The sequence below is a fragment of the Notechis scutatus genome, chromosome Z, assembly GCF_049901735.1.
Source record: "Notechis scutatus isolate UNSWTSFEM ecotype Mainland chromosome Z, rNotScu1.2, whole genome shotgun sequence".
Lineage (NCBI taxonomy): Eukaryota > Metazoa > Chordata > Lepidosauria > Squamata > Elapidae > Notechis > Notechis scutatus.
Genome location: NC_142025.1, coordinates 134820082 through 134891441, shown reverse-complemented (window position 1 = coordinate 134891441; position 71360 = coordinate 134820082). Strand labels below are relative to the sequence as shown.

The 71360-nt window shown below is 41.5% G+C and overlaps 3 protein-coding genes across 6 annotated transcripts; 1 reads left to right on the top strand and 2 right to left on the bottom strand.

Annotated features, from left to right (window-relative positions):
- Positions 1-12470: 12470 nt before the first annotated feature.
- RPL28 (ribosomal protein L28) lies at positions 12471-16341 on the bottom strand. The gene is made up of 5 exons (XM_026682376.2): positions 16190-16341; positions 15136-15228; positions 14819-14942; positions 13450-13568; positions 12471-12608 (listed from the first exon to the last, which is right to left on the bottom strand). Exons 2-5 carry the CDS (start codon positions 15214-15216, stop codon positions 12519-12521), a joined length of 414 nt encoding a protein of 137 aa, XP_026538161.1. The 5' UTR covers positions 15217-15228; positions 16190-16341; the 3' UTR covers positions 12471-12518.
- LOC113421796 (germ cell-specific gene 1-like protein) lies at positions 16340-48669 on the top strand. Of its 4 annotated transcripts, none has more exons than XM_087946514.1 (6): positions 16340-16572; positions 38521-39040; positions 43542-43589; positions 43962-44114; positions 45269-45380; positions 46226-48669. In XM_087946514.1, the coding sequence occupies exons 2-6, from the start codon at positions 38731-38733 to the stop codon at positions 46572-46574; spliced, it is 972 nt and encodes a 323-aa protein (XP_087802640.1). In that variant the 5' UTR covers positions 16340-16572; positions 38521-38730; the 3' UTR covers positions 46575-48669. The 4 variants fall into 4 exon arrangements, with proteins under 4 accessions (XP_087802640.1, XP_087802639.1, XP_026538177.1 ...); XM_087946513.1 differs by lacking the exon at positions 16340-16572 and adding an exon at positions 35842-37111; XM_026682392.2 differs by lacking the exon at positions 16340-16572 and having other exon boundaries at positions 35842-39040.
- A 9361-nt stretch (positions 48670-58030) lies between these two features.
- On the bottom strand, positions 58031-62262 carry IL11 (interleukin 11). The gene is made up of 4 exons (XM_026682410.2): positions 61860-62262; positions 60063-60149; positions 59252-59410; positions 58031-58985 (listed from the first exon to the last, which is right to left on the bottom strand). Exons 1-4 carry the CDS (start codon positions 62136-62138, stop codon positions 58821-58823), a joined length of 690 nt encoding a protein of 229 aa, XP_026538195.2. The 5' UTR covers positions 62139-62262; the 3' UTR covers positions 58031-58820.
- Positions 62263-71360: the final 9098 nt, after the last annotated feature.

Below are 71360 nucleotides of genomic sequence, written 5' to 3'. Positions count from 1 at the left end.
TCAGAGCTGAAGAAGATTCTTGGATGAGAAGTGAAATGAAACGTCTTCAAAGAAAAAACAGAAAGTCCAGTTTCCCCCTTTGAAACAATCGTTTCTAGAATTTTTCCTACTTCCTCACTTTCCCTATACAGGTAGTCCTTCACTTAGTATTACCATAATAAAGTCCCAAATTTCTGTTGCTAAGCAAGACTGTTGTTAAATGAGTTTTCCCCATTTTACAACCTTTTGCCACAGTTATTAACCAAATATCTGTTGTTGTTGAGTGAATCATGGGGTCAACCATGCTCTAAACTTGATTGCAGAAAGTACGACTTCAGCAACAGAGTGGTCAATGCCTGGAATGCACTACCTGACTCTGTAGTTACATCCTCAAACCCCCACTCCTTTAACCTCAAACTAACCACTGTTCACCTCACCCCATTCCTAAGAGGTCTGTAAGGAGCTTGCATAAGCACACCATCGTGCCTACCGTCCCTGTCCTATTGTCCCCATTTATTCGTACCTATCTCCTGTATTCATAATCATGTTTATTCTTATACCTATTATCTTGTAAGCGATTGAAAAATCAAATCAATAAACAAAATAATAAATAAATAATGGGGTCATTAAGTGAATCGACTTTCCCGTCCCATTGCTTGTCGGAAAACGGCTGGGAAGGTTACAAATGGTGATCTCATGACCCCAGGAAATTGCAACCATCAAATACATAAATAATTTGCCAAGTGCCCAAATTTTGATCAAGTGACCACGGGGCTGCTGTAATGGTTGTGAAAACTGGCCATAACTTCTGACAGTCACTAAACAAATGGTTTTAATTGGAGGTCTGCCTGTAGATGCTCACTCAAGCAAGGAGCAGAACTAACATATTTTAGCTATACTGACATTGCCTAAGATTCAGATACCAGCAAAAAAAAAAAAAAAAAAAGATCCTTCAGTGGAGTGCATCTTATAATAATTACATATTACCTCATTGCACAACTCATATGAACGCTAATAAACCCCACTATCATGCATTCCTTTAGCGGTGTGACTTTTTAAAAAACGCTTTGCAGTTTCTATAATCTTTCTCTCCCAAACAGCAGCTTCATCTATCTATTGGCATTTACAGCTTAATAAATTATTAAGGCAGAGAAAACCTTTCTCAAAATATGAAAGAACAAACCCTCGGGGGGAGGGGGGGAGTGTGATGTGCAGCAGGCTTGAAAAATAGTGAATGAATTTTTATTACTAAACCGGGTTCCCATTTTGATATCACTAGCCTACCCATATCTTAATATTTTCTATCGCTTTATCCTCCAAATCTAATCAAGACTCTTTGATTAGATTAATAATTGCCATTTTCACCTCCTCTCTCTCCTGGGGTGAAGACAGAAATTCTGTGGTTTTTGTAAATGGAAAATGGTGAAGTCCCCCTTCCCTTTCAAGTTATCAATATGCTCATCTCATCCCCAGCTGCAACCTCAGTGAATAAGCTTCCTATGATATGAGAAGCACAGATAATTGTGAGTTTCTGGGGAAAACAGAAGGATCAGGATGTTTGTAAAATAAAAACTGGGATTCTCTTTTTTTAAAAAAAACCAGGGGCTTAAGTGAATTTTCTGCTACAGAAATTGTTCTATTTTATTTGCATTAATATTATTCTTTGCAACACTGCAAAGTTCCTTTTCGAAATAGGGCAAGCAGAATATCATCCAGTCATTTTCACCTGTGGATTTGGCTCACTTCCTGATCTTAGACACAGCAGTCTACACAAGGCACGGCAGTTTAAATAAGGCAGAGCAAAGGGCCCGATTTGCAGAATTATTATTCACCACATACACGTTTATGTTGGCGAATGTGATGTTGGTGACGCGAGATAAATATGCTCCACCAGGTTTCCTCAGTAGCAGCCAATGTTCCTGGAGAACTGACAACCATTTTGTTGTCTCCTCGCCCTAGCTCATCACTTGGGAAATTTCAGGTCATTTTCTGTCCTGCTAGGCATCCAAAGTAGTAATTTCTGACTTGTGGTTAATACAAGTGGTGCTCTTCTCTTCACCTCCTGTGCTTAATTCTATTGTAAGCAAATTCCTCACTCTGTGTTATACAGGGTACTGTGCATTGCGACAAAACATCCCCTGCCCTCTGCTCTTATATTCCCCTCTTTTATTTTACTGGTGAAACACCTGAAAGAACAGTAAAACTGCTATTTTGCACACACCAGGTGGGCAGGTGGCAGGTATAAGGAGGAATCAATGGGTACAGGTAGTCCTCGACTTACGACCACAATTGAGCCCAAAATTTCTGTTGTTCAGTGAGACATTTCTTAAGTGAGTTTTGCCCCATTTTACGACCTTTCTTGCCAAAGTTGTTAAGTGAATCACTGTGGTTAAGGAAATCTGGGTTCCCCGTTGACTTTCCTTGTCAGAAGTTCCCAAAAAGATGATCACATGACCTTGGGACACGGCAACTGTCATGAGTCAGTTGCCAAGCGTGTGAATTGTGATCACACAATCATTGGGATGCTGCAAAGGTTACAACTGTGAAAAATGTTCACAAGTCACATTTTTCAGTGCCGTTGTAACTTTGAACGGTCACTAAACAAACTGTTGTAAGTTGAGGACTACCTGTAAAAGATTTACTAATGGAAACCTTAGTGAATGGCATTTACTTTCCCAGTATGGGAAAGAGAGGTAAAGAAGCAAGGAATTACAAAATTAGAGGGAGGAGGGCATAAGAATGTGTTCAAGACACAATACCAGGTCATCACTATGGCCACAGCAGAGGAAGGGACTGAAATCACAGGCGGGATTCAATTTTTTCAACAACTGGTTCTGTGGGTGTGGCTTAGGTGGGAGTGGCTTGGTGGTCATGTGACAGGGTGGACGTGGCTTGGTGGTCATTGGCTGGGTGTGGCCAACTCAATATCACTCACATCGAGGCACGCATCTCCTCGGCTGGCCTCTCATGACTGTGGGGATGCTGCAATAGTCATACGTGTGAAAAATGGTCATAAGTCACTTTTTTCAGTGCCATTGTAGCTTTCAATGGTCACTCCACACAAGCAAAGTACCAGCAAAGGAGGGGAAAAAAACTCCAGAGAAGTTCCAGAGACAGGAAGTCTAGTCCTGCCAAGAATGTAATAAAGGTTAACGGAGAGGCAGTTTCTGTAAGCAACACCAGAATGCTTCCTTCCTTCCTTCCTTCCTTACAGGATTAGGCCAGTAATTTCTTCTAACAACCGGTTCTCCAAACTGCTTAGAATGTTAACAATTGGTTCTAGAAAATAGATGCGAACTGGTAGAATCCCACCCCTGACTGAAATCCAGAAAAATTTCTTTAGGTTGCTTCACTTCCACCCACTTTAGGTACAGGAGTGGAGGAGCTTAAATTTGTAATGTTGAGGAGGGGGAAACAACCTGTATTAACAGCCCCATACTTTGTTGCTCCAGCTTGCTGGTAAGTAAGGCAGGACAAGAAGCAATGGTTGGAAACTAATCAAGGAGAGAAGCAATCTAGAGCTAAGGAGAAACTTCCTGACAGAATAATTAACCAGGGGAACCACTTGCCTTCAGCAGTTGTGGCTGCTCCAACACTGAAAGGTTTTAAGAAGAGATTGGACAACTATTTGTCTGAAATGGTATAGGGTTTCCTGCCCAAGCAGGAGGTTGGACTAGAAGACCTCAAAGGTCCCTTCCAACTCTGATATTCTGTTACATTGAGGTAGTCAACCTTGCAAGGTAAAGATTGAAGAAAAAAAGTGCGGACTATTGACATCACTTTCAGTTCCTCAGACAGTTACACATATACAGGTAGACTGTTCTGACCCAGGCTTCGTAAACGGTAATCATTCACAAACTTGTGTTAAAAAGAAAACCTATTTTGTTGCAACGCTGGGAATTGTTTTCATTCCCAGCCAGAATTAAGCTGAAAAAGTCCCCCGAGATAAGCACATACCTTTCATACTTTGGCAGTGAAGTGCTGCCAAAACAGAAGTATCAAATTAACTAGAAAAGAAATCAACTGAAGTACAAGAAAAACCAGTTGAAGTACAGAGAGCTTCAAAGATGATTCGGAGCTGATCGAACTACTTTGCTTCCTGCAAAGGTCTCATCATCTTGGCCTGACTTTTATCCCTTATGGGAGGGGTCATCACCTCCCAGCCTTACTCCCGAGTTGCCCCTTTTGTTTCAGCTGCTTTCGCCTTCTAGCAGCTCTGCGTGGGAACAGGCTCCCCTGGGTCCTCTGCCTCGCTGCTGCCAGACTCCGAAGGCAGCACTCCACTCCCAGATGGTCCTCACCCCCATCTCTGCATCAGACGCAGGACCCTCGTCTGAGTCCTCTCCAGACTCCCGGACTGGTCTACGTTCTTCCCCACTGTCTGATTCCGTCGCTGTCTGCACCAGCTGCCAGTGAACCACAACATAGACCTCAATTTACAACCATGATTGAGCCCAAAATTTATATTGCTACGTGAGAAGAGCTTCTTCAGTTCTTACAGGATAGTGGGGAATGGAAGGATTTAATCCTTCTAATCCACACTCTCCTGTCAGAGCCGAAGAAGCTTCCTGAATGAGAAGCGAAACGTCTTCAGAAGAAAAAACAGGAAAGTCCAGTTGTCTCCTGAAAAAGCATCTTTGGGACAACTATGGCCTGGATGACTGAGAATCTCTATAGACAAATAACGTGAATGTAAAGCGAATCTGTTTCCCCATTGACTTCGCTTACCAGAAGATCACAAAAGGGACCACATGACCTCCAGGACACTGCAGCTGTCATAAATATGAGCCAAGCATCTAAATTTTGATCACGGTCCATGGGAAATGCTGCTGCAACGGTCATAAGTGTGAAAAACAGTCATAAATCACTTTTTTCAGTGCCGTTGTAATTTTGAATGGCCATGAAGCGAATTGCTGTAAGTCATGGACTACCTGTACTAGGTAAGTATTTGAAAAGAATTCTATACCATAATCAAAACCTCCTAGAAGAAGCAAAACTATCTGCTTTTAGTTTAACTGCCACCTCATTTGTGGCATCAAGGAGAGTGAGACTGATGAAACAGATTGATGACATGTGACCCCTACATTCAAGAAAAGTCCCCAATCTTGACTTCATTGGCCTTGTAAGGGTACCTTCGTGTTTTGGTTTTCTTGCAGACATTTCATTACCTAAACTAGGTAATATCATCAGTGCTAATAAGGAGTGGGGTTTGCTCTCAGTTTATACTCTAGTGACTTGCCCTGTCAGCATTGGTGGTGTGGTCATATAGAGGTTCTTTGGTTGAGCTGTTTACTGTTGGCTTGTTTGGCAGTTCTTTGATCAGGGCATTGTTTACTTGATTGTTGATGTTAATCTTGCAGTTTATCTATGCTCATCTGGGTGCTGACTGCTGGTGGGGGGGGGGGTGTTTGGGTCTTTTTTGTTTTTTCCTTGACTTGATTGTCTCTTTTGCAATATATATAGACGTTGTTGATGTTTATGTGTCTAGTGATGGCTAATTTGCCAGACTACCAGGCTTCTAAAAATTCTCTAGCGGTTTTGCCTTGGTGTAAGATGATCAGTTTCCCACTTGAAACTATGGCTTGGTCTGTCCATGTGTTGCGAAGTTAAAATGTTCTTCATGTCTTAGCCAATAATAAACAGCCCAACCAAAAAACTTCTAAGACCACTGACACAGCAAGTCACTAGATTATAAACTGAGAGCAAACCCCACTCCCTACTAACACTGATGATGTTGCCTAGTCTGGTAAAGAACTGTCCGCAAGAAAACAACCAAGCTCAGAGAGCACCAAGGACCCCTCATTTAGAATAGAATAGAATAGAATAGAATAGAATAGAATAGAATAGAATAGAATAGAATAGAATAGAATAGAATAGAATAGAATAGAATACCTTTATTGGCCAAGTGTGATTGGACACACAAGGAACTTGTCTTGGTGTAAATACCCTCAGTATACATAAAGAAAAGATACATTCGTTAAGAACCAAGAATCATAACATACAACACTTAATGATAGTCATAGGGTACAATCAACAATCAAATCATACTAGGAAACAGTCAAGTGGGAGGGGATGGGTGATAAGGAGTGGTGAGAACATTAACAGTAATAGTAGTGTACACTTTGTAAATAGTTGAACAGTGTTGAGGGAATTATTTGTTTAGCAGAGTGATGGCTTTCAGGAAAAAAATGTTCTTGTGTCTAGTTCAGTGGTTCCCAAAGTGGGCGGTACTGCCCCTGGGGGCGGTGGAATGCCTTAGGGGGGTGCTAAGAGGCAAGGGGGCTGGCAGGGGGGCGCTAAGAGGCAGCAGGGGAGCGTTCGAGGTGCCGGCCCTGCAGGTTCACTCATTGACTGTAGCACCGCTCCAGAGCCGGCGCCTCCAATGAGGAAGCGGTGGCATGTTACGTGCCGCCACGGCCGCGTTCGATGCACCGCCCCCTGCTGCCTCTTAGCGCCCCTCTGCTGGCCCCCTTGGGGACGCTAAGAGACGGCAGCAGGGCATTCGAGGCACCAGTCCTGCAGGTTCACCCATTGACTGTAGCACTGCTCCGGAACCGGCGCCTCCAATGCGGAAGCGGTGGCACGTTATGTGCCGCTGCAGCAGCGTTCAATGCACCGTCCCCCTGCCACCTCTTAGTGTCCCAAGGGGGCCGGCAGAGGGGTACTAAGAGGCGGCAGGAGGGCATTTGAGGCACCAGCCGGCCCTGCAGGCTGGCCGGCGCCTCGAACACCCCCCTGCCGCCTCTTAGCCCCCTCTGCCAGCCCCCTGGGGACGCTAAAGAGGAGCAGGGGCATTCGAGCCGCTGCCCCTGCAGGTTCACCCATTGACTGTAGTAATGCTCCAGAACCGGTGCCTCGAATGCGGCAGCACGTTGGGAAAAGCCGCTGCCACCGCTTTCCCAAAGTGCCACCGCTGTCGCATTCTGTCTGTCCATCCATCCGTCCATCCATCCATCCAAAAGGTCTGTCTGTTTGCCTACCTGCCTACCTGCCTGCCTGTCTCTCTCTCTCTCTCTCTCCATCCATCCATCCATCCATCCATCCATCCATCCATGTTCGAAGCGCCGGCCCCACAGGCACAACAGGAAAGTAGAGCAAAGCCAGACTGAGAGGGAGGGAGGGAGGGAAGGAGGGAGAGAGAGAGAGAGAGAGAGAGAGAGAGAGACCTGATGCATCAGATTGAATGAGGCCTAGTTTAGACTGAGACCCTTTTCCACATTGAAACATCTTTGCCAGCACATTGAAACCTCTTTGGCTTCTATTAAAGGTTTTGTGGAGGAAACATGGTCAAGACTATCAGGAAGCTCTCACATTTTGTTGAGGCTTTAAACAGAATCCATTGGACCAGATCTCCACCCTAAAAATTACTTTTCCCCAATGTATTACAGTGCCAATTCTGAAGAAGGCAAAACCAAAATGTACTGGTAAATTACAAGGAAAAACACACACACACACACACACACTCCCTTCTAACCCTGCTGGGGCAGGTGATTGGACTAGAATAGATATCTCATTATCTTTCTCTTCCCTCCCTCCTTCTTTATTTCTTTTTCTTTCTGTCCCTTCCTTCCACCACCACCCCTCTTTTTCCCCCCCTTTTCCTTTCTTTCCCTTTTCTCTTTATTTTTTCTCTCTCTTTCTCTTTATTTTCTCTCTCTTTCCCTCTCTCAGGCTCATCCCTTTGGATCAGGGGTCGCCAAACTTTTGGACCTCAGGGACCACCAAACTCATAATTTTAAATCCCGGAGACCACTAATATGAATTTTGACTGACGGTGGCTTTCTGGCATTGGTGGAAGAGAGAGAGAGAGAGATCTGATCCAACTTCTCTCTCTCCCTCTCTCACACACACACAAGCAGGGGTGGGATTTAGACCCCTGATCTAAAGCTGCTAAACAACCGGTCATTAAGTGAGGACCATTTGTATTTGGTTTGCCAGTCACCTGGCCACGCCCACCCAGTCATGTGACCAGCAAACCAAACCCTCAAATTAGACCACACCCACATAAATTTGAATCCCACCCCTGGGTGGGGGGCACCGAGGATGAGTTTGTAGCACCAAGGGGGCAGTGGATCGAAAAAGTTTGGGAACCACTGGTCTAGTTGTTCTGGTGTGCAGTGCTCTATAGCATCGTTTTGAGGGAAGGAGTTGAAACAGTTTATATCTGGGATGTGAGGGGTCTGTAAATATTTTCACAGCCCTCTTTTTGACCCGTGCAGTATACATGTCCTCAAATGAAGCCAGGTGGGTAGTAATTGTTTTTTCTGCAGTCCTAATTATCTGAAGTCTGTGTCTGTCCTGTTGGGTTGCAGAACCAAACCAGACAGTTATAGAGGTGCAGATGACAGACTCAATAATTCCTCTGTAGAACTGCATCAGCAGCTCCTTGGGCAGTTTGAGCTTTCTGAGTTGGCGCAGAAAGAACATTCTTCGTTGTATTCTTTTAATGACGTTTTTGATGTTAGATGTTCATTTTAGGTCATGTGATATAGTAGAACCTAGAAATTTGAAGGTCTCTACTGTTGATACTGTGTTGTCTAGTATTGTAAGAGGTGGTAGTATGGGAGGGTTTCTTCTAAAGTCTACCACCATTTCTACACCATTTGATTGTGTTCAGTTCCAGATTGTTCCGGTCACACCACGATGCAAGTTGTATAACCTCCTGTCTGTATGCAGATTCATCATTGTCTCGAATGAGACCAATCACTGTTGTGTCATCAGCAAACTTCAATATTTTAACAGATGGATCGTTTGAGATGCAGTCATTGGTATATAGGGAGAAGAGAAGTGGAGATAGCACACAGCCTTGGGGGGCCCCTGTGCTGATTGTACAGATATCGGATGTGATTCCGCCTAGCTTCACCTGCTGCTTCCTGTCTGTTAGGAAGCTTATGATCGACTTACAAGTGTGTTCAGGTACCGCTAGTTGGTTTAATTTACTTAGAAGAGTGTCTGGAATGATGGTATTGAATGCTGAACTGAAGTCTACAAAGAGGACCCTTGCATAGGTATTTGGAGATTCAAGGTGTTATAGGATGTAAAGCAGAGCCATGTTAACTGCATCATCTGTCGATCTATTTGCCCGGTATGTAAACTGCATGGGATCTAACAGCAGATCCATGATGGTTTTCAGGTGGGACAGCACAAGCCTTTCAAAGATTTTCATAACTACAGATGTTAGAGCAACTGGTCTGTAGTCATTCAGTTCCTTGATGGAGGGCTTCTTTGGCACTGGGATGATGGTAGAACGTTTGAAGCAGAAAGGAACATAGCACATCTCTAGTGATCTATTGAAGATTCAAGTGAGGATGGGGGCCAATTGGTCAGCACAGACTTTTAAGCAAGAAGGAGTTATCTTGTCTGGCCCTGGTGCTTTTCCTGGCTTCTGTCTGTGTAATAGATCTTGCACTTCTTTTTCTGTGATCACCAGACGTTGTGAGCCCAATGGATTGGGGCCAGTTGTAGGAAGCTTGGCTGTTGTTGGTGTGTTTGAGATGTGGGTTGTGGAGATAGGTGACTGTAGTTTCTTTTCAAACCTGCAGTAAAACACATTCAGGTCATCTGCTAGTTGTTGATTTCCTTCTGCCTGGGAAGGAGGTTTGCTGAAGCCAGTGATGTTTTTAAGAGTTTTCCACGTGTTTGCTGGTTCATTTGTTGAGAATTGATTCTTTAACTTTTCAGAATAGCTTCTTTTTGCTGCTCTGATCTCTCTTGTTAATTTCAACCCTGAGCTACAAATACAAGTAATCCTTGACTTACAACAGTTCATTTAGTGACTGTTCAAAGTTAGAAAGGCACTCAAAAATGACATGACTCTTTTTCACACGATCATTGCAGCAGCCTCATGGCCATGGGATCAAAATTCAGATGCCTGGCAACTGACTCATATTTATGCCGGTTGCAGTGTCCCAAGGTTATGTGATCATCTTTTGTAACCTTCTGGCAAGCAAAGCCAATGGGGAAGCTAACTGAGTTACTAACTTAACAGCTGCAGAGATTCGCTTAACAACCAGGGTAAGAAAGGTCATAAAAATGAGGCAAAACACACTTGCTTCTTATTTATCAACAGAAATTTTGGGCTCAGTTGTGGTCATATGTTGAGGACCTCCTGTATTCTTCTTTATTGGCTTGCAAAGGTAATTTCCCACAGCCAGCTCAATTCTGAAGGCACGTAGTCAGTCCAATTGCTGGCCTATCACACCTTGGCAGCTTTTAGGAGGAATGTCTATGGAGATTCTCAGTCATCCAGGTAATGGTTGTCCCCAGTGTGCTTTTTCAAGAGGCAACTGGATTTTCTGGTTTTTCTTTGAAGGGTTTTGCTTCTCATCCAAGAAGTTTCTTCAGCTCTGACTGGATGGTGGCGAATGGAAGGATTTATACTCCTTGCAGACAGCTGGTCATTTGCATTCTTTTAGTTATTGAGCTATAGAGCACTGCACTCCAGAACAACTAGACACAAGGAGTTTTTTCCTGAATGCCATCACTCTGCTAAACAAATAATTCCCTCAGCACTGTCCAACTATTTACAAAGTCTGCACTACTATTACTATTAATCTTCTCATCACTCCTTATCACCCATCCCCTCCCACTTGTGACCATATGACTGTAACTTTGCCGCTTGTATCCTTACGATTTATACAGACTATTTCCTAGTATGATTTGATTGCTTATTATACCCTATGACTATCATTAAGTGTCGTACCTTATGATTTTCGACTCTCGACGAATATAACTTTTATGTATACTGAGAGTATTTACACTAAGACAAATTCTTTGTGTCCAATCACACTTGGCCAATAAATAATTCTTTCTTATGTATCTATTGAGGCCTTCTGTCCTCAGGGCCACGTAAGTACTGCATATGTGCGTGGAGCCTTCTTGGAATTGCTGTTGTAAACTGGTGATAGATGATGTCCTATTCCCCTCCCCTCTTTTAAGGGAGGGGTGTTTCAATTTTGACATAGATGGCCTCTTTGACCTCTTTCAAACCAGCAGTCCTGTGTCTGAAAGGTGGATTTTGCTTCATTTTGTCTTCAAGAGTGGTCTTTTGTCTGTTAAATGCAGATGGGCTTGTTGCATGTTGTGCCATGTGTTTAGTGTTTTGTTTCCATGTACAGATCTGTACATTGCTCATTGCATTGTACTGCATATACCATGTTTGTGTCTGGGTGTTTTACCTTGGGCTGGACAAGCTTCTACCTTAGACGGTTTGAAGTGTGGTATGTTGTGTTGACTGAGTTTGTCCGATATTCCTGCAACATATGGAATGACCAAGTTGCTTGGTTTATTGTTCTCTTTTTTGTCTGTTTAGGAGATAGGAGACTGTTTTACGAGGAAAGACAATAGATGCTACAGAAGAGAAGGTTTATCCACCGGAAAGCCCATCTTTCTTGTTGAATATCCCAACAGCTATCCAGAGCCAAATGCACCCAGCACCTAGATACAAATGATCAGGTTTCTGCATTGACTTTTACTGTATCATCTACAAAGTGATTCCTTTGGATTTGTCTCCCCTAAAAATGCTTCTCATCAATCAACATTAATTAGTTGGCTGAGGCAGCAGTGTAGACAATGATACGTAAATTCAACCTCTTGAAATCTAGGACAAAAGGATAAAACTGAAAATAAACAACTAGGAGATTTGCTTCAGCTCTTAACTGCCACCTTATGGTTGCAAAGCCAATTTAAAAAATCTCAAATGTCACTCTCCCTGAGAGATGACGTGAAGATTTTTAATGTTTCATATTTTTGGGGGGCTTTTCTCCTAACCTATGCTATTTTTAACTGCTCAGTTCTAGAGGAACAGATATTTCTATAGCAAGGAAGATATTTTAGCAGTACAGGAAGTTCACTTTACCAGGAATTGTTTATAATACTCACATTGTAAACAGTGAAGTCAAGAGACTGTAACTGGCACAACACAGGTATTTAACCACCAACACGATCAGGATAAATTTACAGTTTTCTTGGTTTAACTGCATCCAACAGCTGAGACCCCAGGCTGGCCTCCCTCTTCACGGCACCTTTAAAACTCTTTGCTGATTAGTTCAAGACACCATAAAGAGGAAAAAAAACTGTATTGATGCTTGCTAAAAAGCAACATACAGGGAAATGAACAGATTTCTGCTTTTAAAAAGCAACTCTCGCTTGTAAGTTAAAGGGAAAAAAGCGGGAGTGAACCATAACATCACCCTAAGTTCCTCAGATAGTTACACATATTCTAGGAAAGCATTTTGAAAAGGACTCTGAACCAGAGCCAAGACTTTCTAAAAGGATCAAAACCATTCCCAAACTAGCTGTAGCATCAAGGAAGGAGAGTGAAATCAAACATGACTCAAAACTCAAATTGCAAATCCATGCTATTTTTCAAATCCCATCCTGTTACAGAAATAGCGATTTACGGGACATTTATTCTGTTCTCAGCCAAAATTCATTTTCTCGGAGGAGAGAAGTAATCCCACGAGTAGAGATTTATAAATGACATTCAGACATTTTGCTCTCTGGTTTTATTCCTTTATTTGATAATTAGAGAAGTGTTTTTATGCAGTCTTGGGAGCCCGAGTTCTCTTCTTCTTCACCACCACAGGCTTCTGGCTACGCAGAATTGCACTGGCCCGACGCAAAGCAGCCTGGAGGAGAGAAAAAGGAAGAAATGAATAGTGAAGTCCAGATACATCTCTTCTCTCCTCAAATTCATATTTCCTAATGTTTATACACATGCTCTTTTTCTCATTCAACAGCATTCCTAAATCAAGCTTTTCACCCTTTTTTCAGTATGTGTACCAATTCTGATCACGCTCTCATAACCTTAACAGAGATATGGGCAATAAAATGCCCACTTATCAGACTACCCAAGCACTCTGGGCAAAAATTTGGCTAAGTCAACAAAAAACACACAAGATTTGGAGCAATTTTTAAGGCTTCCAGATTATTCAGCAACTGAGCCCAATCTGCCGAGACTGCTAAACCTTGGGGCAACTTACAGAAGTGGAGGTGGGGTTTGTTTTTTTTTGCTCCGTAATTTGAAACTAGCAATAGTAATAACACTTAGACTTATATACAGCTTCAGTTTTTTACAGCCCTCTCTAAGCGATTTACAGAGTCAGCCTATTGCCCCCAACAATCTGGATCTTCATTTTACTGACCTCGGAAGGATGGAAAACTGAGTCAAACTTGGGCCAGTGAGGACTGAACTCCTGGCAGTGAGCTGAAATCAGCCTACAATATTGTATTCCAAGTACTGCACCACCACAGCTCCTATGAAGTATACCTTGTTAACCAACCCACCCCCTCTCAAAATGCCAGGGCTTAGGATTTAGGGAAAAAGACTAGCACTTCCCATTTCTTTCTAGTTGGACGGAGCAGCTTGGTTTATCAGAAATCACTACTATGTACTAACTGGGTTAATGGAAGCTGTAACATCCATCCAAGTGCCACCTTGCAGAGCGAGAATCCAGAAGACTGACTTACCATGCGCAGATCCTTACGGTAATTATTCTTGCGAATAATATGGCGGAGGCTGCTGAGAGTGGCCCGTGCATTCTTGTTGATGGTGATTTTTTCGTAGGAAGTGGCTGGCTTTCGCTGGCCTGAGAAGCAGGAGTGTAGGGTATTAATGGAGCACTGTTTGCAGGTCCTGCTAGATATACTTGGTATCTAAGGTTAATGCTGGTTTTTACATGTTGTAAACCAAAGTATCTTATTACAGGCAGGAAGAGAATTTCATAATATAACTATTTATCCAGGGCTTTTAACTATTTTAAAAACACTGCTCTGTAAAAAATAAAAAAAATGACCTGGATGACTGAAAATCTCCGTAAGCATTTCTTTGCAAACTTAAGATTTACAGTAATTTAGAAGCATTTTTGACATGTTAGTTATATTTTTAGTGGCTCCGAATCATCGTGAAATGTAATAGTTACTTCTGGTTCCACAAAATTGATCTCCATATAAGTTCATTAGCATGTTATATGGAGACTCTGCTAACTTCTTTGCCCCTTGAGCTTCCATCACACTTTTCATTATCGATGGCTCGGGGTCACCATATTATTTCTATCCTTTCCTGAATCACCTAAAAAAATTGAAATTCAATGTAGAGAAAAGCAAGATTTTGCACTTAGGCCAGAAAAAACAAATGCACAGGCATAGTATAGGTGGCATCTGGCTCAATAGCAGTAACTGTGAAGGATTTTGGAGTCCTAGTGGACAATCACTTAAATATGAACCAATAGTGGGTGGCGACAGTCAAAAAAGCCAACGAAATCCTAGGCTACATTAACAGAGGGATAGAACCAAGATCACATGAAGTATTAGTAATGTTTTATAAAGGCTTAGTAAGATCACACTTAGAATACTGCATCCAATTTTGGTCACCATGTTATAAAAAGATGCAAAGACTCTAGAAAGGGTGCAAAGAAGTGCAACTAAGATGATTAGGTGGCTGGAGGTTAAAACATATGAAGCACAGCTGCAAGAATTGGGTTTGTCTAGTCTAGTGAAAAGAAGGACTAGGAGTGACATAATATTTGAGTGGCTGCCACAAAGAAGAGGTCAACCTATTTTCCAAAGCACCAGAAGGCAAAACAGGGAACAATTTATGGAAACTATTGAAGGAGAAAAGCAGGCTACAACTAGAGAAATTTATTGACACTGAGAACAGTTAACCAGTGGAATAATGGCTGCTTTCAGAGAACTAGACTGGACAGCCACTTGTCTGGAAAGTATCAGGTCTCCTGATTGAGCAGGGGGTTGGACTAGAAGACCTCTGAGGTTGCTTCCAAATTATTCTGTTCTGCCTTTTGTGTTCAGAAGGAATTTGCTTTAATTGGAATATACCTACCTGCACGCTTCTTGAGGACTACAACAATACCCTTTCCATCAACAGCTGGTTCTACTCCTACTGTCTTGCGATGTATCAGACCGTTGTAACGGAAAGAGTTACGGGCCTTAAGATTGTTGGGCTCCTTTAAAGAAAGAAAAACACTTCTATTAGAATTCATTGCAACTTACAATGAAAGGTTTTGCAAGCTAAAGGCAGAAATTTTATTTGAAAAGGGAATATGTGGGGAAAAGTATGTTCAAAGTCCAGGAAAGCTTAATAACACTCTAGAATTATTTGCAAGGAGGCTGTTAGTTTGGAAGATAGATGTGGCTCACCGTGCTGTAAGTTTGCTTGTTCCTTTTAATAAGGAAACTTGAGCAGTTGCGTACAATCATCCATTGCAGATGAGCAGACATTGTGGAGAGTTCCTGGACAAGGGAAGACCAAAAAATAGTCATAAATGCTTTATACAGTTCTTTTAATTTCAAAATCCCAGACCTGAGTGTTTGAAGTCCAACAAGTATTCTTATTCCTTTCAATACAGGTTATATTTAATGTCACTGCTGCTTTCATTTCAAGTTTATGCTTGCTATCTGATATTATTTTAATTCAATTTTTTTCTAGGTCTTTCAATGGAATGTAAAATAATGTAGTAAAAGAGCTATCTCCAACTCAATATGCTATATTCCTAATTCCTATATTTTTCATGCAAGTTGAGGACTTCAGAGTTGAACACCTGGGAAAGATTGTTTTAAAAATGAAGAATCCAACAGAAACATAAAAGACTTACAAGTTATTTGAGCAAGTTACCCTCTGCCAATAAGTGCTAGAAGGTATTCCTTTATTTTTTACTCCCCTACAGATATTGCAGCAAAGCTGAAAGAGTGGCATAAATGAAAATAAATACTTAAGGGCAACTCTTTTCCCCATCACGGTTCCTTCCATTAAAGGATTCACGAAATTAAAGCAATGTTCCTTCCAACATTACAAAATTCGCGAAAGCATGTTTTAAAAAGGAGGGGGAAATACTCCGCCTCCTTCCGCCTTAAGAGAAACAGCGTTCAGCGCAAGGCATAAATTCCTTAAAAAAAATAAATCCCACTGAGATCCAGTGAATCCGTTTCTAATAAGTTTAGATCTTGCTGTCAACACCCAGCATGTCCCGTGAAAACGTGATACTCCGAACTTAAATATAATGCGACTAAGGGGGGGGGGGCACGATTTTTCTTTCCGGCCATGATTCATAATACATAGAGACGGCGGATTAGTATTTTCGACAATGTGGCGCCTTTCTAACAATTCTCCCAGAATATTCTGCCCTTATCCCCCACTTCTACGTCCTCCATTACAGCGTCTTCCCCTTAGACCAACACGCGGCCTAGACCTCACCCTCTTGCTGATACTGCGATCGGAAGCGGAAAAAGAGGGGCTGAGCCGCTGCGGGCGGGTTTTATATGTCCGTCGCCTTTCAAGCAAGCTCCACCCCCTTCGAACTCCAGTCTCTTCCGCTCTGCAATCGCAAGCATTTCCGGCCCACGGTTGAAAGGCTTTCCCCGTCTGAGCCATCCATCCGTGTAAACCAATTCCATCATAGAGATGTGAAGAGTAGGCTGGCGACAACTAGAGTGGCACAGAGAATGGCTTCTTTCGGAAATGATCGGATGTGTTTCGGGGACTCTCGGAAACGAATCGGCTTACCTCGGCGATAGTTTCGTATGAGCTCGATAGTCGGTCGAAAACGGCCCTCCGTGAGTTCTCAGAAAGTCACGTGGGTAGGAAAAATTTTGGAATTAATTTTCTTTCATGCACGGCACATAGAACGTTGAGAAACTTTGAGGGAAGGACGCCCGCGACTCGGGACCAATCAGAAGCCGTTGGGAATGTTTCTCGGACATACTCGAATCCGTTCGTGCCCCTCATACAATAGGAAGTGTGTATTGTTTACCTCGCTCCTTTGTTGAATTGTTGTCTCTTGTGGATGCGGAGGGCAAGTACTTTTGAGGCCTGGAGCAGCATATTGCGAATTGGAAAAAAAAGTTTTTAAAAATGTAGTTATCATTGGAATTAATACAGTCTGGCTGGGAATTCTGGGAATTGTATTCCTAATAGATATGGAGAGTTCCACAGTTGTTACAGCAGGAAGCTACATAGACCAGGAAGGGTACCTAAAAGATCATTTAGTCCAGCTTACCAGAATATTGTCTGGTAAACTGGACTAAAAAAAGGGGGGGGTTAATTTCGCTAACTTGACCATGTTGAATGTTTGGGATGGTTACAGCAATTCATCCATCTTGCTAGAGGTGATTCTAGGTAGCTTCACAATCATTCAATTAAAAATGCAATATAAAGCATTACAGCAATAAATAGGGATTTAAATTTAAAATTCAGTTAAAATAAAATTGAGCAGGAGGGAGAAAGATTGAGCAAAGGGTGGTCAGGGAGGAGTTGGGCTATTATCCATTAGCCACCTCCAAAATGTCACACCCAATAGGGGCCCAGTCCAACAATTCCCTGACTTGACTAATTTACACATTAAATGTATGCCTTACATTCAAAAGCTTTAGCCTGTTTCTTCTGGCCCTAACAACAAGCCTGTGAGGTAGGTTGGTGTATGTGAGAGAGTGACATGTCCAAAGGTGAAATCTACAGAAAGAAACAACAGCAAAACCTTGGGTTTTAGCAGAATGTGTAAGGCACCAGTGTCAAACTGGATCATGTCACATGACATTGGGATGTATTAGAGCATTTTTTGCCTTTGCTGAGCCAGGGTGGGTATGGCTTGTGCATGACACATCCAGCCTCCAGGCTGCCAATTTGGTAAGACAAAACAATTTTTCAATGGTGGACTGAGCCCAGAAAATAGATTTGATTATAGATTTACAAGGTTTTTCCCCCCAGTAGATCCTTCCGATTATTCCAAAAACTTGCACTTTTCTTGCTCCTGTCAAATATTTTCCAGTGCAAGAGCAGGGGCTAGGAAGAGGGAATTAGTGTTCAGCCAGCCTCCAGGCAAATCCACATCTATATCCCCTAAAAGTTATAACATCTGCTAATCCCATGTGTCCTGTTATCCCAACAACCAAAGAAGGCTACTTCATCCAGACTGGAAAAATGACCACTTGATGGCAACAGAGAATTACTGAAACCTCTTTGCTACCACCTAGTGGATTCTCAAATGTTGCAGACTAGATCTGGTAACCAATAAATTTGAAGGTATTCCATGAATTGGTTCCCAAGATTTGTGTGAGATACTGTTAACAGAAAAAAATTTAGGCATAAACAACTACAAGGATAGGAGTTTATTAGCTTGTGTCCTAAATCAGGGGTCTCCAAAGCTGGCTGAGGAATTCTGGGAGTTGAAGTCCACAAGTCTTAAAGTTGCCAAGGTTGGAGACCCCTGTCCTAAATCACAGTTCTCCAGGTTGCAGAAAACTCAAGAAGATATTCAAAACATTCAAATAAGTTAGTAATAGTAATGGGGCAGCCAGATTCAATTAACATTGTAAATGATTGTTAGATGAATCTGGCTGCCCCATTGACTTTGCATGTCAGAAGGTTGCAAAAATGGATCACATGATCCCAGGACACTGCAACCATCATAAATAGGAGCCAGCTGCCAAGAGCCTAAATTTTGATTACATGATTGTACAGATGTTGCAATGGTCAAGTGTGAAAAAAAGTTGTGAGTCACTTTTTTCAGCGTCATCATTAACTTCAAATGGACACTATAAAAATAAATTCAATCTTAACAACTGATTAATCAATGAAGACTGAAATTTCCTATTATAGTTGGAAAGTTTCTGTACTTCACCTCCAATTCTTCTATTAAAACACCTTACAATATTAAAGTACTGTATTTGTAATTCTTGCTTCATTTATTGTATCACGCTATGAAAGTCTTGACAAGCTGTGGGATCCTTTGGATCCATTCATGAATCAGGAAGTGCCTTGCCTTACGTTAAAAAAAAAAAAAGGACATTGGCGTATTTTTCCTTAACTCAAATCCCCAATTAAGATTTAGAGTCAAATATAGGGAAAATAAAACATAGCATTATTGAAAGAAATAGAAGTATTCCTCATGAGCGTCAAATTATTCTTCGGTATTCCATGGTCTTGAAAAGTTTTACAAACACATTAAAAATAGGGTTGGGGTTTAAATCATGGGTTGTAGCCATTATCATGACTTGATTTCTGGTGTGCAATGATCCTACCTAACCCATGTAACTTGAACAAGTTATAGGGCCAATCTGGGGTGTCTCTCAAATGTTACAGGAGGCTTTGGAGAGAAGAAGATTGGACTTCAGAAGTAACTAATTCTCTGTGATTGTATGAGCCAGTGAAACAGGCTGCACATAACATGGTGTGTTTTCTGCTCAATATCTTCAGAACTTGGATGGTCATCTGGGATAGTGGATCCTGCCCTGAATGGAAGGTTAGACTACATGACCTCCATGGTCCCAACTCTATGGTTCTTACATGCAAAGCATAAGTAAACACATCTCTACTATTTCACTCCCAACCATCTTGCATCTGTGATGTTCTCTGCTCCTTTCAGTTAATTTCCTGGGATAGTTTTATTCCCTGAGAACAAAGCAACATTAGTCTATAATGGGATATTTTTTCCCACCTTTCCCCCACCCCTCACCCTACTGCATATCCACCCGCTGAAGAAGTAACTGGGTCCCACCCTTACCAGACTTTGCAACGCCTCCCCACGCACAGCAATTAGTTATGCAAACACTTCCCTTTTATCTTTTCTGCAGAACATTACTTTTTTCTGCATTTGCACCTTTTGTTCTGCCTAGGATTTAGATGATGTTTTTAATGCTGCCTTGTGACTCGCTTTATCTCTCTCAGTGTGTAATCTTTCACACTACCCCATGATTTGTGTTGTACTTCCTTGCTGTCTCACACCTTCCCTTTTTCCATTTATTTTCTCCTACCATGTAATCTTTCTTTGCTCTCCCCCCTACCCACTTTAAAAATATATTCTATCCACTTCCCCCTCTTAACTCTTCAGATCTAATTTTACACCGTTCTTCTGCAGCCCTGGCTTTGTAAATTGCTTTTAGCAGTTATCTGCAACAAATCCTAATGTGGTCTGGATCTGGAAGAAACACTAAAAAGGCAGCTTGGATGCCCATTCTGCAACAGAAGTGGGGTTGGGGTGACCCATTGATACCACCACGCCAGGTGATTTGGTGAGTAACCAGTAGACACTCCAACCTCTATAGTTCCTTTCCTGTGGGGCGTCCCCATTTCAAAATGGAAGAAGTGACTTCATATCTAGCAATCCATGCAAATTTGATCAGATCAAACCAATTCAGTGCAAGATGGTCACCTTTAAAGCCCTGCATGGCACAGGGCCAGGTTATTCCAAGGACCGCCTTTTCCCAGTTACATCTACCTGACATACTAGACCAGGCATATCAAACTCGATTTCATTGAGGGCTGCATCAGGGTTGTGTTTGACTTTGGGGGGGGAGGGCAGGGTGTGTGTGGTTGGGGTGGGCGTGGCCAGCTCAATGTCACTCGTGTGGGGGGCGCTTGCGGTAGCCCAAGCACTCTGCCAGGGAAACTAGGTTCCCGAGCTCCGTTTTGGGTTGCGACGGCCTCCTGCAACACTGCCAGCGAAAGCTAAAATTCCATTTTCACTGGTAGAGGTACCTTGGGCCAGTCCTTCGCTGTTTCCAGGATGGCCCCGTGGGCCAGATCTAAGCATCCTGTGGGCCGCATCCAGCCTGCGGGCCTTGAGTTTTGACACCCTTGTACTAGACTGAGGAAATAGATTATATTATGGGTTGTTTCAGTAAGAAGGTTCATCTAGTGCAGGTGTCAAACTCAAGGCCCGTGGGCCATATTCAACCCACAGGTTGCTTAGATCTGGCCAGCGGGACCGACCTGGAAACAGCGAAGGACTGGACCGCAGTGCCTCTGCCAGCAAGAATGGAGCTTGGAGAGCTGCATGCTCCATTTTCACTGGCAGAGGGTTGCAGGAAGCCATCTCAGTTGAAAATGGAGCTCAGGAGCCCATTTTTGTTGGCAGAGTGCTTGGGCCACCTTCACAGGTGCTCCTGACACGAGTGACATCAAGCTGGCCACACTCTGCCCCCCCCCCCCAAAGTCAAACACAACCCTGATTCGGCCCTCAATGAAATCAAATTTGACACCCCTGATCTAGTGGGACCTAGAAGAAGGAAGGGCCTTCTCTGCAGTGGCTCCTGCCCTTAAAACATCATCCCTGCAGAAAAGATTGGCCTAACCCTGAAACTCTTTCGAAAGGCCTTGATTTTTCTAGTGGGCCTGGTGACTTCAGGGTGATACATAGTTCATCAAGTGGTTTTTCGATTGTTGTTATTGGGGGAGTAGACGGGGGTTTACTGGGTTTTATAGTTGGAGTTTTATTTCTTTAAGTTACCCGGAGTCACCATGAGACACTTGGGTGGCCATATAATTTTTTTAAATCAGGGATCTCCAACCTGTGGGCCGCAGCTTACTACCGGCCATGGACTATTCGCAACCAGGCTGCCCAACTCACACCAGCAGCAGGTGCTGGCCCTCGTTGGCGCCATTCGCACAAGCGGCATGTGTGCATACCTACAGCTCACAAAATGAAGCTGTGTGCGTACACACCTGCCCTTCGCACAAAACCATCCCCCCGCACCAGGCTGTCAACCCAGAAAGGTTGGGGAACACTGTTCTAAATTAATTTTTAAAAATGTTAACGTACAAGGATATTTCTGGATTTTCACATTCCGATCAACCTCTCCATTTGGGATTAACACAATGATAGCAAAGCTACAACATGTATGTCGAAGGTGACACCCATTATGTTTTGCTGACATGCCAGTGTTCACCAACACCTGATAGTGATTCTCAAAAGCACACCCCATTCTTGCACGATTTTTGGAGGCTGAGCAGGAATGCAGTATGCTCTCACGCAGCCTCCAGAACCTCAAAAAAGAGTTTGTCTTATTTGTATTTCATTTTTGTAATTTGACGTTTCCTTCTATAATTCATGGAATCACCATGGTTGAACTATATTTTTAAAAAATAAATAAATTTGTCAAGAACTGGTTTTCCTTTGTTCAGCAGGGATGTGTGACACATCAGCATTTTCCAAATTTTTGACATGCTAAACTCAAACGGTTTGCCGTCACTGGACTAAGACCCCCGAACATAGGACCTGCCATTGGGTATCGTATCAGGGTCAGCTTTCCAAAACTGTTTTACACTGGTAGACAGTGTAAAAGTTGCTAGAGTTCTTAAGGTTTACTTAGATGACCTCCAGGGAGTATGAAATTAAGATCACGTGAAGTTCTAGTATCACTTTAGAAAGTAAGACCACGCTTGAAATACTGCATCCAGTTCTGGTCACCACAATATAAAAAAAAAAGATGTTGAGACTCTGGAAAGAGTGCAAAGAAGAGCAACAAGAATGATAAGGGGGCTGGAGGTTAAAACATACGAAGAAGGAATTGGGTATGGCTGGTCCAATGAAAAGAAGGACTGGGAGACATGACAGCTCTGTTCCAATATTTGGAACTCCTACAAAGACGAGAGGTCAAACTATTTTCCAAAGCACTAAAAGACAAGAAACAATGGATAGAAACTAACCAGGAAGAGAAGCAACATAGAATTAAGGAGAAATATGCCAATAGTGAGAGCAATCAACCAATGGAATAGCTTGCCTTCAGAAGTTGTGGGTGCTCCATCACTGGATGATTTCAGAAAGAGGCTGGACAATGATTTGTCTGAAATGGAACAAGGTTTTCCTGCTCAAGCCAGGGATTGGACCTCTAAAGTGACTTCCAACTCTATTTTTCTGTGTTCTATATTTTATGAATCATTGATGTGTCTGGAATGAAGTTGGAGGACGATGTTCCTTACTACAGTGAACAATCTGTAAAGTAGTAAATGAACTCCGAATTCAATAAAAACCATTTGAATCTATTTATCCCATGCTTAGTTTCCTTGCCGATAGCACTGAACAAGCATATGTTTAGTGTTTATAATGATTAGAATATCGGCTGGAATTAGGAAGAACCACTGGATTTGCCTTCAGACCATCACTTTCTTCCCAAAACTGGAGTCCCAAAGACAAAATAAGAGCTACATGCGACAAAATCTGCTGGATCAGGCCCTGACCAGTCTCCTGTTTCTGCAGTGATGAACCACAGTTGGTCCATTGGAGAAGATTCAAAACCTGAACCAAGGAATGAGACTCAACTTACTTCATCGCTTCCCTAGGATTTAAAATCACCTGCCTAGTATGCAGGAATTATTGGCACGTTAGCAGCTATTGATAGCTTGATCCTCCGATGAACTTCTCCAGTTCCTTTTTCAAACCACCCAAGTTGGCTGCCATCACTCCAACCCCTGGCAATGAATTCCCGATTTAATTATATGCTGGGCGAAACAGCCTTTCTTTGCCTTGAGCTTAAATCTTCCTTCGGTTTAGGTTCCACAGATGACCTTGAGCTCTAAGATTGGGTGGGGTGGGGTCGGGGGATTTCTTTTTGCATTATGGATGCCGGGAAAGGCTCTGAATTCCTCTGTCATGTTTCCTCTGTCTCTCCTTTGTTTGAAGCTCTTTAACTTTTGTAAAACCTCACAACTCAAATAATTAGAGAGCTGAAGAAGGTGTTTAATGCTCTGGCTCCAATTGCTGTGCTGTTTCTTCATTAAACTCCTTCTTCAGCCCACTAATTATTTGGGGTGCCCTGTTTTACAATAAATCTTGAGTTCTTTAAATGTAGGACCCAGAACATCTGCAGGAAAGGGTCCCGTATCTCTTATATGCATTCAATGATGATGTGGTTGGGCCTGTCCTACTGGCTGTCTAGACTCCAACATGCACCCCTATTCAAATCATAAGTCTCTAGCCGCATCTCTCATAGTAAAAAAGATTGATTTATTAGAAGTTGATATGTCAGTGTTTCCCGGCTGCACCAACTCTGACACATCATTCATTTCACCCTTGACCCTGGTCTTCCCCCCACCCCCAGGATGTATATTTTCCAATGAGACACATCCATAGCCAAGAGTCACCAATCATGCTCTCCAGTAATAATTTTGCGTGCCAAAAACTTCAGTTGCCAAAGCGATTATCTCAAGCTTTTAAGGAATGCACTGCTTTCCACCCTCCCTTTCTGCTGACAACTAAGAAGACCAAAGAAGTATTTTTTTTAGTTGACATTCAGCTCCCCTCATTTATTTTTTCTTTTTTTAATTTTTATTGGTTTTTAAAACAAACATAAACAAACAAAACATAAAAACATCAAGCCATCTTCCATATATATACATACATACAATGTGCCGGTTGGTTTACAAATTGTTTTGTGCTTCCATTTCATAGTCTTCAATTACAATTACATTGTATATACTCTCCTATTTTCAATCAAATATTAAATACATTAATGTCATTATTAATCAATCATTTGACTATACTTTTATTCATTCATGTTTTATGAAGTAATCATATTTTACTTAATTTGTTTTATGACGGTTCATATTATCATCCCAAATCTATCCTAAAATCATTTTCTAGATATAATAAGAAAAGAGTACATCTTTAAATATTTATTATTTTCTAAGAATCTACATATTTCATTACCATGTTTTATTGTCTAACCACTGATAGAATAGATCCCAAATTTTATAAAATTGTTTATCATCTTGTTCTCTGATTTCAAATGTCAATCTACTCATTTCAGCACATTCCAATATTTTCTTCATGATTTCCTCCTGTAAGGGTATTTTCTCATTTTTCCAGTTTTGGCAAATACAATCCTAGCCGCTGTTAATACATTTATAATTAGGTATTTCAATTCTTTACTATATATTTCAGGTAAAATTCCCAATAAAAATATCTCTGGTTTCAAGTCTATATGCTTTTTTGTCATTTTTTCCAACCACGTGTGGATTTTAGTCCAATATTTTTTGGCATCCGCACAAGTCCACCACATAGGGTAATATGAGCCTGGTATCTGATGACATTTCCAACATTTTTCAGATTTGTTCTTGAACATACTTGCTATTCTTGTCGGGGGGAAATGCCACCTGTAAAACATCTTATACAAATTTTCTTTATATGCTGTTGACATTGTCATTTTATAATTTTGAGACCACAGTTTTTGCCATTTCTCTAGATCAATCCCATATCCAAAATTCTTCCCCCAAGCAATCATAGTTTCTTTAACTTGTTCTTCTTCTAGTTTAATTTCTAATAGATATCCATACAATTTTTTAATCACCTTTTCATCAGTACCTGTCAAAATCTTATCTAAGTCAGTCAGTTTATCATAGAAACCTTCTGTTTTAGAATCTTTATCATACCTTGAATGTATTTGCGCATATGAAAACCAATTCATCTTTATACTTTGTTCCCCTAGTTTTTGCATAGATTTAAGTTCACCCTTTTCATTCAGTATTTCACCATATCTAACTGGGTAATATATTCATCTTGATTGTTGATATTCTCCCTATTAATGACAGTTGTAAATTTTCCCATTTCGCCAGATCTAGCGCTATCTACTGCTTAAGTTTGATATAATTATTCTCTTTTAGTGTACTGCATCTTGCTGTCAAATATATCCCCAGGTACTTCATCTTATTCGTGACCTGGATTTTCAATAGATCTGCCAGTTCTTCCTTTTGTTTTTATTACATATTCTTTGTCAAGATCTTTGTCTTATCTTTATTTATTTTCAAACCAGCCACCTTTCCATATGTCTCTATCTTTTCTATCAATTTTGATGCTGTTTCTAGTGGGTCTTCTAAAATGAAAACTAGATCATCCGCAAATGCTTGCAATTTAAATTCTTCCTTTTTAATTTTCATCCCTTTTATATTCTTTTCATCTCTAATATTTCTATTTAGCACTTCCAAGGTTAAAACAAACAACAGAGGTGATAGTGGGCACCCTTGTCTTGTTCCTTTTCTTATATCAATAGAGTCTGTCAGTTCTCCCTCTATCATTTGCCATTTGCTTATGATATATAGATTCTATTGCTTGAATAAATTTTTTAGCAAAGCCCATCTGTTCCAGCAGTAATAACATGAATTGCCAATTCACATTATCAAAAGCCTTCTGTGCATCTAAAAATATCAAAGCCATTTGTTTTTCAGGATGTGCCTCGTAGTATTCCAAAGTATCCAAGATTACTCTCATATTGTCTTTAATTTGTCTCTTTGGCAGAAATCCATTTTGATCAGGATGGATAAAATTGTTTAAGTATTTTTTAAGTCTTTCTGCCAATATTGGAGCAAAAATTTTATAATCTGCGTTTAGTAAGGAAATAGGTCTATAGTTCCTGATTTGTAATGGATCGGCCTCCTCTTTTGGAATAAATGTAATATAAGCTTCTGACCATGATTTAGGTATCCTCTTCTTTAACATAACTTCATTCATAACTTCTAGCAATGGAAGGTTCAGCGATTCTTGTAATGTTTTGTAAAATTCTGCCGGAAGTCCATCTGGGCCTGGTGCCTTTCCATTATTTTGCTTCTTGAGTGCTTCAGTTAACTCCATCATCGTTATATTGCTTTCTAACATTGTTTCAATCTCTTTAGGTATCTGGGGTAGATTAGCATTCTGTAAGTACTGTTTAACTCTTTCCTCATCAATATTCTCTTGTGTGTATAGTTTCCCATAATAGTCTCGTATGATTTCCTTCTTCTCTTTACTACCATAGCAAACTTGGCCTTGGTCGTCTATTAATTGCAATATTTTCCTTGATTCTTTCTCCTTTCTCAATTTATATGCTAACCATCTACCTGGTTTATTTGCATCTTGAGCTCCCCTCATTTCTTGAAGGTTACCTGTGCAACACAAAAAGAAAACAAATTTATTGCAGGTCTAGAACTTAGGGTTGCGAACCCCCACCCCAGGTTTGGTTGGGTTTTCTGCATGGAACCTCGTCACTAGGCAATCTGCTTGGATGTTCCTACTCTTTACCCAAGATGCCTCTGATAAGGGGTAGCCCTTCCACTTGATTAAGTGTTGAAGTTGTCTCCTGTGCCACCTCGAATCGAGGATTCACTGCACCTCATAATGGGTTTGGCCCTCTATGACCAGGGGTCCGGGGGTTCACAAGATGGTGGCCTCGGGGTTGATCCCACCACGGGTTTTAAGAGGCTACTATGGAATACCGGGTGTATTTTCCCTAACAATCGGGACAACTTAGTTGCTCAGTGACTAGATTGATGACCTTTACTATGGGGAAAGGTCCCATGAGCTTTGGCCCCAACTTCTTACTACGGAGCCTTAATATCAAGTATTTGGTGGAGAGGTAAACCTTCTCCCCCACCTGGAATGGCCATTGCGGGGCCCGATGTATGCCTGCCTGTTTCTTATAGTTCTGTCCCACTTTTGCCAGCACCTTTTTTACATTCTCCCAAGTTGCTTTTGGCATTGACATCCAATAGATCAGGCTGACTGAAGAGGGGGAATCCCTTGGATACTCAGGCATTGGGACAAAGTCCATGCCGCTCACTACTTTGAAAGGGGTTAGTCCCATGCTACTGTGAACAGCATTATTGTTCATGACCTCTGCAAAAGGCAGAAGGTCCGCCCAATTAGATTGCTGATAATTCATGTAGCACCTCGGATACTGCTCTACCATGGCGTTCAATCTCTCTGCCCCCCCATTGATGCTTGGATGAAAAGCTGAGCTAAGGCCCTGGGATGTCCCAATAGTCCACAGGAACTCCCTGAAAAATTTAGCTGTGAACTGGACTCCTCTGTCTGAGATAATTCTCCATGGCTCTACATGCAGGTGGTAGATGTGTTTCAAAAACAGCTTGGCTAACTGGTGGGCTGAGGGTAGCCCGCTGCATGGTATGAAATGCGTCTGTTTGGAAAATAAGTCTATTACAGTCCAGATCACTGTGTTTCCTCCACTTTTCGATAACTCATCTATGAAATCTATTGCGATCTCTTCCCACAGCCTTGTTGCAATCTGTAGCAATCCGGAGTGTGTGTGTGTGTGTGTGTGTGTGTTCCTGCTAATTTTTTTATTGTGGTGCAAATGGTGCAACTCTTCATATAACTGTCCATTTCTTTCTTTATGCCAGGCCATCAGAATTGCCTTCGAGCCAAGTGTAAAGTCTTTAAGAACCCGAAGTGGCCTGCCAGTTTGGCGTTGTGGCTTCTCTGAAGGACTAGAGTATGTAGGGATTCTGGGATGTAGAGTTTTATTCCTTTCCAGGCTAGGTCATCTCTTTTCATTAAGATGTGTTGATTGTCCAGGAACCAACGGTCTGCTAGCAGTTTGGTTTTTAATTTTGTGGTTAAGTCATCTACAGATCGGTCATTGTTGCCTGGTGGCTACTTGGGCAGCTATTTGGGTAGGGGGGATAATGGTATTTATAATCTCCTTCCTTTTGCATTTATACTGGGGCATGCAAAATCAGCCAGAAAATCCTTTCCCCCCAGGATGTGTTTTAACATGAAGTCGAATCGGTTGAAGTATTGGGCCCAGCGGGCTTGTTTGGGTGATAGTTTTCACGGGGTCCTAAGGCTTTCCAGATTTTTGTGGTCAGTCCAATTTTGAATGGCTTCTGGCCCCCTTCCAGCAGGTGACACCAGGTCTGCAGTGCCCACCTTATCACAAAAGCCTCTTTTCCCCATGTGGCCCATCACCTTTCTATGTCCCTGAGTTTGCAGTAGGTGTAGGCACAGGGCTGTAGGTTTCCTTGGTCGTTTCTTTGGAGTAACACTGCTCCCATTGCCACGTCACTGGCATCTGATTGAATGACAAAGTGTTGTTCGGGGTCAAGATGCTTCAGCACTGGTTCTTTTGCAAACAATTCTTTCAGCGTTTCAAATGATTTTTGGCAAGTTAGGTCCCACTGTAAGGGTTGTCCCAGGTGGGGTTTTGTTTCTGTACTCCCTGTCTTTAGAAGGTCCATCATGGGTTTTGGCAATCCTCATGAAGGAGGGGATGAATTGCCGGTAGAAGTTTGCAAACCCCAGGAAGCTTTGTAGCTGTCTGCGGGTGCCAGAGTCTTGCCAACTGAGGACAGCTTGTACTTTGGCTGGGTCCATATCTATGCCTTCATTGGAGACTCGGTAGCCCAGGTAGTCCAACTGTGTGTGGTGAAATTCGCATTTCAGCAGCTTGACATACAGATTTGCTGCTAGAAGTTTTTCCAGTACTTGGCACACTAGAGGTACGTGGTTGTCCATTGTCTCAGTGTAGATGGGAATGTCGTTCAAGTAGACAAGGACCTCCTTATAAAGATGTTCATGTAGCACCTCATTTATTAATTACATGAACACTGCTGAGGCTCCCTATAGTCTGAAAGGCATGGCTTTGAATTGAAAGCTCCCTAGGGGGCAGATGAACGCTGTTTTCCATTCATCTTCCTCCCTGATGCGGACTTGATAGTATGCTTCTCTGAGATCTAATTTGGTAAAGATCTTTCCTTTGGCCAGGTGGGATAGCATGTCCTTCATGAGCAGGATGGGGTATAGATTGTGTATTCATAGTCCGTTGATCGCTCTAAAATCAATGCATAATCTCATAGTCCCATCTTTTTTTTCTTTGAGCAGGACTGGGACTGATGGCTCAATGAAACCCCTTATTAGTTTTTGTCTATATATTTGCGCATTTCTTGCATTTCCTGGGGCGTCATGGCATACATTTTGGGCTTTGGTAATTTTGCCTCAGGGATGATTTCTGTGGCGCAGTCTGTTTCATGGTAGGGAGGTAGGATGTCACATTCAGTCCCGCTGAACACCTCCGAGAGGTCCCAATATTCTTTTGGAATCTGTCCGGCCCCTGGGGTTTTGTTGGAGGTGGCTGCCAGTTGCTCTGGTGAACTCTCTTTGTTGACCCTTCTTGTGGACACCCCTAATTGAGATAGTAATATTTATTTATTTGTATCCCTCCTTCATTATTTTTATAAATAACTCAAGGCAGCGAACATATCCAGCATCTTTCCTCCTTAGTTTACTCACAACAGGAACTTTGTTGAAATGGGTTGGGGTGAGGAATAGTGACTGGGCCAAGTCACCCAGTTGGCTTTCATGGCTGAGGTGGGACTAGAACTCATGGGCTCCCACTTTCTAGCCTATAATAATTAGTAATAGATAATTACACTATATTATGAATTACCATGGGACTTGTTGCTCTTTTTGATAAAACCAATTGATGTGGCTCTGCACTCAAGTCCCCCACTGCACTTACTTTACTCCTTTGATTTCCTTTCATAAAATGAACCCAATAGTTGTATTTCTCCAAGCAAATTGTCTTTCTAGATGCTATGACAAAGTTTGCATGAAGGGTGGAAAGATCTCGGCTAAGGATCTCAGCCATCCTAATGCCATCCAACTATGTTAGGTCTCAACTCTTTGAAGGCCCACCCATCATGGCTAACAGAACATTGGGAGTTGTACCATAGTTCAGCAGATCTCAATGGGCCAGTTATTTGAGAGAGAGATTATCTGCCTGCAGAACACCTCAAATTTAATCCTTAGATTCCCCAGTTATAATGCCTTTGATGGCAATTGATTGGATAATTCACTTCCAGAATAATGAGGGAGTTTGTTATGGGATGCCTTGATGAGCAGGTTATTTATTCCTCAAGATAGTAAAATATAAGATAGTACGCTTGGGTTTCCTTGGCCATCATTCAGCCTGACAAAAGAATTTGCTTTCCATGAAAACTAAACATAACATTTTGATTAATTTCTTACAGCAAAGGCAGCTTTCTTGCCTTTCCTTCTTAGAGAGATGGCTGAATTCTGCAACTTCCCCCATTTCAAACAAAAATTCCAAGGGAAAACCATGATGAGGGCATTTCTCCCTTTGCATTTTTTGAAAATGGGAAACGTGGGCAGCTGGAAAGGCTTCAAAAGGATGAAAAGATCCTGACTGAAAGCACCACCAGCAGTGCCATCTTCTGCCAGCTCCAATAATAAAGTGAGTTCAAAAACCTCATTTGAAGAAATCAAAGAACATTCTCATGCCTCCTGAAAATTAAAGAGTAAAACAGAAGCCTTTTTCTCAGAGGAAAGAGATGGCGAAGGAGAGTTTGGGCCAATATTTCTTTCCTTCAGATTTCCATTAATCTTCAGAGCTTGTGTGTGTGTGTGTGTGTGTGTGTGTGATGTTTGAGAATTTGTGTCAGGAAGGACAGAGATGATAATACATAATTGGTTGCTTTGCGGGTTGATTGATTGGGAGGGAAATTGATATTACATTGATTATCTCCTGCCACTCCGCATGAAGTGGGGTAAGTGATTTACTGCAAATGATGTTGACATTCAAGCTACTGATGGGCCTGTTCTGGGTGAGAGAGAGAGCAGTCATTTTTGTTGCAAAAAGCAACTGAAGTACCAAGGATGAAGTGAGGACTAAAAATCGACCATCAGGATAATGGCGAGGACCTCACAGAAGCCCCAAGTCAATGCAGGCTCATAAGAAAGACAGAGACAGAGACAGAGACAGAGACAGAGACAGAGAGAGAGAGAGAGAGAGAGACAGACAGACAGACAGACGCACTCATGCTCAGAGGAAAAAAACAGATATCTTGCTTGATATGGGCAGATATAAACATTGAATGAATAAATAATCTAGTTTGCAGTTCTCCTTTTTCAGCAGCCCCTTTCTCCTTTCAATTTCATTTTTCATCTTTTGTCTCTCTTAAGACAAAATGTATAGGAACCTACTCTGTACCTTTATATTATAAACTTTCATGGATTATAGTTTATTGTACTGTACTGTAAGTCAGCAAAATGATCTGAATCGGGGACATGAGCAGCAGAGTACTGTGGATTAAGAGCGAGACTTCTAGTATAAAATCCATTGTTTTTGACAAGCAAAAATATTACTGTGTTCTAGCATTGGAAAAAAATGTTTCTTCAAATAGAACAGTGCTTGCTATGCAGATATCTATATCTATCTATCTATCTATCTATCTATCTATCTATCTATCTATCTATCTATCTATCTATCTATCTATCATCTATCTATCTATCTATCTATCTATCCATCTATCTATTTATCTATCTATCTATCTATCTATAACTTCAACACAGAATTTTAACTGTTGGCAAGAATTAATTTATAAGCACTGATTTTGCTCAATTAAATAAGTAGGTAAATGCACTGCTATGTATCTCAGATAATTGTGTATTGAATACATATTTTCACATTTTAACTGTACATTCTTTTTGCAATTCACCTTGGAAGATAATATTAAAATATTGATCATCTTTAGAATTAGACATTTTTCTTTTAAAATTATTAGTAACCTAGTTTCTGTATATAGATTCATGATACATCTAATAGAACAACAATAATATTGACATTTTGCTGTTACACTAACCTGTACCAAATAAACCTTTTGTACTATAATTATATTTGGGTAACATCCATTCATGATTCAACCTGAGCTAATTAAAATATTCAAAAGTGCTCATAAGTCAGTATCATTTATATATAATATATTTTTTCAAGGCCAGAGCATTTTCTTGAAATATTGGCAAAGTTGGTTACCCATTCTATGTTTCTATACAATTCTCTAATGAATTAATACATTTAGATTTTAGGTAGTTATTATGCTTTCAAAAATATTAAAAACAATAATATCAATTTAAAAATGTGGATCTGCCTTGTAGAATAAAAATAGAAAACATACAGAGAAAAAATATGAGTTGAAAACGATTTACATTGGGTACATTTTGTATCCCATGTGATTTATCATCAAGTAACAAGAATGGAGTCTCACTCTGCTCCAAAGTCTCCATTTTATTCCTCAAGTTTTGTTCCAAACTCTTCTTCTTCTGCACATAATTCACAAAGTAATCATAAGTGGTATGAGAAAATGCCAGGGGGGAGATTCCACTGGTATTTCTACCCACAGGATGGTTCATTTTCAAAAACATCTTTTCTCTCTACTCCTGAAGTCACGGCTGATCACCTCCGTGGAGAATACAGAATATAGAACAATAGAACTGGAAGTTATTAACTTGGAGGTCCTAGTCCTACCCTCTGCTTGTGTAAGAGAATCTATAATACTCTGGAAAAATGGCTGTCCAATCTTTTCTTCAAAAACTCCAGAATACTGCTTCACAGTGCTTTTAGTCCTCTCTAAGAAGTTTACAGAGCCAGCATATTGCCCCCAACAATCTGGCTCTTTATTTTACTGACCTTGAAAGGATAGAAGCCTGAATCAACCTCAAGGTTGTCATGATCAAACTGCTGGCAGTTGGCAGACTTAGTCTGCAATACTGCATTCTAACCACTACGCCACCATTGTTAGGATTTTTTTTTTCATACACTGTAGTTCCAGATATGCAGAATTGGAAGGTAACAAAGCTAGAGAAATTAGCCAATCTCTTTGCTTACTATGGATTGCACAGGTAAAATGAGGACAGTATCATTCAATAATGAGTCACTATTGAGGCTGCAGGAGCAAAATATGGATCAGCCATTAGATAACTATTTTCACTTTGATAGTTTTCTGTCCGCCCAAGGATGGTTAGAGATACTTTAACTCAAGAGCGATGAAAGGCCCTTACATTAAATGTGAGGAGGAGCTTTCTATCAAGTTCCAAAAACCAAGAAAGACACACTATGATTCTTCCAAGCAGATTTTTTTTTAATTGATCCTCATCTATAGACAGAATCTTGTCAAACTAAAGTAAACTATCATTCCCCAAGCATATACTCTGTAAACTATTAAGGAGGAGCTGTCTTCATCCTTTTTCTCTCAGGCAAACTATCTGAACTGAGTTATCTCTTGCTACATTTCCTTACAGTGTGACAATAAAACTGTGCATTTTCCATCATTAAAGGTTTTTAGTTATAGGGAATTCCAGGTTAAGAACGAGTTCTGCTCCTAAGTCTGTCTTTAACATGAATTTATATGTAAATCAAACTGGTGCTTATGAAATGGACTGCCTATTACTAAAAATGGTGGATGACATTGTCCTTCCTCGAACCAATGAACCGCTGCAGCTGCACAATGCTTTTAGGAATGGCTGCAAACAGGCTGTGTATTAAAAATGTGCGGCTTCAGCAATTTCTGAACACACTGCATGGCTTCCATGGTTTGTTGACTCAAGGAAGGAGAACGCCATCTGCCATTTTTAGTAATAGGCACCCTGTTCATATCTAGAGTTGTCCTTAAGTTGGACGTTCTTATCTCAGGGACTGTTTGTAATTATAGGAGATTAGTCTAGATAAATCTCTCCTGGTACAGCAGCTTGAATCCAATTGGTTCCAAGGGGACTTATGGGATGAACAGGCTTTATATTACATGGAGTGCTTAGATTTTTAAATTAAAATACTGAGATCTATCAGCCTGCACCTACCCAGTTTTGGGTTAGGTATAATACTCTGAATTTTGAAAGTTGGGTTGTGGGCATTTACCTCAAATAGCTTTCACTGAAGAGGCAAAAACCACTAGAGTTAGTCCCATGGTGAGTAAGGCGGCAGTTAAATTTAACGAAAATAAATACAGTGGTACCTTGATATCCATAATTAATTGGTTTCAGGAGGTGCGCCGAGTATTAAAAAAAACAAGTAGCAAACAATTCACGTGACTAATGTGTCACCCTTTGTTTCAGCTGAAAAGGGTAGTGCAAGGGTCTTCAAACTTGGGAAGTTTAAGACTTGTGGACTTCAACTCCCAGAATTCCTGAGCTAACATGACTAGAGGAGGAATTCTGGGAGTTGAAGTCCACAAGTCTTAAAGTTGTTAAGTTTGAAGACCCCTGGGTAGTGAAACATGAGGCAACTGACACCGACAAGTTCTAGCTTGTGCGCCATACCAAACAAACAATAAGTACCGGGACGAAATTTCCACATCAAATGCATTGAGTATCAAATTTGATGAGTTTCAAAGCAGTTGAGTACTGAGGTATTACTGTAAATAAATTTGTCCAGAAACAACATGGCTGCCACAGGGGATGTGACCAGTTCCTAAACCCCTACTAGAAAACAGATTGCTGAGACGCCTTTAATCCCCTTATAGTCTGAATTTGGGAATGGAAAATTTTTTGATGAAAGATGTGGAATAACATTTTGTGGGGTGCCAAAAGCAAACCAAGTCCTCTTTTGTCTTTACTTGGATTTTGGAAGGGAATTGGGGAGTGGGTAGGTTGTCTTTGTTTTCTATATTGTGTTGAGTCTATTTTAAAGCTTGTCTTATTTTTGTATGCATATGTTCTAGCGCATAATGGCAAGAATTCATGCCACCAAAGGTTGACAGTGATGTCAGAGGCAGTTTGGCGGGGTTAAAGAAATATTTAGGAACTGAATACAGCCTTGTTTGAGGTTTGTGTGTGTGTGTGTGTGTGTGTGTGTGTGTGTGTCCCTTAAGACGGACTATTCCCATTGTACCCTGCCACACCTATACATTTTCCATTTCCCAACTGTCCTCCACTTAGCTTGCATCGCTCTTATTTCTTCTGACTGCCAGCCCACCCGATTAGATCTTCTCTGCTCTAATTACTTTCCTGTGTTTAAGTCTATGCCAGCTTTGATTTCCTAATGTTGATCTTACTGAAAATGGGACACACAAAAACAATTTCTTTATAGCCAGCCAGATGATAATCCCAAGAAACCCAAGATAAAGACTAAATATCTCATAAGGAAGACCCAGAACTTCTTGCTGGGCAGTGAAATACACATAGAATATGATACATATCAGTTTTTAGACTGACATATTGGCCAATCTATTCACTCTTGTTTATGTATGGATCGATTCCCTCCTCTCCAGCTCTGAGCTGTGGGACAAATATTCCCTTATCTATCTCAGTGCTCGTTCTCTATATTGACTAGCCTTCCGTATGTATTCATGCTTGCTAAACAAGAGCTGACATTTTAAATGGGGAACAAGGACAGCCAAAAGGAAAAATACAAAAGGCAATAATGCTTGTGTACATTTGCTGTAATCCTTTGTTCCCTAAACATCAGGCTGCAGTAATGTTTTCAACCCCCAAATGCTGTTTGGTGGAAATCTTTCACTCATATTATAATAATCCTTCTGTGTCACTGATCATCCCAGTTCACCAGCTCACTCTTCTACTGATAGGTCTTCCATGATCATGCCGGTCCCTGTTCTTCTCCTCCACCCGTCTCTTTTTCCCTGCCCTCCTTTTCCCCTCGTTCAGTCCATCTGCCACTTTTGACCCAGCTGCTCCCTCATCTCGGCATCCAATTTTTCATCCTTTTCAAGGAGCCAGCTGATCGAATGCAGAATTAAAAAGCGGGTTCTGTAATGCTCTGTCTTCCTCTCCCCTCTCCTTTATTAGATGCTAATCCCTCAAACTTGGCACCGGTACCCCCTTGGCACTAATGAAGTTGTGTGTATGTGTGGTTTGTTGTTTTTTTTTTTTTTAATCAGCTGCTGCTCCACTTCTTTGCTGATTCCTATGCCCCGGGGACTGTGTCGCACTGGAGGGTGCTGAAGCTCTTACTGCCTGCTCATTTATCACCCTGCTTATGCCACCTCTCCAGTCAGCTCAGCCGGTGTAGAGCAGCGACTGAGAAGCGTTTTTTACAAGGTGCAGGGTGAACCCCTGAGAGTTGCTCTTTGAATCTATCCCTCTGCTGAAGATCCTTGCGTCGTTATCTATCAGCACCAGCTGAATACCTTTTCCTTTCTGCTTTTTAAAGAGGACAGGTCTTGCTTTCCTCTGTTGGCGTGATGGTCCAAGAGTGATTTGGTCAAATGTTCCAGGATTAGTCTCCATCCATCAACTGTGGGATCTTGAGTCACACCCATGATACTTGTGTTTGGGATCACCTCTTGAGCAACCTTCTTTTGGATCTGTTAAAGAAGGGGAATCAATATTTCCCGGATTTTGAACATCCAATATTTTCTTCAAATGGGGATATTTGTGACTGGTAGTTTAAGTGGTATTGTGAGCTGTTGTTAATGGGCGATATTTTGGACTCTTTGCAATCCAGCCTTTCAGCTCCCCCAAGCAATAAAGAGTCTAATCCATTTGGTTCAAATTGCTTCTTTTTTTGGGTTGTGAAGTCCTGGATCATTCTGACAGAGTGCCACTCCTTCAGATACAGATTTCCTCTCTTCCTGCGTTTGTTTCCATTATTCTTCAGCACGAACACTGGATTTTTGACATTCCTTCTGGGCAACAGTTTGAACGGGCAGAACTCCAAAGATTTGACACAGCCCGCTGCAGGCTTGTGGCTTGTAATTGTGATGAATAATTAAAAGAAGAAGAGTTTGCAGCCTTGTGGGAGAGAACTGTAAAAGGAGCTGCTATGGATTTCAGAAAGACAATTTCTTCATTCAGGAGAGGACGAGGACTGAGAAGTAATTCTTAAAGTAGGATCAACGAGGCATCTTGTGAGCTGTTTCGTCCCAAGGAGAGGCAGAGTTGTGGGTGCAGAGGCCAAGCAACTCACTTGCTTTGCATAGGCTGCACCCAAAGATCTAATTTTAAATAGATTTAACAAGCCTGATGGGCCCAACAGAACTGCTGGGAAGCAAACTAGGGGAGATTTAAGAAAGTGGGGGGAGGCATTTGAAATAATTAGGAGATCCTAGAATTCTCGGTTTTTGCTTTTCCACTGTAAGGAACAATAAACCGTGGAGTGCCTAGGAAGCTAAATTTTATGAGTTGGGATTTTTTTTTTTTTTGAGTCTTGGGTTCTCCCAAAACTTAATATTTTACCTAGTTCCCATACTGTGGCTCTAGACTCTAGAGACTAAAGGAAAATGTGGTGGGACATTCATGGACATGGAAGAACGGCTAGTTGTTCACCTTGAAGAGTATTAGCTTCTGATCAGGGGTCTCCAAGGTAGCATTTTACAGTCAGGTAAGGCCTCTGGTAGTTTCTAGGACTTTTTGTAATAGCTGAAGATAAATTTTAGCATGTAAATTTAGTATGGCGTGTAAGACAGTGTCACCATCCAGTAAGCTGATCTCTGCAGCCTAAGAGGGAGATTTTTCAGTCTCTGAAACTATATCAACCCCTTGTAACTATATGGGTGGCAGGTGGGAGTGATGGAAGGTTGGAAAAAGATGTCCATAATTGGGAAAGCTTCTTCAGCTCTTCAAAAGAGGCTTTGCTAGTTACAGAAAAGAGATGAAAAGCATCCGAAATGATGTGTAGATTCTGTGGCATGCCAAAAGACTTTCAGCATTCGCTTTAAATTCATTGATGGTCTTTCAACATTAGAAAGGGTTTAGGATTGTCTCTGCTTTTTATTCAGATTGAAAGGTTTTGTTCTTATTAACAGGGGAGTAAAAAGGAAGAAAAGGCAAGTCAAAAGGAAGTTTTTTTTTTTTTTTTTAAAGATCTTTTTAAAGTATTCAGCACAATCCATTTATCTTGCTGATAATATCCACAAACCTTGAGAAGCTATATCAGACTTTTTTGGGGCCCGAGCACAAAATTTTGTCACCTTCCATTTATAACCCATTTTCCCCTATTACCTTTTCCATCTTTTTTACCACAAACACATACACCACCCTGAAATCTATTAAGGTGTGAAGGATTAGCTGCATGGTATCTTTTGCTCAGTCACATTAGGAGCTGTCATCAGGGAGCATCCAGGATTGATGGTACCCATCTCTTTATTTGCTCATTCAATCTCATTGGCCCACATCCCTTAGAATGTAAGCACAAACCATGTTTTTCCTTCTGATCCTGGATTCCATTTGGTTCCTGTTCCTATCCTCAAGTGACCAGATCTAACTCCAAGTTCTGACATGCTTATTTTTCTTTAAGGTGATTGCTTTGTTGAACACTCTTTGCTTATGAAGAAGAGGGAATGGTTTAAAATTGGAGAAGCAATTTGCCACCGGACTCTTCTGCAGAATTATTCACTAAATCTAGAAAACGTCTGATCGATCCACCACTTAGAGCGACTTTGAACAATTGGGTTTGATTTCAAGGACCAACCTTGTCTGTTTCTGTAGCTCTAGGGAAATTATAACAATGATTCAATTAAGCCGAAGAGTTCGCTCAATGCTTTCTTTGGGCCTCAACTGTCTTGCCCTCTGCTTTTCTGTGTCGGCTTTCAGCACCAGCTATTGGTGTGAAGGGACTCACAAAGTGGTGAAATCACCCTGCCTTTCCGTGGTCAAGAAAGGGAACTGCGCACCCAACAACAGCAATGGGACTGTGGATGCCAATGAGACGGTGGATCCCCACAAAGTCCAATACATTTGGGAGACGGGTGAAGACAAGTATGCTTTTCAGTATTTCCACACGGGTTTTTGGCTGTCGTGTGAAGAACATCATGGAGGTATTAAAGAGGGTCGCATCCCTGGGCAGTTGATTCTATGACTGTATTTGTAGTTAGACATTCATGTTTTCATGGGGTGAGCTTCTAAGAAAGAAATGGTGGGGGAAAGAACTGGCTAGATAAGCAATGTAGACAATGTTGTAGGAGAACCTCAAGGAGGCATAAAGGACTTTTACAAGTAGAGTTTTATAAGAAGGAGATAATGTATATGGCCAACCTAAAAGTAAGAGCACAGAGGTTTTTTTTTTCCCCAGCCAGATCTTCTCACCTCTTTCTCCTTTACTTTTGTCTGGGATCTTCTTTCTAAATTACTAGTGACAGAAACTTGTCCTATTCTGTGTGATGAAGTATAACTAACAATGATAATAAAATGGCAGAGTAGAAAGTGAAATCTTAATATTCATATCCTCAGAAACCCTGGTGAGGCCTTTGGGCAAACTTTATCTTACACAATTATTCTTTCTCAATCTGATAACTTTGGATTGTTGGAATATAAAACGGAAAGTGGGGAGGGAGAGACTTGTAAGAACCCACCTGAGCTTTTGGGAGGAAGGGTGAGATAAATGCAACAGATAATTAAAAAAAACTCTATCTGGCTACATACAGGTTTTTTTTTTTTCCCAATGAAGTGTTAGAGTAAGGGTACTAGCACTATGGTTTCTTCTCTTGAACAAAGCAGGGAAAGGTGCCACCAAAGCCCTTGTGGCATGCTCAACCCTCTGTGTGAAAATTGGGTTTTTTCATTCCCCACCCAATTTTTTTTTTTTGTACTTTTGCAAATCTTGGCACCTGCTTCCTCCCTCCTGTATCTCAGAGCATGGCCAAACAGCTGTGTTAAAGTGCTTTCCACAAATCTGTGAGCCCTGGGGGGAGCGTATGCCACGTAAATGGGGTTCTCCTCATTGCAAACCCCCATTCTGCCTCACTAATAAGAACCTAAGAGGGACTGTCCTCATTGTTCTAATGTGGAGCGAGTTACAAGTCAGTGATTAGTGGATACACCCTGGCCATCAATTTGGATGATGGTGATACAGGCTGATCCAACTTTCCAAGTTGGAAGAACCCAGATGCTTCTGTTGTCTAAATTGGAAAGATTTTGGAACATAGAGTTCAAGGACCAGAGACAAAAGATGACATGACTATACTGAGGTGCTGAGCTGATTACAACCCTTAGCAATCACCTGCTTGTGCAGGTAGTCCTTGGCTTATGCAGAATCAAACTTGGAATTATGACCATGGTGGTCATTAAGCGGGTCCTCAAGTGATCATGTCCAATCTTTTTTGCCATGGTTGGGGGTTTTTTTGGGGGGGGGGGGGAGGAAATCAACCATTTTTATTACGTTATAATAAAATACAAACGTGAATAAAAGAGCGGAGAAAGGGGAGGGAAATGGGGATAGAGAAGTGAGGAAGGGTAGGGAAAAGAAAAGAAAAGGAAGCATTGACTTCCAACTCTCTATGTTGCAGTAGAATAGGATATTAACATTAAACCACAGCTTTTTGTTTTTCCATGATAATAACAATGTCATTTCTATAAAGATCTTCCAGTCTAATCTATAAAAACCCAAAGACAAAATTACATTCTTTTCCACATCAAACACGAAATTCAGAAGTGGAAACAAAAGTACTTATGTTCTTTAATCAGTTTTGCCATTTCAGCCAACTCTGTCAATTTCTACATCCATTCTTCCATGATAGGTATTGAAGTGTCTTTCCATTTTTGTCCATAAAATAATCTTGCTGTTATCAACATGTATAGTAGCAAAGTTCCAATTTTTTCTCTCCAGTTCTTTCTCCATTAATCCCCCCAAAATGGAAAAGTTCTGGTTTAATTTCTATTTCCATTTTCAGGATTTATTTATTTATTTGCTGTGGTTGTTAAGGGAACAGTCGTTAAGTGAGTATGGCAATTGTTAAGTAGATTTGTTTTCCCCAATGGGCTTCTTTTGCTAGAAACTAAAAGTGCATGCCAGAAACTGGTTAAAAACCTGCTGAAAATCACAGTCATGTTACTATGGCATTCTGCAACAGTGAGCTCATTGCCAAGCATCAAAATGTGGTCATGTGAATACAAGGTATGTGGGTGCAGCCATCAGAACTTTGAAACTTGGTCATAAGTAGCTCCAGGTAAGCCCATCATAACTTTGAATAGTTGCTAAGCAACTGATCATTCCTTGAGGCCTACCTGCACTTCGAATAGTATGGTTAGTGATATGTATAAGATTGGATCCATCACAAAACCTATGTTGTGTTAAGGGAAAAAAGAGTCCAAGGCCATCCTGTCAGGCCTTTGAGACGGACCAGACTTGAACACTAAAGACATGAATATAAAAACTACTTTTGTTATAGGTACAATAACAGAGTCTTGCAACTCTCCCTGTCGTTATTCTAGGGACGATCAAGTCTGAAATGTTTTCTCACATTACATTCTTGCTTTGGACTCAAATTCCTTTTATTTGAATATTGCTTTGGCTGCAGCTCTTCCTCCTGTTCCTCAAGGTTATTCTCACAGCCCATTACACCAGGGGTCCCCAACCCACAGCCATTACCTGGCTGTGGCTCGTTTGGAACTGGGCCCCACGAGCAACAGGTGAGCACGTGTGTGCATGAAGCTCCCCTCGCCCAAGCAGTGGGCGCTTGCTCTCGCACGCAAAAACTCCCCTCGTGCAAATGGCACAAGTGTGCAAATGGAGCTGTGTGCACTTGCATGTGCGCGCCCGCCACTCACACAGAACCATCTTCTCCTCTCCTGTTGTGCTGGGCAACCAAGCCACAAAGCTTGTGGAATGCTGTGTTACACCATCTCATATGAGGACACAAACAGAAAGAAGAGGTTGCCATAGAGGTTTAGGTTGCAATTTGAAACAATTTCTCTAGAGTACTACAGACTCGCTCTAATTTTGTTTAATTTACACAAAATCAGTGTACAGTTTGGAAAAGGGGCCCATCGTTTGCATAGCACACTGAACTGCAACTATCCAGTAACATTTGAGCCTAGTGTGCTAAATAAACCTGGCAGTTTCATAGTTTAGTGTGTTGTGCAAACTCAAAAAAACACGTTTATTAGATTAAAAGGAGGTTAAATTAGCTGTGAATAAGCCATACTATCCAGAACCACTCACAGTAGAGATAGTCTTTAACCTATAACTATAATGGAACCGGACCATCATAGTCGTAAATTACCAATCACTGAAGCAGCTTTGCCTTCAGAAGTTGTGGGTGTTTCATCATGGGAAACCTTTAAGAAGAGAATAGACAGCCATCTGTCAGAAACAGCATGGGGGTTGGATTAGATGACCTGCAAGGTCCCTTCCAACTCTGTTATTCTATTCTATTAAACCTAATGTTATACCCTTTTTGCAGTAGTCAATTAAGGAAATGCACTATTCATAAAGCAAGCCAATAGCTCGCTACGGGCAGGGTTTTTCTAAAAACTGGAAATAAAAGCATAACTGTCATAAAATGCAGTCCTGTGACCACTGGACACTCAAATGGCTGTAAATGGATCCCAGTTGCCAAGTGTCTGAAGTGCGGTCATTTGATTGGGGGACGATAATCAAAACTTCAAATCTGGGTTGCAAGTAGCTTCAAGGTAGATTCATGATTGCTTTGGCCAGCGCTAAATGTCCTAAGTTGAGGATTACTTGTAGCCAGCCAAATACAATTTTAAGGGAGGAAGTAGAACCCAATTTTACCTTTATTGGGGAATTCTTTGGAAAAGAACATCATTTTTTTTTGAGAAATGTCCGAAGACGGACATGTCCACTAGCTTGACTTCCCAGCACAGATCCCAAAACATTTCCTTCAAAGCGTTATGGAAAATGTACTTAGCACCCACAGTTTCCCAATTATTATAAGAGGGGCCAGCAGCTGGACAAGGTTGCCAGACCTTGTGAACCAGAATTTAGAGTGTAGTTAGAGAAATGGAAAACTTTAAACTTCGAAACAACTTTTAAAGTCATGGTTTAAGCCAGGGGTGTCCAACCTTGGCAACTTTAAGACTTGTGGACTTCAACTCCCAGAGTTCCTCAGCCAGCAAAGCTGGCTGAGGAACTCTGGGAGTTGAAGTCCACAAGTCTTAAAATTGCCAAGGTTGGACACCCCTGGTTTAAGCCTTAGCTAGCCCAAATGCCCTCCAACTTCCCAAGCCTCCCACTGGATTTTGTTGGCTGGGGATTCTGAGAGTCAAAAAAAATCCAATGTATTTAGAGGGTTTTGGATTGGGGAAAGTTACTGTAGATGAGGAAAAAATGATATTTGGACTATGGCACTCTTTTTTCCTCCTTTGCTCTATCTCTTTGTCTTCTCAATCTCGGGCCCTTTCCTGCTGAGATCAGCTCAGATCTACCTGTCACTTATCTGCAGCAGAGACCGAAAGGTCCCCTTTTCCTGGGGGCAGGGAAGGAGGGCATCACAAACATTGGCATGAAGTCATTGTCACGTCCAGCAGCAGCTGTAGCTAACCTGTCATTGTCTTCTCTCACTGTTCCCCTCTCGCCAGAGGAGAAGTGTCGGAGTTTCATTGAGCTGCCTCCAGAGTCAGAACAAGGTGAGAATTTGGATGGCAAAATAGGCCAACTCATGAAAGTGCAAAATGAGTGGGAAGAAACTCCGTAAGTACTGCAAAGGTTGTTTTTCTGCTAGTTGAGTGCTGCCTTCTCGAAGAGATTTTTAAAGGCCTTGTGGCCACTAAGGTCTTTTCTCCCACCCTGAACTCAGTCATTCCAAATGGCGTTTTTGTTGTCGGTTTTTTCCAGTCCATCCCAGCTGGGCTTTTGAATCTTATAAAGCAGAGCCAGTGGGGAAGCTTCAGTCAGTCTCTGGGGTAACAGAATAATTTAGTCACTGCCATCAGTTTCTTTCCTGGTAGCAAAGCAGCGTAGCTTCTTTCTTCCCCATAACCCCTTTCTTTTTCCTGCAGGAGTGCTGTGGCTCTCGGTTGCTTCCGAATTTCTTTATATTATCCTGTTGAGTATTGGATTCTTGCTGATGTGCTTAGATGCTATCTACTATGCCAACTTCATTGATGGTCTCAAGATCAACGCTTTCGCAGCTGTGATCACTGTTTTGTCAGGTATTTCCACTTGCTCTCCTGTCCGTCTCTTTGTTCTACGTAGACAGAAATGTCTCGGAGATAGTGCTAATGTAGATTTCCCAATCTCGGCCATTTTCAGAGGGGTAGATTTCAACTCCCAGAATTCTTAGCAATGTGGCCAAGCTACTCAGGGAATCCTAATTAATGCCCAATGTGGAGAAAAAAGAGGGTTGTAAAATTAGGTGTGATTCATTTAACAATTAGCGATTCACTTAACCTGGAGCCTTGTTGAAACGTGAGCTATAGTGGTGCCGTGGTTAGAATGATGTATTGCAGCTAACTCTGCAGATTGCCAGGAATTTGATTCTCACCAGCTGAAGGTTGACTTCCATTCTTCCAAGGTTGGTAAAATGAGGACACAGATTGTTGGGGGCAATATACTGACTCTGTAAACCACTTAGAGATGGGCAGTAAAACACTGTGAAACAATATGTAAGTCTAAATGCTATTGCTATTGCCTTACTTAGCAATGGAAATTAGTACTTCACTTGATCTTGACTGTATCCCTCTGTTAATGCAACTTAGGATTGCATTAGCTTTTTTGGCTGCTGCTGCACACAGCTGGCTCATATTTAGCTGGTTGTCCACTAAGGCTCCAAGACACAGTTACTGCTATTGAGCCTGGTTTCACCCAGTCTATATGTGTACTTTTGGTTTTTCTTGCCTAAGTGTAGGACTTTACTTTTCTCTATATTGAATTTCATTTTATTAGATACGGCCCAGTGTTCTAGTCTGTCAAGATCCATCTGGATCTTGAGCCTATCTTCTTGGGTATTAGCTATTCCTGTCAGCTTAATATCATCTGTAAATTTGGTAAGCTCCCCTTCTATTCCCTCATCTAAGTCGTTAATGAAGATATTGAAGAGTACTGGGCCTAAGACGGAACCTTGTGGCACCCCACTGCTTACTTCCCTCCATGTAGTCTTAGACCCATTAAGGACTACTCGTTGAGTACGGTTTGCCAGCCAGTTGTGAATCCATTTGGTGATGGTGCTATCTATCCAACTTTTTTCTAGCTTACCATAAAGTAGGTTGTGGTCTACTTTGTTGAATGCCTTGCTGAAATCTAAGTATATTATGTCCACAGTCACTATCTTGAAGAATGAAATAAGATTCATTCTTCTTCTCCACAGGTCTCCTGGGCATGGTGGCCCACATGATGTACATGACTGTCTTTCAGGTAGCTGTAAGCCTGGGGCCAAAAGATTGGAGGCCCCAGACATGGTATTATGGATGGTCCTTTGGGTGAGTAGCCAGCTTAGAGGAGGATCTTTTCCCCTTTAGAGTTTGCCACCTCATCTTGTGATTCTTTGGACCAGGTCAGGATGGAAGAAAAGAGAGGATTTAATCGAAGTAGAAAAAAGGGGGGAAGGAAGATATTCTGAGGTGTCCAGGAATGGTTATACGATCCAAGAGGTGGCCAATTGTAAATTCCTGTGATAAACTGCACAAGATTCTGATCTACCAAAACGTATAGTCTGCTCATTTTTGATGACAATAGCACAGTGGAGAGTAAAACAAAGAGCGTAAATCTGAATGAGCAAGAACAACAAAATATAAAAATCCCGAATCTCCAGATATATTTTAGAGAAAGCTGTCTAATAACTCAAGAAGCCTGGTTTTCTTACTTGTAAGACTGGCAAAAGGCAACCATGAAAAAGAAGAATGATTCTAAAACACCAAGAGGTGGGTGTCCACGGGCAGAGGGTTAAAAAAAGTCAAGATGACATCCATGATAGAATGGCTGAATCCTCATTCCTTTTACGTGGGCCAAGAAAGGGTGGGACTTTAATTGCCCAATCACAAGTGTTGTCGTGACTGTCTCAGACACCTCTGCATATTTAAGATTCATGGGGTGAAGCTACTGTTTTATTTATAATAGAGGAGACATTGACCTTGGCCTTAATATTGAGATTCTGGAGATGAGGGAACTTTGTGGATGAATGAAGTAGTGCATCTGAGTGGGTGGATAAATGTTTGGGAATGGTGATGGACAATTGAGGAAGCCCTCAGTGAGTGTACCAATGGTCAAGGGATTCAAGTCTTGTTCTCTTCTCCTTTGCTCACCTCTCCTGATGTTCTCCCCACAGCTTGGCCTGGCTCTCTTTCACTCTCTGCATGTCAGCCTCGGTGCTGACCCTAAACACTTACACCAAAACTATTCTGGAGTTCAAGTACCGTCGGCAGATTTTTGAGAAATATACGGCATCAACGGGAAGCATTCGAGGTTCCAACTCGCCAGCATTTGACCCTGACCTGGAGCGTTTCCTATGGGAGAAATACATCTTCAGTGTCAGTGAATCCCTAGACTTCTCTGCAAGCCCACCTGGCCGCTTAGTTCTCAGTGGGGGCCGAAAGGAGTGTTCAGGTGGATATGCTGGACTCCCAAGAAGTCACAGTGGAGACACCAAGGATGAAGATGATGGGGAACCTTGCTGAAGAGATGATGTTGTGTAGAAAAAGAGAGCCTTGTCCATTATTTCTCTTATCCCTCTCACATTCACTCCCTCATGCATCTCGTTTTAAAGACATTTTCTCCTCTCTCCTGTTGAACCTCTCAGTAACTTTCACAGCTGATCATTGAGGACCTGTTTTCAAGAAGATCTTGACCCCATGTTTTTTTCATATACAGTACAGCTCAAGGTGGCAAACATCCCAATATTCCTTACTGTTTTCCCCAGAAGAACAACTGTGTGGGGTGAGTTGGTCGAGAAAGAGATTGGCCTGAAATCACTCAGCTGGTTTTATATGTTTAAGATGGGATGAGAATGCATCTGGTGATTGGCCCAAAATCATCCAGACCGTGTCCATGCCTAAAATGGGACTAGAATTCACTGTCACCTGCTGATTGAGCTAAAATCACTTAGCTGGCTTTCATGCCTAAAGTAGGTCTAGAATTCATCATTTGCTTGAGATAGTCCTGCAGATTTAGAAAGACAAGATTGCCAGATCCAGGGATCTAATCTCCCTGTCAGATCAGTAGCAGACCACAAAGGAAGCTTGATTGATTTGGGATGTGATGGATGTTGGATGTCTCATGTCAAGGCAATTCAGCTGCAAAGATCCTTTAACAAATGGATTTTGTAGATTGACCTTCATGACTGACCTTAAACACTGAATTACAGAAAGCTTTGGCAAATTAAAAGAGAGCTGTCTTATCCACCAGTTAAGTTTTGGCAGAATTGTTGCCTGATTCCTGAAAGTTGGTGGCTCATTTGGACAAGCGCCACTAAACTTTTCTGCTCTGGATATCAGAAGGTCTACTTGTCTTTGTGTAATATTATCTCTTTGCCTGTTGGCCAAAAGCTTTTCAAGTCATCAAGAAATGATGGAAAATTACTAATGAACAGCTCATTACACTGTAACCATTAATTAGGTCATTAATCTCACCAACAACTACCTGTAAAATAAAGTGTAAGACATCATCCAAGCATTGATTGGAATCAAAATGCTCATATTATTATTTTCACTCTCATTTCTAAATGTTCTCTTAGAAATTTAATCAAGTCATACATATTTTTCTGGGGAAATCTTTCTAAGGATGTAGGGAGACCATTGAAAAAAATATCCTACCAAATCAAAAAGGATCATGAGGTATCTATCTCTCCATGCCTTGTCTCCCAAATGTACAATGCAGTGTTCTGTTGGATGACCACAGACCAGGGCTGCTACGGACTCTTAGAGTCTTCGTTTTTCTTGTGGCTTCTGAGAGCCCATTTTGTCAAAGCCCCCTGCAGATCATCCCAGTGGCTTTCTTTTGATCATCTTACTTAGATATTGGGGGATTCACTTACATTGATGGATACAGTAGACCTCAGAGGAAGTAGATCCCAAATAGACCTCTTTCCATTTGGTGTGTATTTAAACTTCTTATGGAAAAACCATCATCTGTCCAGGATGAGTTGGCCTGTATGATGGTTACTATATGTATATATTTTTGAGATTCTCCCCAATAACGCAGGAGTAGTTCAGATGAGTGTGAAGTCATTGTTTAGTTCTTATGCTCATTTATACCTCCACCCACACCCCTGCCTTCTGCTTTCTCCTATTTGGAGGTTGGTTCAGTAGCACAATAGGGGCAAGTGTTTGGTAAGAGCACTTTGTAGAACGTGTGTGCCAAAATCCAGCTTTCACTGTTGTAGAATTACTCCTGTGGGACGTGAAACTCTGCTATCAAGAGATGCTCAAGTATCTTTTGTGACATGTTGTGTGCATAGTATGGTTGTTAGAGTAGGTATAGCTTCCCCCAGTTATTCCAGGTAACGACTTAGCCACTTGGATCAGATATTCTGCCCTGCAATTTCACCCTCCCCTCCCCATTACTTTGTCATGAAGTATTGCTTCTGCTCTCTTCTCCTGGCCTCCCTCCCTTCTCCTGCCCCTCCCCCCATATCCCTCCCCTCCCCCAAAAACAATTTGTAGCTGTCTGGTTAATCTCATCTGCTTTAGCATCGTGCAATTTTCTCATCTGTAGGGAATGAAGGAAGAGCAAGAGTCATTAATTTCTGGTTGATTAAAGAAATTAAGGAATTAATCAGTGTCAGTCTGCTTCATTTCATAAGTGGGGGAGGGAGGAGGAAGTTTCCAGCTGCTCCTCATTTCTCTGCTTAAGAGAAAAGAAAATCAAGCAGCGGGATCAGAAGGATGAAGCCCACCATAGGATCCCCCTCATAGGATCCCCTGAGGGAACCTCGTGTGATCTCCTAGTTGGGCCAGTAGGGGTGATTTCCAATTGTCTTAATAGGAACCGCTTAAAAACCTTTGTCTTCCTCTTTGTAAATTGCACCGCTGAGAAAGAACACCTGAGCAGAATCTAGGACTGGAACTTCTGTTCCTAGGAACAGGTAATTTAGCCCTAATTCTAATCCTGATCTCAAGGAACTAAATCCTTTATCTCTTGTCCAGTTGTACTTTTGAGCTGTAATTGGTGCACCTAAATAATCTATTAAAACAGAATCAATCTAGAAGTCTGTCCTTCTCCGAGAGTTTAACTGATGGTGGTTTGATTTAGAGATTCCTTACTCTAAACCCTAACAATTTAGTTTAGAAGAGAGAATGAACTAAATGAATTAATCATGAACCAGAATGGGCCTGGTTCATGCTTAATTCAAGCATTGCCTTTAAAAGTTTGGAAAGAATGTCACTTACAGCCTTGCAGAGCTATTACTAGAGAAACTTTGGGTTCTGGTCAGTTCCTGGAAGGCTGCTACGTTGAAGAATATAGCATAGTAAATTGCATCATGACAGGAACAGCTTATCAGAGATTGTTCCATCCAAATCAATGCAGAATTCACCAGACTGGTTGGTCTTTACTTCCTGTGATCTTCAGGAAGCATTTTTAAATTTAACCTTCAAGTCAGTGCTGACTTCTGGACTAATCCGTACAACTTTCTTTGGCAAGATTTTTAGAAGCATTTGCCCTTGCCTTGTTCTTAGGATCGAGCAGGGAGGGGGGATTTTCCCTTCAGACGAAAGTCCACTTTTTGTAGGGGGACCAACCAAGTATCTATCCATGATTGCTACAGGGATTGACCAACTGGCTTGTCACCCAAGCCTGATATCATGGTCTGAGAGAGCGACTGGCCCAAAGTCACCCACCTGGCTTTTATACAGGTGGAACTAGAACTTACAATCTCCTGGTTTCTAGACTGATGACTTAATCGCTGGATCAAACCTAGGGCTGAGCAAGAGTGACTGGCTCAAAGTAATTCAGTTGGATTTGTATCTAAGGTGGGACTAGACCTCACATTCTCCCAGTTTCTAGCCTGGGTCCTTAACTGGCTTGCAGTACAACCATTGGAAGCAACTAAATCTTAAATAAAAAAAGGAAGATTTCGGGCACACTCTAGCCCAAGAATCTATAGGAGTGAATATCTAAAGATAACGTACAGCCCACATCTAATTTTCAGCAGTGTTCCATAGTAGGACATCAAATTCTGAGATCCAAGGAAGAGCCATTCAAGAAGCAGATGGATTTAAAAACAGGTGTTTCACCCCAAATAGACAATCCTTTGCTTCCGCTGGGATACACAACTTATAAGGGCTGATGCACCAGTAGAGGATCAAGAGGTCAAAACAAAATTGGTGTGAAGGGTTTCTGTGTGGTCTCATAAACAGCACATCCCATAACCAGGTAAGGGGCCAGAGCAGCATAAGGATGCTAGTGGAGATAGGGATTGGGTAAAAGAATTGTCTTTAAAAAAAAAAAAAGGTACAGTACTTTTACTGTATTATTAAAATAATGAAACACAAAGGTTAAAAAGATCTATATTGAATACTAAAAGTTGAATGACAAAAAAAGCAGCGATTTCTGAGCATAAATTAAGCAAAAATATTATGGGAAAATTTTCTACAGTAGTTACAATTTTTTCCCTTCTCAGCCATTCATTTCCTCAACTGCTGACCACAATTTAGATATTTAAACTGTACATTAAATATTAACAATCGCTGCTGGTTTCTGCTGAAATCCTTTCATTTATTAGTTCTGATTGGTCTCTTTCCCTAAAACACATATTCTAAACATCCAAATTTGCCCTGCTTTATAGATATACTGTGTATTATCAGTTTTGAAATTCCTGCATTTTTAACAATTTTGGTTTCTCAATCTGATATTGTGATGGTTAAACAGTATATAGCTGGTTTGGGAATGAGAGCTGTCCCCTTAAGGGAATGCCTCATGGGAGATGTAGTTCATGTCATGTGGTCACATCTGTAATCCTGATTGGTCACTGAATTGACCTCTGGTTGGGTTGGGGGGAGTTTGGTCATTCTTACCTGGACCCAGCAATGTGCTGGAGTCTCCCCTTGCTGTATCGTTTATGGGATGAAGATAACTATCTTTTCACACTGTAAAGACAACAATGCAAAGATTGGACATTAGATGAATCTCAACATAACTGTGAGTTATACCCTTGAGGATGCCTGATATAATCCAATAAAGAAACTTTGTATGGAAGCCTTTGTAGTGTTTAGCTCCTTATCCCAGGTATTTTGGAAAGATAAATATTACCTGGGACAAGATAGATATCATCATTCACCTTTTCCAATGTTGTGCCAGATTTGTTCTCCTTACTGTCAGCATGTATCTTAGTAAATTGTGATGTTTTTCATTTATATTTTCAGGAATTATGCTTAATAAGAATAAATGTGGCTTCAGCTCAAATTTTGTTTTAGGATTTTTTTGAATATGTTGACATATTTCACTCTTAATAGTTTTGTAGGGATTTTGTACATAGCTATCACATGTGATCGTTCTTTGTTATGGCATTTCCAACATTTATTGCTATATGATTTACTATCTTGGTAATTATTGACAGGGTTATTTATCATCTGTAAAATATTTTACACCAATTTTTCCTTAAATTATAACTTGGAGTAAATTGTATTAATTCCCCACCACCACCATGATTCTCCTCATTTTTGTACTGTGATTATTTCTTTGATGTTTTGCATTCACTTTATCATACAAATTTTATTTGCTACATCTTCATGTCATATTTCAATAACAATTTATATGGGTGTCCTAATAAGTGACCTTGATTTTGTCTAAGTATTTCAAACTCTGTCATTCTCAAAGTTCCTTCTTTCTTGAGATCACTTATTATCTTCTAACAATTTGTAAGTATATTAGCCATAATAAATTCCCAGCTTCATTTAGCAGTTCTTGATGTGTTTTAGCCTATATCAAGAATCTGGATGAACTATATTGGTTTGTGAGATTAAATCTTAAATTAAATCAAGTATTAAATTAAATATTCATCCCTGAAGTAAAAGGCATTTGATGGTGAAGCTAAAAGCGAGGTTATCAGACTTATTCTCATTTTTAATAGATTCCGTATTTTTATCAAATCTTGTTTTATAATATGTGTTTTCAAATTATGTTCTTCTATTTCTTTATACCACAAGTATCTATGAAATTCATGGGCTAAGCTAGCTCCTTCTATATTTGACAATCTACAATTTAATCCATTCTCTTATCCATGATAGATAGCCAGCATAACAATATAATTTAACCATCTCTATATTTTGAAGCTTGCGAAATTTTAAGTCCTAAATGACCATATTTTAGGTTTTTTCCCCATCTTTCTAGCTCTTTCTTTAAAATATCTTTCCATGATTTATTATAATTATTCTGAAATATGTCTTTCTTTTTACATCCTGTCAAATAAAGATCCAAATATTTCACTGGATTTTTATTTTTTTTGTCATTTCACAATTTTTCACCAAAAAATTTGCAAATCTTTTTCCACAAAGTCCTCTTCTGAGGTTACATTCTTATTATTATCTTTGTTTTATTTTTAGTGATTTTAAATCAATGAAAATTCATGAAACTTTCCTGTAAGGTTACAGTATCAGAATATTATAAGTCTAAAAGTATCTTTTTCCTCCTTTACTTTTAGCACCCTAAAGACTAGGAAGAGTCCCTTCTGAGATGCTTTTTCCTACCATCCTTTCTTTGGATTCAAATTATATTTATCAGATGTTTGTCTAGCCTGCAGCTCTTCCTCCTGTCTTCCAGAGTCATTCTCACGTACCATTATATCAACTGCTTGGTAGTGCATAATGGTCAGTAGTACATTATTACAACTTGTCTTTCTCTCCCTGAATTTTAATTTCAAATATTTATCTGTTTCACTAAGTCATGTCCACCAAAACAACTAAAGCAATTCCAAATACAGGGAGAAAGAGAAGATCACATTTGCATGATGTTTTTGCTTCTCCTACCCTCAAAACGACGCTATAGAGCACTGTACACCAGAACAACTAGACACAAGGACAATTTTTTTCCCAAATGCCATCACTCTGCTAAACAAATAATTCCCTCAACATTGTCCAACTATTTACTAAGTCTGCACTACTATTACTATTAATCTTCTCATCACTCCTTATCACCCATCCCCTCCCATTTGTGACTGTATGACTGTAACTTTGTTGCTTGTATTCTTATGATTTATATTGACTGTTTCCTAGTATGATTTGATTGCTTATTGTACCCTATGACTATTATTAAGTGTTGTACCTGATTATTCTTGACTCTTGACGAATGTATCTTTTCTTTTATGTATACTGAGAGTATTTGCACCAAGACAAATTCCTTGTGTGTCCAGTCACGCTTGGCCAATAAAGAATTCTATGATTCTATTATCTATGACTGAAAAAAACTATGGAAAGAGTTCTCTTCATTGTCCTCTTTGCTGTTTGCTGTTCATATGTGCTCTCCCACCCAAGTTTTAAATCCAACTCCTGAATGCATTTTGTTTAAAAATGCTAAAAGGAAAGGTAACTGCAAGTTCTGCACTGAAAAATATTACTGCTCCTTCTATTCTTTTTATTGTTGACATATTCTACTGTAGTGGTCCGTTTATTATATAAATCTACTGTTGCCCTTCATTTTCCTCTAAGAAATGTAACTAGTTCAGTTTGTATGTATTATTTCAGAAATGCACTTCGCTAAACTTGTAGTAAATAGTTCATAGTTGGCATTTAGTTTAGGGTTGGTCCATTTACTTGAAGTTTCTCCAGATCAAAAGAAAGGTCTTTTATTGCATGGCAGATTGATTGCCCATCCTGCCTTTGCAAATAGGAAATCCTTGAAATTTCCCTGACTGCCAAGGATGTTCTAGACCACTTAGGAGGAACCAAAACTCTGAATGGAGATGTTTCTCTGCCATTCTGTTGTGTCCCAGCAATGTTCCTGCAACATACTTTCTCAAGTTTCCCACTCAAGCCAAGAGAATGGCCCGTCAATGGTTGCCACAGTCAAGGATAGGGTGCATAGCAGAGGTGGTATTCAGCAGGTTCTGACGAGTTCTGGAGAACCGGTAGTGGAAATTTTGAGTAGTTCGGAGAACCAGCAAATACCAACTCTGACTGGCCCTGCTCCCATCCCTTCTCTGCCTCCCACGGAATCCCAGCTGATAGGCTGGTTCTCCTTTTGTTGCCCTGCACAGGAGAACGGAGCTGGAAAGCAGGTTAGTGGGATAGGGAGGGAATGGGATTTTGCAGTAACTTTCTCCTGCCATGCCCACCACGCCACGCCCACCATGCCAATCCCACCACTGGTGCATAAGGCTTGCAAGGATGCCAGAACTGAGCCTGATCTCTTATCTGATCATAACAAATCAGGATCTGGCCAAGTCAGTTCTTCTCCACTTTAGATAACACCCCCCTGTATAGGTAGTCTTCCACATACGACCACAAATTGAACCCAAAATTTCTGTTGCTAAGTGAGACATTTGTGAAGTGAGTTTTGTCCCTTTTTACAACCTTTTTTTTTGCCATAGTTGTAAAGTGAATTGTTGCAGTTGTTAGGTTAGTTAAGTGAATCTGGCTTCCCCATTGACTTTGCTTGCCAGAAAGTCACAAAAAGTGATCGCATGATGCTGGGACACTGCGACCATCATAAATATGACTCCGTTGCCAAGCATCTGAATTTTGATCACGTGGCCCAGTGGTGGGATTCAATTTTTTTTACTACCGGTTCTGTGGGCATGGCTTGGTGGGCATGGCGTGGCTTGGTTGGCATGGAAAGTTACTGCAAAATCTCCATTCCCTCCCCACCCCACTAACCTGCTTTCCAGCTCTGTTCTCCTGTGCAGGGCAACAAAGGAAGACTCAGGAGGCAAAGAATAGATGGGGGCGGGGCCAGTCATTGGTGGTATTTGCCGGTTCTCCAAACTACTCAAAATTTCTGCTTCCAGTTCTCCAGAACTGGTCAGAATCTGCTGAATACCACCTCTGACATGGCCATGAGGATGCTGCAATGGTTGTAAGGGTGAAAAATGGTCATAGGTCACTTCTCTCGGTGCTTTTGAAACTGTGAATGGTCACTAAACGAACAGTTGTAAGGCGAGGAATACCTGCACATTCCAAGCTAGCTGGAGTGATGGTTATAGGTAGGCTTTTGATTATAGATGGAGGATATCAAGTTGGTGAAGGCTTACCACCTTTCCTCATTGCTTGCTAAGTTGAAGGGTTGTCTAACCACCTTGAGCTGGCAAAATGCTATGCAGTACTAGAGGTAGCATTCAGCAGGTTCTGACCAGCTCTGGAGAACCAGTAATGGAAATTTTGAGTAGTTTGCAGAACCAGCAAATACCACCTCTGACTGGTCCCAGCCCCCCCCCCCCAATCTATCCTCTGCTTCCTGAGTCCCAGCAGATCGGCTGGGTCTTCTTTCGTTGCCCTGCATAGGAGAATGGAGCTGAAAAGCAGGTTATTGGTGTGGGGCAGGAATGGGGATTTTGCAGTATCCTTCCCCCAGGAGTGGGGAGGGAATGGGGACTTTGCAAAATCCTTCCCTTGCCCACCAAGCCATGCCCACAGAACTGGTAAGTAAAATGTTCTGAATCCCACACTGCTGTACATCCATTATTTTAAACGAATTAATTACATTTGTAATAACAGACCCACGCTCTTTCTTTCCACATGTAGTAAAGACAAGACTCGTTCATTTAGACCTTTGTGAAATTTTATTTCAAATGCAATTTTCCCCATTGTTTGAAAAAAAAATCTTTTTTTTTAATTACAAAAAGGAAAATTTGGAGGGAAAAAGAGAGAGAGGCAGATCAATAAATACTGGGAAAATACTCAAAATAAAATAACATTATTAATAATATTAATATAATAATAACCACAATGACAAAAACAATAATTAATAAAATGACCCTGACTGGGCACAGATAAATAAAAAATAATAACTTATAAGGATGAATTCTAACGACTTTATAAATATTAGGGATTATGAAGTATAGGGTTATTGGAAAAAGAGAAGGGTTCATACAATAATAGGGAACCAAATGTTGATGGAGAACAACTACTATTATCCCTGATCACTGGCCATACTGCCCAGAGGATGATGGGAGTTATAATCCAGTAATATTTGGAGGCCACAGGTGCCTATTCTTGCATTAAAGTATATTAAACAAGAAAACCCTATTTTAAAAAATATTATTACTCTGGAAGGAAGGATTAGACTTCTGTTCTTATTTCTGTGTTGCATGATCCTGTTTGAATTCAATTGTGTAGTGTGGGATATTATTGCAATTTTAAAAATTCTTCTGGTCCCTCTTACACTGCCCAGTTAACTTTCTGAAGATTAAATGCTGATGAAGCCTAGCAGAAACACAATTCATCCAGCAGGGTGCGCTGCTGCTAAAGGAAAGCAGGAATTCTCTTATTTATCAAGGATTTATTTGGAAACGGGAACATAATTTCCTATAACCTCAACTTCACTTTCCTCATTCTCAGGTAAATTCTTTGAAGTAACAAAAGAAAAACTGCATATTTATGTGTAGGGTATTTTTAGAAGAGAAAGAGAAACTCTGAGATTGAATTTTATATGCTTCTAAACAAATATCTCATTAGGAGAAAAATGACCCAAAAGCCTAAAAAAGTGTTGTTGTTTTTTCCTGATCTGTTGAACTCTTTCAACTTTAATTGCTTGTCCAGTTAATCGAATCTCCATAAATGTGCATATGAGTAACAGTATAGTTGCTTTTCTAATGGAAAAAAAATATTTCCTTTTGGTAAATGCATGTTTGAGAGAAACAAAACAATGCCTCTCCATCTTGTGCTTTTTCTTAATGGATTTATATTTGTAAATTAGACCTCCTCTCTTAAAAAATATCTTTCCAACAACCTTGCAGCCGCTCCATTAATTTTATGCGAGGAGCATTCTTTTAAGGTTAATAGGATCAAAATGATAACTAACAACAGACTGAAGATATTCACTCTCTGTTGATTAGGGGCTACAGGTTTTGACTTGCACTGGATATCCTGTAATGGATACAGAGAAATCAGTAAAGGGTCTATGACTGAAATGAGGATGACAGGTTGAGAAGGCCCAGCCTCCCCAGAAAGGATGCCCTTCCTCACTCCAAGTTATACCTTTCCTTCCTTTACGCTCCAGAATCTCTAAATCTTTTGAGGTATCCAGTATGCCTTTATGCAGGTTCTTATGCAGGAGCCCTGGTGGCACAGTAGTTATAATGCAGTATTGCAGGCTGATTCTGCCCACTGTAGAAAGGTCGATCCTGACCGGCTCAAAATTAATTCAGGCTTCCATCTTTCCAAGGTTGGTAAAATGAGGACCCAGATTGTTGGGGGCAATATGCTGACTCTGTAAACCGCTTATAGCAGAGGTCCCCAATCCCCTGTCCATGATGTACTACTGGGCTGTGAGCCATGCGGAACTGGGCCGCAGAAGCGGCGAATGAGCATGTGTGCACGCATTCCTACTTGCGCAAGCAGTAGGAGAGCATGTGTGTACACACTTCATTTGCACAAGTGGTGAGGGTGCATGCCTACCGCTCATGCAAATGGAGCTGCATGCATGCACTTGCTGATAGCTCACACGGAACCATCCCCTCTAACTACCACCCCCGCTGGAGAGGTTGGGGAATTCTGGCTTAGTGTATGCTGTAAAGCCCTATGAAGCGGTATATAAGTCTAAGTGCTATTGCTATTGCTACTCTCAATTAGAAGGATAGATAGTGACTTTCCATGGAAAAACTACCCCTAACCTCATGCCCGCTGCTTATGCTGAAATTGAACTTCTACAAATCCCAACCAATATGAACCTGCACATCAGAAGCGCAACAGGGTACAGATCAGCCTAGACATATAACCAGGGGTGGGATTCAATTTTTTTAACAACCAGTTCTGTGTGCATGGCTTAGTTGGTGGGTGTGGCTTGGTGGTCACGTGACTGGCTGGGCGTGGCCAACTCAACATCACTCACATCGAGGCACGCATCTCCTTATCTGGCCTCTCGTGACTGTGGGGATGCTGCAATAGTCGTAAGTGTGAAAAAAGGTCATAAGTCACTTTTTTCAGTGCCATTGTAACTTTGAATGGTCACTCCACACAAGCAAAGTACCAGCAAAGGAGGGGGGAAAAACTCCAGAGAAGTTCCTGAGACAGGAAGTCTAGTCCTGCCAAGAATGTAATAAGGGTTAACAAGAGAAGCAGTTTCTGTAAGCAACGCCAGAATGTTTCCTTCCTGCCTTCCTTACAGGATTAGGCCAGTAATTTCTTCTAACAACCGGCTCTCCGAACTGCTTAGAATGTTAACAACCGGTTCTAGCGAATAGGTGCGAACTGGTAGAATCCCACCCCTGGATATAACTCCTCTCCACACCACTCTCCCTAGCATAAACTGGGAGGGCAACATAGATTGTGTCCCTGCAGGCCAGATCAATAATAGCCCCAAAGTTGTAGTCTGAAACAAGGATTCCTTCACCATTATGGACAATATTGCAAGGATTTGTAAATGATATCCTCCAAGATGGGCTCCCCTCTGCTTGACACAGTTCGATGCACATGTCCAAATGAGTTATATTCTATCAATGGAGAGCAGGAGGGTTTAAAAATTTCTTTGAAAGAAGGGGTAGCATGCTTTCCCCAATTATTTTTCCAAGCCTGCAAGGAGAAGATAAGATGATCATTCTGAGGGAATCGAAAAAGCTGTCTCTTGTTCCACAACATCCCCACAATGTGGAAAAGTTATCAGTGGGTAGGCAAATCTTCTCTCTTCCCACTCCACTGCACCTGCTAGAATAGGAATCTAGTCTCATAGCTTTTCCTTCCTTCTTGGAGCCCTCCTCCATAGGGGATATGCACTAAGAGTTCCTGGTCTGTGAAGAACATCTCCAAAACACCTGAACAGCTTTGTTTCTTGGTTTTTCACAACTTGTTCCGGATCAAGACCAGCACCCGTGCTGCCCAGTCTAAATAAAGGTGAAATGAGTGGACAATGGCATGTCCAGCCTGGACAGCAGACCAGTGGGTCCCATGGGTTGGGAGGGTTGGAAAAGCATCATTGGTTCGGGTGACATTGAGCTTTGTCATCTGGAGAGGAAAAGAACAAGTGTGAGATAAATTGTCCACAGGAAAAATAGCAAACCCCATTTAAATGCCTGCCCCCAGTGATCATACAGCTGTATGATCTGCTAATTTAGAGCTACCATACCTGGAGTGCAAAGATTCTGGAAACTACTAGATGACAGCAAAGAGACACAAACAAATCAGAATACTCTGTTGCCTGCCACCTGGTGGCTTCCTCGAGGTTTGCACCACAGATATTATTGTTCTGAGCCCACTCATTCCAACCTTACCAGATGTTCCAGTCTTCTAAGGAGGCGTTCAAGCCGAGTGTGCACCGTGCCAATATCATGTTCCATGGGCCGCAGCCATGTCGCTGCCTTCTTCAGCCACTCAAAATGCCGTTGGTAGCTTTGCAAATCAGAGGCGAACCGGACTAGACCCGCAGAAACCTGGAGGAAGGGAAAACCATACCGAAATTATGAAGGGGAATGATTCCACTGCCCCCATCCTTCACTCGCAATGGAGAAACTGAGATGTTAGGGACACGGGACAGCAACTGGTTTGATTTGAATTTCCAGAGAAAATGGGAAAGTTCCCCAAGGAAATGTCACCAAAAGGAAAAGGAAAGTGAAACGATGATGAAGCAGCCTTCACCAGCCTGGTTCAACTCCCAGAATTCTCAGCAATAGCTTTCCTGTTTGAGGAATTCTGGGAGTTGAAGTTCATACATCTGGACGGTGTCTAGTTGGAGAAGGCTGCTGTGAAGCATCTGAAATCACCAACAACTGGATTTCCTACAAATGGATTTCCTGAGCTTTTTGTCCTCCAAATTATTTTGGAATACAATTCACACCAACTTGGAACATAACCAGAACTATTATCAACATTTCTAGAGGAATCATGGTAAGAAAAAAAATCAGTATTCTCATTGAAATCCTTATATTCCAGACAGAAAATGAGCCATTTCCAAACTGATGCTGTCTAGATATTTTGGACTACATTACTCAGAGTGCATCAGACTGGGAAAGGCCAGCTTCTGCAAACAAGGTATGATGCCATAAAGAATCTTAAAGGGGCACCCAAAAAAAGGGCTGTTTTTACCTGGATGTTGGCAAGTTCTACAGCATTCATGGATAAAACTGGCAGCGTTTCAAGCTTGTGTTCACCATCTGCTGGGAAGTGTCTCTTCTGTACAGGGAACACAAAAAGAGACAAATATGAAGCCAATTATGGCAAAAAAAAGCAGCTCTTACTTTTAAAAGGACTAACTTAGCATAATCTAATATAAACAGCAACCCAAGCATCCTCCAAATCTAAGATAACCGATTTTTATTAGAGGCTAAGAACACATCCGCCTGCTGGTCCATCAGTAGAACAAGTATCTGGAAAATGAAGAGAATGGCACCAAATTTGGTATGATGGGGGGGAAAAACAGCAAAAGAAAGATTGAGCTCAAAAATGGGTTGAATAAGGCTGCAGGCAGTGGAGAAAAACAATCCAGAAAGTTTTTCTCTAATGCATCCCTGTAGGAGAGGCAGCTGGGCAGTGGCTCAGAATGCTATCAACTGCTCCATTCTAAGCCCACCCACTCCCTGGTCATGTGACCCAAGAGTATTTGCAGCCTGTTCTGGGTCTCCGTTGTACATGCACAAGCACACATAAGACATAAGGTGTTTGTTGCACAGAAGCAAATATTGAAAAAAAATCCAGACACGCTCTCTGCAAGTCCTTCTGAACTTCAGTATTTCTCAGCCCTAACCCAATTTTTCAAGTTGCTAAGGTTGAGAAGAGCTACCTTGTCTTTAACAAACTTTACCTTTCTAGTGCTCTATGAACAATTTCCTGCCTTTATAGAAGGCAACGTTCTTTCTTGTTTGGTTGCACAACCAGCCAGACGTTTACACTGAATTGGGCACAGTTGTCTAGCTATTGAGGTCTTCCCAAGGAGCTGGGATAGGCAGGTGGAGTTTGATGGTGTTTGAAGAATCGTCGCAGGATGGAAGCTGTCCCAAGGAAGGCTGCCTTTTGCAATTGGCTGGTGGTGGATTTGTCAATGCCAATGGTGTTCAAGTGGTGCTCCAGTTGCTTTGGGACTGCACCCAAGGCGCCTATCACTATTGGTACTACTTTGGCTTTCTTGCGCCACAGTTGTTCTTCTGTGCTTCCATTTTCAGGATTTTTATTTTGTGATTGTCTCCAGTTCTTTCTCTTTTATTGTGCCATCTCCAGGTATGGTGATCTCCACTATCCAGATTATTAGGATGTCATAATGTATCATATGTGTAGATCTGGGCTGTGTGGCCTTTTGCAATTGGCAGATGGACGTTTTGTCAAACTGCAAATTGTTTAAGTGCCACCCAAGATTTTTTGGGGTATGGCGCCCTAGTGTGCTGATAACCACTGGGACCACCACAGCCAGTTTATACCAGAATCTTTCAATTCTGATGTTCAGATATTGATACTTTCCAATCATCCTTGTCTTCTATTCTGATTTCCCCTGGTATTGACACCTCAATTATTTGTGCTTTCTTCTTCTTAACCAATTAAATCTGGCATGTTTGCCATACGCTAAATAATAAAATAATATGGTGTCTTGGGGCTCAAGTCTGTCTTCAGAAATCCCACAATATTTGAACTACTGAAATACTTAACTACTGTTCATTTTTTTACTACTTTTTCAACTATATGTTCCCATCAATTTTTCATAATTGGTACATGATACTTTTTATAGATGTTCCAGTGAATCATTTTGGCTACTGTGTTGGTGTTTATCATCAATTTATGGAATCTTGCATGACCTGAGTACAAGATCTGTTTTTTTTCTGCTTCTTTGCACAACAACAAGAACAACAATAACAATATCCAATGGACTCCAATAGGGAAGGCTGCTGGACTTACAAAGTGGTTGGAAAGGGTCTTAGTATCAGTTAGCAGGTTTCTGGTCAAGGCAATAATGGAATCAAACTCCGTCCGTGGGTCTGTGGGCTTTAGTTTGGGGTTAGGTGCAGCCCAGAGTCCTTCATACAGACTCAGTAGCATCACTACAATCTGGCACACACCGTCTGCAAAGAAGAGAGAGAGAGAAAGAGAGAGAGAGAGGTCAAGGTTGGCTGTTAGAAAATCAAGGGCCATAAACCAACTTTTCCAAAACATCACCTGTGCATGTGGGACAGCCATCTCTGTAAACCACAGGAGAGACAGTCAGTGGTAATGACTCATAGATTGGGACTATTCATGAAACTATTGTTGGGTGTGACACAGACTTTCTTATATTGGTGAGCCGATTAATATTTGTAGAATGATGAGAAACTTCCATCTCTGAATTCTTGAGAGCGTGAAATTTACTTGTAAATTCTTGCTCATTTCTTTTATAGGGAAATCTGTTTTTTCTGAATTCAGCGAGGAACAAGGGGCAGCCTCCTGTTTCCCTGAGAGTTAGACTTTGATGTGGGTGAGAAAGAGAACAAAGGAATGCCTACATCCATGAAGTTGGAAAACATTTTGAAACTATCTTGATTAGCACCTTGAAGAGATTCCATTCATTTATTCATTTTACTATTCTGGATTCTACTAACTCCATTTTGATTGGTTCTCATGGCTAAACATGGACCCTTAAAGGCAAAGAGTTCACAAATGAGGAGTTATCCAGTAGCTTGGGAAGAAGTCTCAGACTGGGGGCCTATTTCTAAGGTTGTTGACCCAAAGTTGCTTTTTCAAAAGGCAACTGGACTTTCTTTGTTTTTGTTTGAAGACGTTTCGCTTCTCACCCAAGAAGCTCTTTCTTTGTTTTTGCTTGAAGACGTTTCGGTTCTCATCTAAGAAGCTTCCTCTGTTCTGCAGAACTGAGGAAGCTTCTTGGATGAGAAGTGAAACCTCTTCAAGCAAAATCAAAGGAAGTCCAGTTGCCTTTTTTGAAAAAGCACCGTTGAGACAACCATGACCTGGATGACAGAGAATCTCCATAGACATAAGATTGTTGGCGTTCATTTTCAACGCCCCCACTTCTGCAGCCCTGGGTTTGCTGTGTTTCCTTATTCTGAATGAACATGAGTGAATTCGCTCTCATTTCATGTGCTACATTGAGTGGTGAGTTTGAAAAACAGAATACAGGTAGACCTCAACTTATGACCATTCCTTTAGCGACTGCTTAAAGATACAATGGCATTGAAAAAAGTTACTTACCATCAGTTCTTGCACTTATGACCATCACGGTACCCTGTGGTCACCTTATTGTTTTATTTTTGTTTTATTTTGATTTGTCAATCGCTTACAAGATAATAGGTGTAAGTATATACATAGTTATGAATGCATGAAATGGGTACCCATAAGAAAAATAAAAGAAACAATAGGACAGGGACGGTAGGCACGTTGGTGCGCTTATGCACGCCCCCTACAGACCTCTTAGGAAAGGTGTGAGGTCAATAGTAGAAAGTGTAAAGTTGAAGTTTCTGGAGTTTGGGGAAGAAACTACAGAGTCGGGTAGAGTATTCCAGACATTGACCACTCTATTACTGAAGTCGTATTTCCTGCAATCAAGTTTGGTGCGGTTAACTTTGAGTTTGTATCTATTGTGTGCTCTTGTATTGTTATGGTTGAAGCTGAAGTATTCAATGACAGGTAAGTCATTCCAATGTATGATTTTATATACCATACTTAGATCAGACCGAAGACGGCGTAATTCAAGGTTTTCTAGATCTAGAATTTCAAGTCTGGTGGCATAAGGTATTCTACAACGAGTAGAGGAGTGGAGAACTCTGTGTGCTTGGCAACCAGCAGGTATTTATGATGGTTGCAGTGTCCCATTATTGCAACCATCTCAGATGGCTTCCAACATGCATGTGGAAGCCAGCAGAAAGCCATGAGTCAGTCACATGATGTCTCGCTAAATGACCATGTCAAAAAAAGGTTGCAGTCATATGATGTCTCACTTAATGATAGCGTTGCTTAACACTGAATTTTCCAGTCTCGATTGTGGTTGTAAGTCAAGCACTATTTGTAAACCACAAATAATGAACTAAGGCTAGTTAGTATGTTGTCTGACAAACACCCCTAGGCCTGCAAAGAAGGCTTAATGCATAGACCTGCCTGTGTACGTCTCAATTCATCTAAGGCCCTTTTCATCCTCTGAGGCTAAGGGTTCAAGGCCCATCTCCTTACGCTTTTATCAAATGAAACTGTTTTCTAGTCATGTCCTTTTCTGTCACTTTGATGGATTAACATAGTGCCTGCAGAATTTGATGTTAGTTTATACACATTTTTTCTTCTAGAATCTAACCCCCACCCTTGCACCGACATTCCTTCTTCAAAAGACCTCTTTCTTCCACTTGGTGAGAGAGAAGTGTCAAGGAATATTTTAAAATATTTGCGTACGTGTGTGTGTGTTTGTCTGGGTCCTTGAGGTGATCTAATCCCTGCAGCCGGTTCCCGGTTCAAAATTCTTTAAGCTCCTAATTAACTCTACTCAAAATAAACCCTGTGATACTGCTGTATTCTATGGCTATGTTCACCCAACACCCTTCACCAAATGAAATAAGTCTTAGCAGGTCCATTCACACAGCACCTTAATAGAGTTAGCCTCAACTATGTGGCTCTGTGTCACTTTGCCCTCTGGGTGAACCCAGATCATTCTGGTGAGTTTAGGGTGCAAACTTAGATTGTGATTTAATACAATAGGCACGTTAATGCTGGCTATTAATGTCATTTTACAGATGGGTCACAGTCACACTGAGGTTGGTTGATTGCAAATGAACTAACATAATGTGAAAATGGAAGAACAAAGTCGCTTATATGATCCCTTCAAAGGATAATGTTTTATAGGAGGTGGGGCTTGATTTACCATGACAATCAGGTCCAGAATTTCTGTTGCTAAGCAGAGTTGTTAACTGAGTCACGCACGATTTTATAACCTTTTTTTTTTGCCATGGTTGATAAGTGAGTCACTGCAGTTGTTAAGTGAATCATGCAGTCGTTAAGCAAATCTGGCTTCTCTTACTGACTTTGCTTGTCAGAAGCTAGCTGGGAAGGTCTCGAATATGATCCTGGGATGCTGCAATTGTCATAAATACATGCCCGTTGCCAAGTACCCAAATTTTGATCATGTGAATGTGGAGATGCTATGACGGTCAGAAGTGCGAGGACCAGCTGTAAGTCATTTTTTCCCGTGCCAGTGTAACTTCGAATGGTCACTAACCAAACGACTGTAAGTCGAGGACTACCTATACTGCAGAAATGTGAAACTGAAGCATTTGATGTCCATTCGTAGTTTTCTAAACCTTGCTTTATTTAAGCAAGAAATCCCCCTCCGTCCCATCCTCACCCCCAAATCCTGCTTCTTTCTGAGGTGAATTTCACTGGAAGCGCACCTGCCAAGACAGAGAGCGAGCATTTTAAGATGAAGGGTGTCTATGTTCAGTGGATGGAGTTGTGGGGCTTCGGGGGACTTTCTGAGGGTTAGGCTAGGTGTGAAAAAAAAGCCCTGCCTGGGATGTGGGGAGGGAATTCAGGAAGGGCCTAGAGGTGCCCCTGAAAAACATCTGGCAGCGCTTCTGAACACACACACACACACACACACACACGTCTGCTGGACAGGCAGGGAAGAGAGAGAAGGATTGTTGGGTTAGGGAATTCCTTTCCTGCAAGAGAGTCATCCCGGCGCCTTTGCCATGAGGTAAGGAAAAAAAAAAGGTCTCTTGGTATTCGGAAACAGTGATGCTGGGTCAGGAGGGAGGGGGAAGGATGGGGTGAGTCAAGGTGTTTTCATGGAAAAGCTATCCGGTGTTGTGTTAGGGAGCAAACTGCATATTTTCCCCCTGGCCAGGAGCGAAGGCATCGGCCTGGATTTCAAAGGTGGTTGGGGTTTTTCATGCCTTTTTCTCTGCCCGCCCATGGAGCTGAAATACTTTGGCAAAATTTTTTGGGAGCGGGGGGTGAGGGGGCAGCCAAAGAGGTCTGTCAGGGAAGCCTGTGGATTTGTAACCCCGGATCCCGTGAATCAAGACATATGTGAATAAAAGAACTCTAGAAATCTGGAGAGATATTTGCGGCTGATCTATTTTGCACCCCTGGTGCAAGTACAGGTAATCCTTAACTTATAAATCCTTCGTTTAGTGACAGCTCAAAGTTACAATGGCACTGAAAAAAAAGTGACTTCTAAGTATTTTTCACACCATTATGACTGCCGCAGCGTCACCATGAAGCACAAAATTTGGGCACTTCACCACGGCCATATATATGTACAATGGCTGCAGTGTCCCAGATCATGAGATCATCGTTTGTAGCCTCCTCGGATGACTTCTGACAAACGAAGTTAATGGGGAAGTTAGATTCATTTATCAACCACATGATTCACTTAACAACTGCAGTGATTCGCTTAATAACTGTGGCCAAAAGAGTCATAAAAATGGGGCATAACTCGCTTATCAACTGTCTTGCTTAGCAGTGGAAAATTTGGGCTCCTTTAATCAGTGGAACAACTTGCCTCCAGAAGTTGTAAACGCTCCAACACTGGAAGTTTTTAAGAAGAGATTGGACAACCTTTTGTCTGAAATGGTGTAGGGTTTCCTGCATGAGCAGGGGGTTAGACTAGAAGACCTCCAAGCTACCTTCTAACTCTGTTATTCTGCTACTGTGGTTGTAAGTCGAGGATTGCCTGTAACGTCTATTCAACTCTGGGATTTTCTGAAGAAACCTTTGAGCTCCACCCTGAGACAATTCATGGTCACTCAGCAACTTTTCCCACTCAAGAGCCACTTGAATCGTGAGATGGGTAGCAGATAAACTTGATAAATAAATAAACGTGAAGGAAGACAGGTGCTAAGAAACAAACTCTTCTCATTCCCCTACAGCAGTGGCCCCCAACTTTTTTTGTGCCACGGCCCGGTACCAGCATCACAAAATGATCTGTGGCCCGGTACTGGCATCAGCACACATGGCAAGGCGAGCTGAGCGACCGGCCAGGCAGCCGTCCCCCGCTTCTCCCCACCACCTTCAACTCCTCCTTTGTACCTTTGTCGATGGGCTTCGGGACGGCCGGGATGGTCGCTCGGCTCGCCTTGCCTTGGGTGCTGAAAGAATCCTCGCGCCTTAGTTTCGTTCGAAGCCCCGCCCCTTCGATGAAACTAAGGCGCGAGATTCCTTCAGGACAAACGCCGCTTTCCAACCGGAAAAGCTCACCGGAAGCACTTTCTCATCAAAACAAGATGGCAGCGCCCAGCAAACCGGCGGCCCAGTAGAAAATGTTCCACGGACCGGTACCGGTCCGGGGCCCAGTGGTTGGGGACCCCTGCCCTACAGCATGTAAAAAGTAATTTCATGGCATCCGGGCCAGGAAGATTCACTAATATATGCCAAGCGCCCAAATTTTGATCATGTGACCGTAGAAATGCTGTGACGCTCCTAAGAGAAAGGATCGAGTGTAAGTCACTTTTTTTCAGTGCCGTTATAACTCTGACTGGTCACTAAACAAATTGTTGACTGTCATGGATTACCAATACACCTGAGTGCAGAAGGGAATTTCTTATGCCTCAAAATCCTTTTCCTGTTTATTCTCTCTCTCTCTCCTATTATGCAATATGAGGAGCGGCCTCCCTTCCATAATATGTTGAGGTAGATATGAGTAGCACTTTCAGCCTGCCAGTAAATACAAAACAAAAAACATAAAACCCCAGGTACAAAGCACTGGATGATTTCCCAGGGGGAAAGCATGGAGAAGGGATGAGGGCTGGCACAGATTGGAAGGGCTTCAGACGACATCTTCCCCAGGTTCTCCAACCCAGCCAGCAGTACTAATTAAACTGGGATCCCGAGCAGGTGGAATAAAAACATGAGGCCCTTAGTCCTCCTGAAGTTTTTCGACTCCTCTGACCCTAGAGAAATTTGGCTCAAAAGAGATTCTCTTTCCACATGTTGATCTTCTCGATATCTACTCTCCCTCCCACCTACCATTCTGGGGTTACAAGCGGGCCTTGGGCTAATCCCAGAAAAGCAGTTCCTCTTACGGCACCGTGGTTCCTGACGTCATTGTCTTTACACTATGTCCAAGTGAAGGCTTTTTGGTGCCTATTTTACAGTTTTGCTGGCCGTTGGATTGGAAGAAGACCAAATTGCTGAGCTTTATTGTAATCTGCTCGGAGAGAATAGTTAAGAAAGGCAAGGCGAAGACGCTTCTAAAACAAATAGATACTTGAGGGTAACAGAGTAAATTCACCCAAGGACCTGATCAATTTGTGTTTACCCTGCAAACTTAGGAATGAATAGATCAGAAAAGGCCTGGATCCTCCCACTGGTTGCAAGACCCAGCTAAACGGCTTTCTTGAGCATCATTAAAGCCACTGACTCCCAAGCAGCTGCTGCTTCTTTAATGGATATTATGCTCCTTTGCTCCTCATGGAGACCCACACATAAATATGGTTGTGTTTGCATTTAGAAATTAATATGTAGGGTGCATAAGATTAGACATCCAGGAAGAAGGGTGTTTGGATTGAGAGAAATAAAATAGACTTAGCCAAACTGGTAGCTTTGGTAAAAGAAGCAGTTAAAAGGAGGGTTGAGAAGTATTGAGTATTTCTACTTTAATGAAAAGAGGGAGTAGAGATAACACGAAAGCCGTGTTCCAATATCTAAGGGGCTATCACAAAGAAGGGGGTGGGTCAACCTATTCTCCAAAATACCTGAAGGCAGGATGAGAAGCAATGGATGGAAACTAATGAAGGAGAGAAGCAACCTAGAACTAAGGAGGAATTTCCTGACAGTCAGAACCATTAATCAGTGGAACAAATTGCCTCCATAGGTTGTGAATGCTCCAACACTGGAAGTTTTAAGAAGATATTGGACAACCATTTGTCTCAGGGTTTCCTGACCAAGCAGAAGATTGGACTAGAAGACTACCAAGATCCACTCCAACTCTGATATCCTGTTAAGTATTAAAGCCAGATTAATCTCAGGTAGTATAGGATTGTATCTGATAGGATGGCAAACGTAGTCTTTTCACCCAATCTTATTTACAGAGGCAGGCAATTGCAACTCCCTGGAGCAAAACATGTAGAAATGCAGTTGCTAAGATATTCCTGTTTGGTGCAACATGGGCACGTGAAACTCTGTAGGTGTTCACCTTAAAACTCTTTAAATTTGGGTGGCTCTCTAAGCAACGTACGGTTGGAAACATAACAAAGAGTTGCTGGCACTAATGGATTAATACATTTTCTGGCTGCTGTGAGAAGTCAGTAAATGAGCAGACTGGCCTGGACAGTGGGTGGCTGTACAGATATTCTGGGTCTCAAGCTTACCCAGAGTTGGTCAATGGCTAAGAACTAGGTATTGGCTGAAGTATAGTCCCAAGCAGCTTGAAGCCCCTAGTTGCTCTCCTTCAGAAGACACGGACAAAGAGGTTCACACCAAGATGCCAAGATAAACCTAAGATTTTGTTTTCCATTCTCCCCAGGCCAAGAGACAAAGACCTAGCAGCACGAGACAGAAGAAGCTGGCATCATGTGGTGCAGCTCTCAGACCTCAAGGAAGGAAGGGAGGGTGATTTTTCCCAGCATTGGGATTTTATAGGTCTGCTTAGCTGGATGAAGGAGTGAGGGAAGGCGTCAGAGGGCCCGAGCTGATGCAGCAGATGGCTGCACGAGCAACTCCAGCTGGGTGGGCACAACCCTTCCCCCCAGTAGCCATATGTGCAAGGCTCAAGCGTGCATGTATCTCTGGATGCCTTCCCTTTTCTTTAATGGAGACAGACAGGCATGCACAGGAGGAGCCACGGAAAAAGGCACACAGCCATCTAGGAAAGCACATATACCCAGAACCAGCTCCTACGCTATACGTGCAAATTAGAGGTAGTCCTTGACCTAAAACCACTAATTTAGTCACCGTTTAAAATTACAGTGGCACTTTAAAAAGTGATTTACAACCTGTCTAACCACTTGCACTCCACACACATGGTCATGTGTTCAAACTTCAGATACTTGGATCTGGCATATATTAAGGAGGTTCGCAATGTCCCATGGTCACTTGATCCTCATTTGTGACTTTCCCAGCCAGCTTTTGACAAGCAAAGTCGATGGGGAAGCCAGGTTTGCTTAACGACTACGTGATACGTTTAACTGCAGTGATTTGCTTAACAACCAAGGCAAAAAGATCTTAAAATCGTGGTTCACTGAACAACTGCCTTCCTTACTAACCGAAATTCTGGTTTCAGTTATGGTCATAAGTCAAGGACTGCCTGTATAGCTGACCTGGCATCTTTCCTTGCAAGAGGCACAATACCTCACATATGCTGTCATTGCACAATTAGCACCTTTTGCTACCCAGGGATGAGATGTGGGGGGGAGGGAATTAAAAAAATATCAAGATTTATGTCATAACCTTGCCCTTCTTTGACATGTGCCAATGCACATAAAACGGGGTAGATTGGGCAATGATTATAGAGGTCTGTCCACCATTTAAACTATTTCCTCCCCCCCCCTCAACACAGACGGTTCTCAAATGACAATTGGAACCAGAATTTCCGTTGCTAAGCAAGGTCGATTTAGCGAGTAGTGCCTGACTTTACAACGTTTTTTGCCATGGTTGTTAAGTGAATCATTGTAGTTGCTAAGATCACATGGTTGTTAAGTGAATCATGTGATCATTAAGTGAATCTGGCTCCCCCCCCCCTCCCCCCCCCGCGCTCATAAACGACTTGGAAGAATCTGTCTGAGAAGGTTATAATGGCAATCAGATGATGCTGGAATGCTCCAACCATTGTAAATACATGCCAGGTGGCCGAATTTAGCATCTCCGTGTGGATGCTACAATAATTTTAAGTGCGAGGACCGGTTGTAAGTCCCTTTTTTCAGTGCCACTGTAACTTCGAATGGTTGCTAAATGAATGGTTATAAGTCAAAGACTATTTACACCTTCAACAGAAGAAATAAATCTGCAGAGATAGAGAAATCCCATTTGAAATAAACTTTCTTAGCAGTTCTGAAATCTTCACCACACTGTAATTGAGTTGCTGTTTTACAGCTATTGATCTGTTCTAGCTCTGGGTGTGAAAGGATCCATCTTTATTTTTACAAATCTATCAGGTGTGCACACATACACACACCTAGCACACATACCCATATCCCCTCACCATGGATTTTTCTTTTTTTCCTCCTTTTTTTACAACAATAGGACTATTTAAATGTACTTGGGACTATGTAAATGTCTGCGTGGAGGGCTTAAAAAAAGGGAAAGAAAGAAGATGGAGGCTCTAATGCTACGAATGAAGATTCATTTGTTTGTCATCAGTTTGAGGCTGAGCGATAATTGCCATGTCACAGCTGCCACCTTGAGGATTGGGGTTTTTTTCTACTTTTTTGACCATACCCTGCAAAACACATTTTTTTTAAAAACTCCCATATACCCATCAAGCAGTGG

Bases quoted from the DNA above. Each gene is read 5' to 3' on its own strand.
- RPL28 (XM_026682376.2), bottom strand. From the start codon at position 15,216: ATGTCTGCTCATCTGCAATGGATGATTGTACGCAACTGCTCAAGTTTC. The intron at 14,943-15,135 runs GTGAGCCACATC...CTTTCTTTAAAG, and splicing joins ACAAGCAAACTTACAGCACG to GAGCCCAACAATCTTAAGGC. The intron at 13,569-14,818 runs GTAGGTATATTC...CCTGCTTCTCAG, and splicing joins AGTCCTCAAGAAGCGTGCAG to GCCAGCGAAAGCCAGCCACT.
- LOC113421796 (XM_087946514.1), top strand. From the start codon at position 38,731: ATGATTCAATTAAGCCGAAGAGTTCGCTCAATGCTTTCTTTGGGCCTC. The intron at 39,041-43,541 runs GTATTAAAGAGG...CCCTCTCGCCAG, and splicing joins GTGTGAAGAACATCATGGAG to AGGAGAAGTGTCGGAGTTTC. The intron at 44,115-45,268 runs GTATTTCCACTT...TCTTCTCCACAG, and splicing joins TGTGATCACTGTTTTGTCAG to GTCTCCTGGGCATGGTGGCC.
- IL11 (XM_026682410.2), bottom strand. From the start codon at position 62,138: ATGGCTGTCCCACATGCACAGGTGATGTTTTGGAAAAGTTGGTTTATG. The intron at 60,150-61,859 runs GTAAGTCCAGCA...TTCCCTGTACAG, and splicing joins AGACCCTTTCCAACCACTTT to AAGAGACACTTCCCAGCAGA. The intron at 59,411-60,062 runs GTAAAAACAGCC...CCCTTCCTCCAG, and splicing joins TAGAACTTGCCAACATCCAG to GTTTCTGCGGGTCTAGTCCG.